Source organism: Molothrus aeneus, unplaced genomic scaffold (genome assembly GCF_037042795.1).
Source record: "Molothrus aeneus isolate 106 unplaced genomic scaffold, BPBGC_Maene_1.0 scaffold_80, whole genome shotgun sequence".
NCBI lineage: Eukaryota > Metazoa > Chordata > Aves > Passeriformes > Icteridae > Molothrus > Molothrus aeneus.
Window position 1 is genome coordinate 870 of NW_027099232.1, and position 72089 is coordinate 72958.

Here is a 72089-nt window from a genome sequence, read left to right on the forward strand (position 1 = left end):
AATTAATTTTGTTTTTTTTAATTTTACTTAATTTTTATTTTTAATTTATATATTTTTAAAGCATTTTAATTTTTTTAATTTTATTTTTTATTTACTTATTATTTTTAATTTTTCTATTTTTAAATATTTTATTTAATTTTTTAAATTTAATTTTTTATTTTTTATTTTTCTATTTTTAAAGGTTTTTAGTTTTTTTATTTAGTGCTGCCCAGACCAACTCAAGCTGGTGATTGTGGTGGTGTTTGAGGGTCTTGCATTACGGCACTACCTTTTAGGGAACTCTTACAGCACTTTACAGCACTTTACAGTTTTTGTTTTTCATTTATTTTAAATTAATTTTGTTTTTTTTAAATTTTATTTAATTATTTTTAATTTTTTTATTTTTAAAGCATTTTATTACATTTTATTTGGTGCTGCCCAAACCTGCTGTAGTGCATTTTTATACTTTGTAATACTTTGAAGTCATTTTGTTTTGTATCCCCATATTTTTCCCAAATGGTTTATCCCCAACTGTACCCCCCTCCTTCTACCTGTGTTATCCTCTCCCGGGATGAGATCATCCCCAAACCCCACCCTGGCTCTCTGTCAATCACTCAGCCTCCCATCCCCTCCATCCAGAAGTTTCGGTCCAAGTCGTCGAGTGATGAGCCAGAGGCCAGGGGTCAGCCCCCCAAGCCTTGCCCCATACGCTGTCCTGTATGTCTGGATCCCCCAGCATCCATCCCTTAGGGTCACTTAATGGTTGGTAAGATGTTATCTACTTTTGGTTTCCACCTCCCTTTAAATGTGACCTTGACACATCTCCCTGGGGCTCTCGGCAGGAGGCCCCTGAGGTGCAGGAGCTCCTTTGGGACTCCTAATAAAACCTTGGATTAACCCCTGCTAAGAGTCGGCCCTTTCTCTTCTACTGCTGTTTCTGGTGTCTCTTGTGCTGCACAGGGGCCCAGCCCAGGTGCCCTCAGCACCCTCGGGGCACAGAGAGTGTCTCCCCCCAGCCCAGGTGCCCTCAGCACCCTCGGGGCACACACAGAGAGTGTCTCCCCCCAGCCCAGGTGCCCTCAGCACCCTCGGGGCACAGAGAGTGTCTCCCCCCAGCCCAGGTGCCCTCAGCACCCTCGGGGCACAGAGGGTGTCTCCCCGCTCTCGGCCGTGCCGGGGCTGCCGACTCGGGACCGGCCGAGGGTTACTGAGAGGCTCGCACAAACTCGCTCGGCCGCTGATTGTGGTGATGAGGGTCCCCAGGACGAGGGAAGAGACGAGAATCTTGACTCCACCTTTCAGAAGGCTGAAATATTATTTTATCATCTCTATTATATTAAAAGAAAATGAGATAGTAGAACTATACTAAAAGAGGAAGGAGACATCAGAAAGCTGGAAAGGAATGAATAATAAAAACCTGGGACTGCTCACAGCCCCGACGCAGCTGGACCATGATTGGTCATCAAGTAGAAACAATGCACAGGAGACCAATCCAAGATGCCCCTGTTGCTAAACCATCTCCAGCCCACACTCCACAGCCAGCAGATTGTTACTGGTTCCATTTCTGTTCTGAGGCTTCTCAGGAGAAAAATCCCAGCAAAAGGATTTTCATCAAACACGTCAGTGCCAGGTGATGGCACAGGCAGCATCGGCCGGCCGAGGTCACTGTGTCATCCCTGCCAGCCCAGGTGTCACAGCAAGGAGCAGAGTTCACCCTGTACTCACCCTGTGCTCACCCAGCCCTGCCAAGGGACCGGCTGCCAAAACAGAGCCATGCCATGCATGCCAGTGTCTGCATGGCAGAGAGAGGACATGAAAAGCCACTGAGGAAGCTGCCACCTCCTCGCTGAGCTCTGCCCTGCAGGCCGGGCCATGGGCAGCCACTTTGGGAAGGCTGCATTTGCTGCCCATCAGCTGCTCTGTGTCTGACAGGAATTGAAATAGCCCAGGTTTGGGTTGGTGCTGAGCAGAGGGCAGGGAGGAGAAAGGGAGAAGGCTGTGCTGCAGGCCAGGTGGATCCAGGCAGAGCCAATTTGGGCAGCAGCCTTGTCTAACAGCATTTCATTTTCCACTTCTACTACATTACGTTTCATTTTGCACTTCTGCTAGAACTGCATGTCAACAGCTTTCAAATATCCTCCTCAGTCCCAGCAGCCTGCTTGAAAGTGCTGTGTCTTTATCAGACCATTGATGGTCCTTCTGAAATGTGAGTCTCACTGGCTGCATCCAAACCTTGTGCTTGAACAGCATTCCTAAAAATTAAAGCAGATTGGGCCTTTGGGGAAGAAGGGGCTGCAAAGCATCTCCTAAAGCATTTTCTACTCCAATTTCATTGTGGGGAAGTACACCTGAAGGATGATGCAGGGATTAGGATTGAGACAAAGATGAGTTTGGTAGGTCAATTTTACTTGAGAGCTTGAGAAGCACAGGAAGCCCAAGTGATGATCCCAGAGGGTTGAACACAGAGGTTTCACCCTCCCAGATATACAAGGGCCTTACCTTAAAACCACTGCTCACAGCACACAGCTGTCTCAACACTGCATTAATGTTTTCTCCTCTTTGTGCATGTGTAGAATTGAAATCCCTCTTGGGGAAGAAACTTATTCCAAGTAAATTCCTAAACAATCAGCTGAAAAAAACCCTGAAATGTTCTTTCCTCTCCTTGTATATTTTTAAAGCCTTTGACATTTGAAACACTGTTCCCCTGCAAGGCCTTCTCCTAAATCCCAGCTTCTCAGAAGGCCCAAGGGGACAGGGTTGGCCAAGGGTGGAGCTGTTCTGGATTTGTTGGTGGTGGCTTGTAGTGAACGGTGTGTTCAGAGCTGCTCTGCTGGTTCTGCCTATCACTTTGACAGGGAAGGAGTGTGCTGGGATATGATAAATCACTAAATTGTCACTTCTAAATGCTGCTTGCAATGAAAATACTGTGCATAAACCCTCCTAAATGGTGTTAAATTTGTCTGCTGTATTTCTTCCCTCCCACCCCACCACTGCTGCTCTAAGATCCCTTAGTAGCTCAGTCTTTCTTTGTGTTTTGTTTGACATTTATGCCCACTTTCCCCAAAGCTCTGGGGGTTCTTTTTAAAATATGATATCGATTTTTTTCTTGGTTTTAAAAAAAACCTGAAATACACACACTAAAGAAGCAGGTCTCCATGGCTCAGCCCTGAGTGGTAAAGGAAGAGCAACAGGAAGGGTGGTTTGTGGTGCTGGAGAAAGTCTCTGCCAGGCTTAAAGGAGCATCCCACTTCGACAGATGACTTTTTTTTTTTTTTAATGAGTTATGGTGCTGGCAAGATCTGGAAAGAGTGCAAGTCCCTCATTCCTGTTTGGATGTCTTGTTTTAAGAAATGTGTTCTTTCAGTTCTTGGAGAGCATAGTTTTGGATTCATCCTCACATCCTCCAGTCTTGGTGGCTCTGTTGTTTTTTTATTTCCCTTTCTCTGCCCTTTTCCCTGCACTCACGCCCCTGATGGCTGCAGGGGATGTGATTCAGGCACTCATCACTGCTCTGCAGCTGCTTTACAGAGCTAAAACTGACTGGGTCTTTCACCCTCCTCTCATAGCAGTGGTGCAGAGTGAGACACGTGGCAGGGCAGGGCTTTTAGCTGTTGTTTTATCTTCTGGTTTGATGTTTAACACATGAGGCAGGACCCCAAGCCCCTGCTCACCATGTCAGGCTAGGCTGCAGGGGAGCACATTGACAGCAACACAGTGGCTGCACCACAACCACCATCAATCAATCCGATAGAAAAAGGGTTTAAGGCTTCTAACAGTGCCACGGTGACTGAGCTGAGTCCAACCTGGGTCTAGCGTAATCCCTGATCTGTGTAAAGCCCTCTTCTGTGCTTTCCTGAGGCTGGGACAGCTGGAGAGGTTGCTCTCCATGAGCACAGGATGGCAGCTGTGGGCTGAAACTCGCTGAGCTGCCTCCCCAGTACGGGATGGGCTTGTGAGGGATTTAAAAGAAAAAACATTACCATGTCTTTGTCAGTCTGCCATGCTCACTTAAGCTGGCTGTTGGTGATTTGTAGTATTTTTTAAAAGAAAAACCAAATGCTTTCCCTTTACAAGGAAATATGCTATGAAGAGGGCTTCAAAGGAAAGGTGATTAGTTACTATCCAACTGTTGCTAAATTCATTGCTTGATGGTCCATATACTGCATCTTTTAATGTTACTGATACAGACCATTCCCAAGCTGTTTGATAATTATTTATCAGCCATCTGCATCAGCATCATCTGTATGACCAGTGATGGCCAAAAAGCAGGAAAGAGAGAAAGGACTTAAGCTGTAGGCAGGAAAGGGAAGGCAGAAACCAAGCAGCAAACAATTGGCACCTGGGCTCCATTGAAGACTAAAAGTGGGAAAAAATGGCTTACTTGAAAAATCTGCTTATTGTGTGTGCAGTCTCCAAGGGGAAACAAACAAACCCATTCAAAGGAAGGGAAAAAAAGGCAAAGAATTAAAAAATCCTTGTGCTGTTATGCACAATTGGGGGGTTTAACTCTTCCCAATCTCTTCCCAGTCTCAGGCAGAAATATTTCTATAACCAAACCATCTCCCTTTTTAAAGCATTTAGCTGGATTGAGTAATTTCTTAAGTCCTCCATCATCAGGACCAGTTTGGGTTTGGCAGCTCAAACACCTTGGCAAGGCCAGGACAACTTCAGTGGTTCTCCCTGTCCTGAAAGAGAGGAGAAAAGGGAAGTTAAGCTCACTGCAGAATCAAAGCCTCCTGCATTTCATCTTTTGGCTTAGATTGCTCACCATGGAGTATGAGCCATAAAAAAAGGGGAGGTGGAACCAAATTGAATTAAAAAGTGCCCTTTCCCAGTGCTTTTATTCCAGACATTCAAAGGAAGCTCATTTTTCTTCTAGCATTCTTTCCCTCATTTTAGCAGAACCATTCTCATCCCAGACCCCACTCAGCAGTTGTTCAATCTTTTGGCACTGGATCTGGACAAAGGAAGGGACACATCTGGGTCACAGGAAAGCACAGAGGGAAACCCTCCAAAACTGGCCAGAGAAAAATGAAATGCAGGAAGACTTACCTGCAGCTGGATGCTCTTTGCACTGGGCTTCCTTTAAAGGAATGGATTTGCTGCTAAACACATCTCAGGCTCAGATGTGACCAGGGAGAAGGTGGGATGGAGATGAGGAGTCAGACAGGGAATAACCAGGGAGATGCAGGGCCCAGGAACATGAAGGATGGAGAAGAGAAGGAACAGGGATTGTTCTCCTTGTTTAGATCCATCAGTGCTGGGAACTTGGGAAGCACATGAGGGTACCAGAGGGATGCTGGGCAGGAGCAGGAGAACTCCAGGATAAGGGCAAGCTGCTCCCACTCCAGGGCTGGGCCAGGGAAGGAGGGGAATTATTTCTCTCCCCTTTCCAGTGGGATGCAGGTGCCACCCCATGCAGAGGCAGGAAAACTGCCTTGCAATCAAGTACAAAACCTGCCTGGCAAGCCCAGGATGCCAGCAGCCATTTCTCCTGGATTTCCTGCTTACAGGCATTTTAAGCTTGCTTTGTCTCAAAATGCCCTTTTTTGCCAAGGGCATTCCCATTTCTTCTGGATCCTGAACAGAGGTTTGGAAAGCTGACTTTGATGAGGGAACTGTTTCCTATTTTGATCTGTGTTAACTTGGAGTTTCCCTTGGCACCAAAATCAGGGGGTGAACCCAACCCTTGAAAGGCCATAAGATCCTAACTATCCAATCCCCAATCCCCTCAGCATTGGCTTGTGGAACCTTCTCAGGGTTAATGTAGCAAATTAAGGGTTTGGCAAGTTCAGGATCGAAACAACCAAAAAGATTCATGAAAAAGAAACGGAACTGAGGCTGGCTAAAAGCTGACGACTCATTACAACAATTCAGTGAAAAGGAAGCAGGAGTGATCCTGTGAAAAACACCAATCACTTGTTTTTAAAATTTTAAAAGTTTACCAGTAATTACATGCTTATAAAAATAGTAATACAATCCGAGTAATAATAATTTGGACAAATTAAATTAGGACAATATGAGACAATAGAGACAAAGAGTTACAGACAGTCCGGGTACCTTTTTCTGGGCAGCATAAGCCCGAAAAAGGACCCCCGTTAACAAAGGATTAACCCTTAAAAACAACAGCCTGTTGCATATTCATACATCTCATACATGAGGAATAAATTCCATTCAGACACAGGATTCTGTCTGGTCATCATCAACTTCTTCCTCTGAATCCTAACAGCGCCTTCGAGGCAGGAAGAAGTTCGTTTCTTCTAATAAGAGAGCAATAAATTCTTTTTCTCTGAAAGATTTAGGTGTCCTGTAGCTGCTATCTCACTGCGAGTCCTTTCTTTAAAAAAAGTCTCCTACATAATATAGTTTCTATTTTAACATGTTGTTATAACCTAAAACTATATTTAGCACGCTATTGAAGAGAATTAATACAGCATTACTTTTTAACACAACACATATCATATCCATTTTACTATTTGCGAAAAGCCACTCACAAAATACGCATTTTTCACATTTTCAATACTCACCAAGCCATCTGGCCAGAGTTCTGTGCCCACCGAGGACACAGAAACCAGCAGGGACCTTCCTCCCATTCTCCAGCACAGGCGGCTTCCCTCCACACGCAGGGAGCTGCAGCCACTCAGGGAACACCGACTTAGACACAACAGGAGAGGCACAAGGATAATTTGGAACTCGTTGCGACCTCAATGCCGCCCAGGCCCAGGAGAAAGCACTCTTACCATCAGACGGAGCGGGGTATTTGCTGTACCGCCCTCTCTTCCCCCTACCCAAGGCACATGAGCACACTGCCGCCATCATTGGAAGGGCAAGTGAGTGCCGCCCTCAGCCGCCATCTTGGGTGTGGCGTAAAACTGACCCTTTTTTGTCTCCCCTTTCCAATTTTCACCCTCAGCAGAGGCAGGAAAACTGCCTTGCAATCAAGTACAAAACCTGCCTGGCAAGCCCAGGATGCCAGCAGCCGTTTCTCCTGGATTTCCTCTCCGCAATCTTTGGTACTGGCAGAAGCCACTCCCGGCCGAGCCACCATCTTTGTTGTGGTACCCTTAAGCATCCCCCGCTCCTCACAAGGCGTTTCTCTTGCTGGCTGCCTCAACCCGGTCCCGACGCCGATCCCGTGCTCTCAGCGCCATTTTCTGCTGCTTTTCCCGGCGGGAGAAAACGGTTGGCGGGGTCAGCGGCACTGGAACCCCGCGAATCGCGGCAGGGAGCGGCGGAGACGCCTCTGCCGGAGTCCTGCTGCAGCCGCCATCTTGAGTGCGGCTGGAGCCCGACCCGGCTCACGCAGGATCCTGGTACGCGGGCGCTTCGCCATCTTGAAACGGGAGCTCTGTCCCCTCCGCGCCTCCGCCGCCCGCCGAAACCGGCCCCGCCGCTGTCGTTCTTCCCAGCCACCGCCCCGCACGGCGGCCCCTCAAGCCCGGCCGCGCCCCTTTGCACTCCTCGCTGTGCTTCACCGCTCCCCTCTGTGCACAGCACCGCTCTGTGCCCACAAGGTGGCAGCACCGTCCCCCGCCCGGGCCGGGCTGGACGCGCCTTGGGGCAGGCAGGGAACGGAGACCGAAGCTGCCGGAGATTGATTTTGGATTGATTCCCTTCAGCCCCAGCAGCTGTTCCTACGGTTTAAGGGCACTTGATTGGTTCATTCCTAGGTAAAAACATTATAACATTGGTTTCAAAACGACTACGCATCTCTAGTCAGAGTTTCCTGCATTCCTGTATACAATAGAATGGATAGATTATTTCCAAATCATTCTTTCCAAATGGTTTTAGAGATAAATTCTAATTCTTTGCCCACACCTATAAAAACGAAAAACTTGACAGGTTTTGGTGTTCTACACCCACCCCTCCGTGTGAATTTTCTGGCAGCTTTTGGTCCCTCTGGGGCAGGGTAACCCAGCATGACCCCCCCTCATTCCCCACTCACCTGCTCCTCCATCACAGCCTGGTGTGACCTGTTCACAGGAGTCTGAGGATGAGGGAAGAGACGAGGAGTTGACTCCATGTTTCAGAAGGCTTGATTTATTATTTTATGATCTATATTCTATTAAAAGAATAGAAGAAAGGATTTCAGCAGAAGGCTAGCTAAGAATAGAGAAAGAAAGAATGATTTCACAAAGGCTTGTGTCTCTGACAGAGAGTCCGAGCCAGCTGGATGTGATTGGCCATGAATTAGAAACAACCACATGAGACCAATCACAGATGCACCTATTGCATTCCACAGCAGCAGATAATCATTGTTTACATTTTGTTCCTGAGGCCTCTCAGGAGAAAAAATGCTAAGGAGAGGATTTTTCAGAAAATATCATGGCTACAGCCTGGCTCTCCCTCCTAGGGACATTGCGGTGCCCCAAATGCCATCAGAGCCCCCAAGTCTCCAGCCCCTCTCCCTCAGCCTTACTTCCTCACCCCCAAAGAAGGCACAGAAGGAATCAAACTGCCCTGGACAGCAGAGTGGTGCTTTATTCAAGCCCTTTCCACAAGTACATCTCCCCCAAAAGGGACTCTGCTGCAACAAGAATGGGGGGCAGCCCCCAGAAGTTCCTCCCCAGCCCTGCAGTCACAGGAGAGAGGCAGAAAGAGGGAGGGGCAGCAGAGAGGACACAGGAAGAAAAGTAAGAACGGGGTGCAGAATGAAGTTGAAAAAACAACCAAAAACAACAACAACAACAAAACCTGGGATGGGCAGCATAACAGAGAGGGATTAAAAAAGAACGGGTTTTGGTTCCTCAACTCTTCCTCATCAATTTCCTTATTGGTGACATTCAGCAGTGATGCCAAACAAGCACAGAAAACAAGTGCAAGAAGAAATGCAGATAGTCAGCAGCCACCACCTATCAAAATTCATTTTAAATAGTGTTCAAAGGTCTCTGAGAGCAAGGTGAGGTGTAAATGGAGATACTCACACAGAAGTACTGCCAGCTGCTATTTTCAACATTTCCTCTGAGTTTCCTTTTCACTTGTTTATCTCTCACCTAAACAAGAGAAAAAAAACCCAAACAAATGTGACCTTTCAGGCAGACAAAAAATGTAGTTGGTCCTTAAGAAAGCATTTTATTCTGCCTGTATAATAACGTGTTGGGAACAGTAGGAGCTTTTAGCAAAACGTCTCTGTGCTGTTGCAGTTGTTGTGCCACTGTGAGAAATCACAGGCATGGCTGCAAGGCTCCTGCAGCTCACCCTGGTGCGGGTCAGAGACCACTTATCCCTGCAGGGATCCCTGGGAATAATGATGGTGGGAAATGTGGAGGGAGCTGGATGAATAAATACTTGCCATTTCCTTACCAAAAAACCCCTCAAAACAAATCTATAAAAACAGTTTGCCTCTGAATTAGGAGAATTTCAATTAACTCTTTTAGGTCTGCTTTTGGTTCAACATTCATCAATCTGAATTGGAATATGCATAGAGGAAGTAATTAAAGGGAGCTGAAATTTAAGAATAAAGGTCTATTTCCTTGTTCATAACCTACATTGAAAGACATTAAAACCCAGTGTTTTGCTTTAGAGCTGCTTGGCATTGACTTCATTCAGTCTTAGACTCATCAGGTTATAAAAAACAGAGGGAAATATATTCTCTGTTTCATGAAGAATGCATTATTAATGAGAAAGGCATAGCTTTATCAGAGTCACTGCTGATACCAACATTGCTTGGCTAAGTTCAAAGTACTGACACAAGAACATCATAACAAAAGCAACGCTCATCAGAACCTCAAACATAAAGACAAAGTTTTTCTTGTTGCTAAGGTATCTCCAGAAAGATGAGCAAACTGAAAATAGCACAGGAAATTTTAAACCCATTTCTCTGTTATTTTTCCCTTAACTTCCTTGTGGGCAAGAGAAAACTCCTAATCCAGGGAATGAAATGTAGTTTTCATACCTCAGTCATGAGTAGTCCCCTCAGTTTCAAGCAGACCCAGTGCTCCGTGAAATCTTAGAAAGGGTCAAATCATCAGTATGAAATTCCAATTCTATTTGTCAAAGTAGCTATTTTTTCTCCATTCCCCTCCCTCCCTAACATCAAGTGGGAAAGGCTCAAATTGAAAAATAATTCTTACAAAATTATACTTTGACCTAATAAGTTCGCTACAAGTTGCACCAGAAAGAGAAAGGAGAGCAGAATCAGAGGTTATCAAACTCAATAGAAAATCCAGCTCATGCTATCTCCAAAAGCCTCATTTCATTTATCCAGGATTAAAAAAAAAAACCCACATAATAAAAACTGCACATATTTTGTTAAATGCTATCATTTCTATCTGAAATATTAATTATTACTCTGCTTTTCAGAAGTGAATTAGAAAGTTTTCTGCACCCACCTTCCCCAAATCTGATTCTAAGTGCTTGCCAGTTTAATCCCTTAGGAAGCAAAAGTAGCCCCATGTGTCTCAGGATCAATAGAAACTAAACAACAAAGCTTGACAAAGTCTATTAAATTGTCAATAAAGTCAATAAATATTTTCCACTGTAGAGACAGCTATCACCAGCCTGTGAATTTGGCTAGGGCAGGTTTAGTGAAGGAAAAACGAGGTCTTCATTGCCAAATCAGTCAGGAGTTGTTCTACTCTACTGCCAGTGTGAGGTGAGTGTAAACAGCACATTCCTCACAGCATCCCCCACAAAGAATTCCTCTTGAAAATGAAGGCTGCTTTGAGTTGGACCCAACAGATGAGAACTCCCTGGTGTAGCACAGTGATGGCAGCATGGCCAGGCTCTGCACTGGAAGGCTGGGACCCAGCAGCAGATTCCTGACCAGATCTCCAAGGCTGAGTGTGCAGGGGTGCTGTGGTGGCCTGGCCCCCCTGGCCGCGCACTTCCAGCCACCATCACTTCCTCTCAGAAGGACAGGAGAGAAAATAAGAAAAGCAGGAACTGGAAAGCTCAGGCTAAAGTCAGGCAGGTCACTGATGAAACAGAGTTAACTTGAAAAATCTTATTTATCAGCAAATAAAAAGAGTATTTAATTATGTTATTACACACTATTATTAGACAGTCAGCCAGCCAGCCTGACCCCAAGCATGCTGCAGCATCGGGGCCAGGCAGTGCCCATCTCCCAGGAGCTGATTTACCCATCCTTCTCAAGGGAATTGACCTGCACACAGTTCCACAGTGGAGCTGCCAGGCTGCCAATAAAAATATCTCTGGCTAAGAGTCAAACCCTAATACAGAAACCATATTAAATGATTAAATGATATTGTGTTACTGGCTCTTTCTTCTATTTCAAATTTTGAAAATTATTCCCAAGAATTTTCAAAAGATTTCATAGGAAAAAGGTCGTTTTATGCTAAGATGTAAGGTGTGCATGATTGAATGTTTCATTCCACATCCTTACAAGCTGAGCCTTGACCAAGTTAAGAGGTGGAAGGACATGCTCACTGTAATGGAAAGATGGAAATAATGAAACTCTGAACACAAGAGAAAGGTTCACAGAAAAATTAAAATTCCTTGCTGAGCCAAGACAAAGGAGATAATTTTATCCAACAGATAGAAAAGCTCAGGTCAGAATAGTGACCGTTGCTTCTCAAGAGCAACATCCATTGAAACACAGAGCCTGCAGGTGGAATAAGGTTAAACCTTCCCAAAATGGGAAAAAACCCTTGACTCTGACCTCGATTATTTCATCATCTACACTTATTTACCATTTGGAAAATAGTACTAGAGTGTTCTTGTGACTTAAAAATCTTTGTCTGAAAAATCACCACATTAGAGAAAATTTTACGTCAGGATAACCTCGTGTTGAAATTATCCAAAAGAACAGGATAAAGTGAAATGATCATGCTGCAGATGTTTTTCTGATTTTTAGCAAATAGAATGCACTCGTATTGAGGGATGTTTTGAACAAAACAAACACATTGACATTACTGCATGGTCATGTGCAAAATATTCCTCTTAATCTTCAGTGCCTCTCACAGAATTAGCACCAGGATGAAGTTGCCAAACTGAAAAACACTGTCTAAGGAGTGGTGTTGCCCCACACATGGGATACCTGTGTGCGCTTCAGAGAGATTCATCCTGAGTTTGCTCCAGCCCCTGTAAACACCATAAACATGAGGCAACCATGGGACTGTTCCACAGCTTCTCTCCAAGCTTGTGACATGGGTTTATGCCCCCAATAGCTATTGCAAGGAGTGCAAGTCAACAGCAAGGGGTGGCAGAATTGGACAAAAATACCAGCATTATTGGCACGTGAAAAATTCAATATTGATTGCCTAAAAGACCTGAACTCTGCACCTTACCTAGTACAACTTCCATATTGAGGGTTTGAAACAGACACTGTAATTTACAACTTCTAATTTTTATGTCCTGTAGATGTGAAATCCCCAGCCACCAATCCAGAGTAACCACCTGAGTAACCAACTATTTGCTATTAAGATTTTATACCACCTTCTCCAGAGTAACCACCTGAGTAACCAACTATTTGCTATTAAGATTTTATACCACCTTCTCCAGAGTAACCACCCAAGTAACCAACTATTTGCTATTAAGATTTTATACCATTGTAAGCCTTATTGCTTACAAGGTTCCTTTTCAGCAAACATACGGGTTGCATGACTACCTAAACTCAACGTATCCCCCACCATTTGTAAACTGTTACCAAGAGAAACTGTTTTTTCTGTGCTAATTGTTGACATCATATATTAGCAGGAATAGAGTGAGCATGGAGTAAGATTTTACACAGCAAAACAAAGAAGGCTCATAGACAGTAAACCCTGGATCCCAGCCCCAAAATCCTCTTTTATACTCATTTCTTTGGCTTTAGGAAGACATTAGGACAGCCTGCAGCTTCGCAGAAATTGAACAATGACAATCCTAGCTAAAGCAGCTGTTCTGCAGATGCAAAGGAAGATGTAGAATGTTTCCTGGACAAGCAGCCTGAAAATGACTCACAGATGAATAAGCATCAACACAAAACACACTGTTACAAACCTACTATTTCCATCTAACAGATAATGAAAAACCATCTGTCCATTCTGGCTATTTGCCAAGCAGCCAGCCCAGCACACCATTTTACTACCTGTATCTAAGGTATCCTACTAATAAAGAAAATTTCTCAACTGTTTTCATTTTGTCTGCACATGCTGATTAATAACTCCATCATTTAACCCACCTCTTCCAAAGTCAGTCATGTACATAACAAGGAGATTAATTCCTGAAAGTATAACTGTGCTCCTCTTTTGGATTTGGAGAAAAAAAAAAAAGCTTCTTTAGTGAAATCAGTGAAAATTAGGGCCAACATCTTATTCTGCAGGAATTTCCCCAGTTAAGCATAATATTTCTATGGCCTTCTAATGATCAATATCCTGTGCTCTCAATATCCAGTTCCAGTCCTGGTTGTCTTTTAGATACCAGAAGCCAGCGGGTATTAAGAGAGAAATTGTACTCAGCGCTACTTTAGTCCAACATTTAACATGAAGAGGATGTTTGCAATTAAAATTCACACAATGCAGTATTTGAAGTGAACACATTTCACTATCAGTAGCAGCACAAGGCAATGATGAAAAATCCACAATGGCGTGGTACTGTGTGCTGCATTATGCAAATGGATGCAGCAAAGGTCAAAGCTCATCTCAATCTCATAGTTATGTCGTCTATAGAGAATAATTAATTTACAGTGTGCTTTCTTATTTTGTGTACCACAACACTAAAAGCCATTTTATTTGTGAATTTTCTTGCTTTATATCGCAGAGAGAAATAACATCAACGGCTTTCAATTTCCTCTTTGGGAACCAGGGGGGAAGGGAAGGGACAGCTCTTTATTTTCCATAGCAACACCAGGCTACAATTAAGCACCAAAAATACTGCCTTTTAATTACTCAAATGCTGTTCAATTTCAGTGTTTAGGAATGAGATTGCTGTGCCCAACAGCTGCCTCATGTTACAAGGGCACAAGTGTTTGAACAACTTCCATGAAGCAAGCAGTGCTGTAAGGATGCAGTTATATTGCACAGCTCCCTACAGAGGGTCACAGGTGAGACGTAGGATATATTTGTGAATTACTGAGGCCCTGTGCTGGGGATGGGAAGTGTGATCCAGAGCAAAAAGTTTGTGAAGCTGGACCATAAAAAGCCAGGATGCAAACCTGAGTCTGAGGTGCTGGTGGCAAGTTGGCAAACTGGTGTTCCATGAGTTCTGATTCTGATACTCTAATCCCCATCTTCTCCATCCACCGGGCCAGCTCTGTTTTCCTCTCTCTGCCAAAAAAACCAAGAATTCCTCAGCTCTGTAAGAAAAATAGCCTCCAAGAGCCATGTTCAGAGCAGCCCAAGGTACCTGATGCATCCTCTTTTTCACACCTATTTTTAAATACATGTTACACATCCAGAGATTTTAAAAGAGTGGTCCTCTGACATAAGCCTCAGGAGAGCAACTCTCTAAGCAATAGGATGAGATGTTGGTGTTCTTTCAAATCCAAGGGATCTTATTCCTTACTCTCAAATATTTGTACTGATTTGGCATTTTGAGCTGGAAGCTAAATAGAGCTGCCTGGGAATCAGATGGGGTCACACTGCACAGATGACAGAAAACTGCCATGACCAAGAAGCAGTAATTCTCTTACAGGAACCCCTGTTTTACACAACTGGTTTACACAATTAACTGAGGACTAATTGATCCCACAGGAAATCTGTCATTCATCAGGAACTTTAACTTCCCAATTCCAGCTTCACTTCCTGTAGCTTATTTTTTCCTTCTGTTTTCTAGGAAGCTGCCTGCTTGTGGTTGTTTCTAAGGAACCTGAACAACGTGACCTTCATGTGATCCAGTGGCTTCTAAAGCTCATTCCCTACTCCTTGCACAAGTCAGAACAACTCTTGTGTGGTTTTTATGTCCCTTAGGTGACAAACTTGCACACAGGCAAGCACCTTTCCCCATCCCTAGAGATCATCTGTCACTGTTACCTCGAGTGTTCATCACAAGATGCAGAACTAGACCAGTGGCAATGCCATCCAAACTCACACAGATCCAGCTGTCCTTCTGTCAGTTACCTTGACACACTCTGGATGCAACCCCAGCAGTTTCCAGGGAAGGTGGAAAAGCTGCAGAGTAGTTAATGTTGACAGTAGTTGCTAAAAGGTCATTCAGAGACATTCATTAGTTGTTTGCTGTAGCAGACAGTCATTATTATTGGCAGCAGAAATTGGCAGCAAGCACTGTTATTGTCAGAAAGCATTAAAAGAGTGTCATTTGTCAACATGTGCTCTTCCACAGAGCAGCAGGCTAAGAAAACTCCATCTCTCAATTTAACTGGAAAAAATAGCAAAAATACCCTGACATGTTTTTATCTGCATCTCTGATGTGGGCATGGAAGATGCTTTAGGAACTCTGCATCAGCCCACTACCCTGCCTGGGAGCAGAAAAGCAGAAAACATGCAGAAGCATTTTACCCTGAATTTCAGTTTCCGGGGTTCTGCTCTGAGTTTTTCCAGAATGAAGAATCTCTGTGACTACCCACCGGTCAGGCTCATTTAGCACTAACTCTATTTCTAAGCACAGAGACTTGGATGTTGCTATGTAAATGAACTCAGATCTGTTTGCCCTTTATTGGGAAGGGGAAAAAAACATAGTAAGATTCAAGATCCCTTTTTTTTCCGTGTATTTCAGCAAATGTAACCATAATACATTAAAGACTTGCAAGGTGGAAGTAAATTATAAATCCAAGTTGCATCCCTCTGTAATTTTGCATTATGGCAGTACAATAATGGAATTAATAAAACTTGCATTTTAATGCTGTCAAGTTACATCAAAAAGCATTACTTAGCACTCCCCAAGCCTACACTCTAATAAATGTCAAGTCCCCAACTATTAGGTATTTAAATATTTGCACAAGGAGTCTTTAATAATGAGAACACACACTGCAGATACGTGTGCTGTTGTACTATTAACTGAAATAAATAACCTGGGACAATTATTCCCAGTCCTAATAAAGCTGATTTGCTAATCAAATGTCAATAAAATGACTTGTTTTTAATATGGACACAATTGCACTAATAACTTAGAGTTATTAAATAAAAGCTTTCAGAATGAACACAGAAGCACTGTTGGTTTTTTTATGGCACCCTTCATTCTCCTGCTGGCTTCCTGCACCTCAAGCACTCAGAATCCTTTTCATTCAGTAAAGCAGTCAAAGGCTGGCACTTGACTTTCATTTCCATCTTTGTCCCTGTCACAGGAGAGGGGACAAGCAAGAAGATGGGAGAGATAACAGAAGAAAGGGAATAGTTTATAGCACAGCACCGTTTGTTTGTATTTATCTCACTGCTCACCAGCCAGGTCTCCATTTTCTATTGGATTGTCCCAACACTTTTCTGTAAGAAAGGAAATAAGCCAATTGCTGTAGCACACTTGGCCTAGCTCAGCCCTTCATTTGACTGTCTGCTGGATGCATTCAGCTTTCCAGGAGAAGTTCAACAGCTGAAAGCCAGGGCAATACCATGGGACGGGAAATACAAAGCAACTCAATGGGAACTGGCAATAGCAGAAGTGTTGATGAAAACCTCATGTCCTTGGGGCTGCTGACAGCTTTGAGTACTCATTTTGACCTTGACCATAACTCTTGTCCTCATTCAAGAGCTTTCCTTTTTATTCTGTTCATTAACAATGAAATTGAATTTCTAAACGGAGTTACACAGTGAAAGAGGGGGACATGTTCTCACTTCAAAGATTGACATATTCTTAAGGGACTTTTCATGTACCCTGTTGGTGAGTCATCAAGGAAAAGATGGTTACTGAGTTACAAAAGCAGTAAAACAGGCAATTTACTAAAACATTACCTGAAAATATCCACGGAACAATGAGTCTGATTAGCTAACAGCAACAGATGGGTTTATGATTACAAGTTTTATGACTCTTGGATAACATAAAGCCCTTTTTTTCTCAAAAGGACGTTGCAGCACTTAATGCATTTGCTGAGCTTAGTGTTGTCAGCCCTATAAATCACTCCAATTGCACTCCCAGAAATAAGATCCGCACTGTATGGTTAGAAATTTACAGTGTGCTAATAAATTACTTGAGAGATAATTTCTGGCTTTCAATATCTAGTCCAAAGAACACTTATTCCTACAGTCAAAGGCATTTATTGCTGATAAAAATCTAAGTATTAGCACCAGTTAGTTACATTTACTAATGACCATAACTTACCTGGAGGAAGTTGTTCCTTACATGTAAAATCAGTAAAAGATGATTTCTGATGATGGGTTTTGATTACACTTGCAAGATGCAATAACACAAGACAGGTAGACTGTACACTTGGCTGACAGCTTTTCATAACATTTCCCTGGCTGGAAATAAAGAAATGCTTCTGGTCTTACTTCAGCTTTGGGGCAAACCAAATTATTCAGTTCCTTCAAAGTAGCCAAAAATCACATTCTCTCAGTGTTTGTTTCAAGCTCTGCTGTGTTGATTCTATCACAAACCAGTATTAATGGAATGCCACAATCACCCTTGCACAGAAATCAAACGCTGAGGCACTACGTCCTGGCACTGTCATACAGTATCCAAGGGCAAGAGAGTCCTTGACTGCAGGAATCATCTTGGTTATTACTCTACTATTGCTATTTTAAAGACTGATATTTATTTAAGGACTAATAATTATTATTCTAATGCCACATCAAAAAACTTACTGACAACACAGTGTTTGACACAAGAGTGAACTTAAAACAAATTAGAATTAGTGCAGCATCATCTCTAGAAGTACTCCTTCAACTTGATCTTCTATTAAGGCAAAAATGGGCAGAACTCAGCTGAAGAGGTGGCAGATCAGAATTATCCCAGCACTAAATAAAAGCCAAGTAAAATAATAACCCAGCAGCCAATTCAGTAGAAATGACAGGATAACCTTTTCCAGCTGGGTGGTTTTAAGTTCCATTAAGGCAGAAGTCCCCAGACTATTTCCAGGGGAGGTGAAGGTGTGGAGACCACAGCTGTTCCACAGACAGCTCATGGGTCACACAGTGACACTCTGCTCACCAGGCTCCTTCAGGCTGAGAAGGTCAAAGGACATATAACAAAAAAACCATTAAAAAGTGTGTTGATGATGTCACATTTGTCCATGAGCAACCATCATTATTCCAGAGAGGCCTCTGTGCCAAAGGATGCCCTCAGAGACACTAAGTCTTGCTAGAACAATCTCTGTTAGAACCAGGGCTCATCCTGCAGAGCTCTGCAGCATCCCCACGTGCAGCTGTCCCATTTGCCCCACGGGAAGCTCTCCCTGCAGCCACATGGAAGCAGCTGCTCACTCAGCCTGCTTCCCTCCCGCCTGGCCAGCATCAACTGCTCATTTCCTGACCCAGAGATCAGCCCTACCCCATTCCTTCAGCACCAGCCTGACCAGTGCAAACAGCAACTAATTTCCTCTTTAAACTGACACTGCAAGGCTCATGCTGTGCACTATGAATACCTTCTTAGTTTTTTTGAATCTTGAAGGAGCACACACAGTAAGACATATAAATGAAGGCTACAGAATTTTGGAGTGCCTGGCATTGGAGTGATGAGCTACAAACATCTGAAAGAGTTTAACAAGACACTTATCCTAATCTGAATTATGTTTAATGAAGTACAAAAAAAATTCAGATTGTTCTCAAATTCATCACGGTTTTACCTTACAATGCTCTGGTCTGTCTGACACACAAATCTGCAAATTAATTAGTCCTCTGAAAGAGCCATGTGGACACAAGATTTCTATCTAAATAGAGACCCCATCCAAGCTGTTTTTCCTGCTTCTGTGGCTCAAGAAACCACCTGTTTAACTGGAAACAACAGATAATTAGCCCATAACTGCAGCTGCTTGCATGTTGTCTGGTCTATTGACATATCCTTGAAACTATTATGCCCAATTAGTAGTTTGGATTGTTTCTCCCTTCTAGCAGTTAAAAGAGAACAATCTCTTGAAAAAGGTGGTCTCTCTTAGGCTTTCCACTGAATATGTCACTCAGGCACCCTTAGGCCACTGCTCTAAGGTAAAAAGCTGGGCCTTGATAAACCACTTGCTGTTTTCCCCTGTAACTAGTAGTGTGCACTGGGCACATGCACTCCATTGTACAGACACTGCCTGCTGAGTGCACTCCATGGTTAACAACCTGAAAGCACCCCTAATTTAAATCACTCCAATATTATATGCACATTCTTCCTGAAGAAATGCAGAATACTTGTGAAATATTGCTTTTAAGAATCATGGTTTAACCTCTAAAACACCTACACACCAAAAAAAGTCTATTACAGCTTGTACAGTTTTACATTTTACTTTGTGGCTACAGTAAAACAAAATGAATTATTTTGGTGCCAGATGAAATATTTTAACAGCCACATTTAAAGTAAGCATTATTTTGAATAGCACTAGAACATGAAAATACTGTATGCCATGGAGGAGTTGCCTTTTGCACAGAACAGATAAGCAAAGACTGCACAACACTACATTAAGCACTGAGATGTACGTGTTCCTCAGAGCAGTTGTGCTTATCAGCTACACATAATTCCCATGTCTACATTCCTCCTGAAGCCATGGCTCCCTGCACGTCTCTCCCAAGCCATGAGGACACACACTACACTCAGAACCGGCAATGCTGCCGCCCAGGACTCGCAGTGCAACCCGCAGGGAGAGCCGGCCAAGGAGCTGTTCCTCCCCAAGTGCTGAAGGCGAGCCCGGGGCCGGCAGAGGCCGAGATGTCTTACAGTCCATCCTGTGGGGCACTTCTTCAATGGCAATGAAGAAATCTATCGGTAGTAGACTCTCCTGTGTGTCTGGGAAGGAATTTAGCAGTTGAACTCCTTACCTGAGTTTAGCACACTGCTCCCTAATTGTATTCTCCCTGCTCTCCTCCTCCAAGTGATGTTAGGGCTCATCTCTGAGGCTGAATTCCCACTGCCAGGCCAATGGCACTTTTATTACCTAGCAGCAGCAATTCTTTGGCATCTTCTGCTGTGTGACTCCTTTGCAAAAGGAGGTGTCAAGTCACCACCTGAATCCCCTGCCAAAATGGCCTTTGGAGAAAGATGATGTGCACCACCAAAGCCTCTGCAGTGACCAGCAGCTGTAGGAGCTGGGACTCTCTCCCTCTCCAGAACCAGCTTTGCCTTGCTGCTATCCGCCTTGCCTTGAGGACACATTTCCATGCTGCTGTCAGCACAGCAGCTTCTGGCAAACACCACGACTGGGGTCTCACGCTGCTTGTTCCCCTTCAGCCCTGGTGCTCAGGCTGACTGCTTGCCCTGGTGCTGCTACTGTGACTGGCCTCAGGCTACACAGGTCTTGGCAGTGCACCTACCCACAGCTTGCCTAAAACATCAGCATCCCCAAAACACTTCACAGGTCTAGGGGAAGGTTTTAGTAAAGTAAAAAAAAATTTTCTGAGAACAAAGAAATATCCATGAATTTGTCAATGATTACGGTCAAGACAGATGGAATTTTTATTTCTAATTGTATACTACTTGACTGATATTTTACTTATTTCAGAGGGATACAGTTTCCTCAGATATTCTGCAGTCAATGCAGCATACAAATTTGGCTACCATGGCCTGTATAAAGAACACTTTTGCAGTCATCTCCAGCCCAGCATTTGCAAACAAAGCTCACTTAGGGAACTTTTCTTACATGGGATGTTTATGGATTTGTGTTGTCTGCTAATGCCCTGCATCAAAAGTGAATTCTTTTATTGCAGCACATTTTTGAAAAAGCTCTTGCTGCATCGGAACCACAAAAGTTTCACAGAAGGTAAAAACCAGTATAAGTCTTGACTGCCTGTAAATAAGACGGAGTGAGAGATTAGTTCCTCTCTGGCATTTCTGGCTGAAAGCAGCTCTAGAAACACGTGCCATGGTAATGACACAGGAGGTAAGAAAAGGCATCGGCCCATTAGTGCAAGTACAAAAACAGCAGAAAGATAAACCAGGTTGATGTTGACATTATCTAACATCCTCCACCAATTTTAACAGATACTGTGTTTTCTGCCTTAAAAACACAACCATCAAAATAAAAAAAAACCAGAAAACAATTATGCCCCACTCCTGCAGCACAGAACTTCAGTTTAGAACATTCTAGTCCAAATTCCAACTCAAGAACCCTTTTTTGGTACCGGCTGCAGCAAATCTCCATGCCTCATTTTGACAATTATGCCATTAAGTGGTTGGATTAAGCACTTTTGTAGTGCATCTGCACCATTAAATACCAGTGGCTTGATGGTGGGAAACCTCTTGCTCCACTGAAGGCAGAAGCCCATCTCATTGACATGCTAGCCAGCCATCCTCTCATTCCCTACATCATCCATGAAAAGAAAAACTATTCTCATCCTATCCCAAACTGCACATGACAGCACAAATAAAGTGCTTTCAGCTTTACAGTATCCATTACAATTAATTATCCAGAAGTCCTTGGCATAAACTGTGAAAAGTCCTTGCTTTTTGAATAAACGGACTCCATCAAAATTCTACATGCACCTGAGCTGACTGCAAATAAACACAAATGTCTGCTGGCATTTTGTTACAAACAAAGGCCTTTTCTCTAGGAAGTTCTGTGACACAGGATTTTACTGCCCTGGATTTCCAGGATAACAGAGAGCATGATGCGTTAGCAGATAAAGCTAAGCATGCGTGCTTTATCATATCTCAAGAGATAAGGCCAACAACAGGAGAAAACACTGATTTTTATGTAATCTTTTTCCCTTCATAAAGTCAGTAGAGCTGTTTCACTATCAGTTTATTCAGTGTCAATTAGACTGCTCATGATGCTATCATAAACCACATAACAAATGAGAAATCTCCCAGGACCTCAGATAATACAAGAAGAGAAAGAACATCCAAGTAGACTACAGGCTAGAAATTTGCAAGTGGAAGGCACAAACTCCATTAGTGCGTTGAACTTACCTAAGCACTGGAGTTCTGTGTAGTTCTAAGGCTACTGAGTTGACAAAAGCTCAAAACTTAGCAATGAATCCCTTTTTCCTTCAGAACTGGAACAACAGAAAAGAAAATCAGCATTTTACCATTTCAGTTCCATGTTAAATGCCATCTTTTGACACCTCATTTGTTAAGGTTAATATTTGCCTTTCATTGTCCCTAAATAAATTCTGCCCATTATACTCACCAAAGTTACCTGGCATTTTATAGTAGAGTCAGCATTTGCTCTGTTGTGAGCTCTGCATAGTAGGTATTTTAAACTCTCTCCTTCCTCTGGGTAAAATTATTTCTGTAAAAATGGCTATTCTAGGCGTCTATTTTGGGATGAACCTATATCATAGCTGCTGCAAAAAGGTTGTCATTAAAATTGAAATGCAGAAGCACTACACTCCTCAGATGGCTTCACCCTTGTTCCACAGCACTTACATTTGTATTGATTTTATAATGAATGCACACGAGATGAGGAAAGCACTGACTTTCCTTGCTCTGCCATGTCCACTGCTGCTTTCCTTGTCCAAGTGAGGTGCAGCGTCTCACTGAACTATTAAGAAAGACAGACTAACAATAGGAGAATGATTTTCTCTTACAGCAAAACCATTACAGAGCTTCCCTCCCGAGGCACTAGGTGTTAACTAGCTTAGTGCATTACAAAAAAAAAAAGACTGACACCTGTGATTTAGTGCTTTCTAGAATGCACAGCTTGGAAAAAAGGCAGTTTGGAATGCCAGTAAAACACTGACTGAAGCACCACTAGCAAGCATCTCCCATCCCATCACCCTCAGCACACAGAGATCCCATGGGTTGCATTGTGTAAGGGTCTCCCAGTGAGGATGGCAACGAGTTAGGCTGAAGTAAGGTACTAAAACACTGCCAAAGATTGGAGAAGCTACCCCAGGACATCAGTCCCATTTTCTTACCTGTGACACCTCTTGAAGATGTCATTTAGAGATAGCACCTAAACCATTAGCTGGCACTAGCGACATGGAGATGGCAGTTCAGCATCAGTGTAAGCACAGCTCAGAATGGCAAAGGAGAGCAATGCTGAACTCACACTTCAACACTGACCTTAAACAAACAAACCCTGTCCATAAGATACTTCCCCAAAGGCAAAAGCACAAGGCAAATTATGACAATGGTCTTGTTTCTTGACAATTAGTTCACCTAATGTGTTTAATACTACTAGAAACAGCATTTGCCACGAGACATTTAACACCAGGTGACAGACACAACGTCAAAGCTTCTTCCCAGGCTCTCTGCTTCAGAGGCAGTTTGCTGTTTGCTCAGCAGGCCACCTCAGCACACGCTGCAGGCTGACAAGGGACAGCACCTTCACGATGAAATGTGCGCAGGTAAAAACACCTGAAATATCACACTTCAGCTCCTGAAATGTTTATTTGTACAGTGCATTAAATGAGAAGACACTTGGGCAGCTGTGCACTCTAAGCAAGAAAAAGAAAAGAAAATCAGTATTACCTGAAAATACACTGTTATGCTAGAAGGAGCTAAGAATAAAACAAAAAAACCACCACATTTTGTGCTTGACATATGATCAGTTATCAATTTTCCATGAAGAGTAGGTCTGTTCTGAGAGACTGCAGAGGTGAAAGATTCCCTGATTTAACAATATTTACTTAATCCAGGTCCCAAAACTGTTTACAGACACCACTGTACAAAATCACGACCAACAAAGCCAGGCCACAACACCATGTATGCCAAAGGCACATGTCTAGGGCTTTTTATAACTAGAACTCTGCTTCATATTAAACCAAGTGGGAAGTCTGAACCTACCCATGGACACAGCAGGTGGTTTGTAAGGAAGTGACTGTAGCTTTTTTTCTGCCACCAACTCAGCAATATTCTAAAACTTTGTGGGGAAGAAGAAATAGAAATAGAAGAAGTGTAGCTGCACAAAGTCTGCATTGATAAATGAAGAAGTTTCATACTCCTGTTGCCCATTCAAGTACCTCACTGTTATCAGCTACAGATGACATCTCTTGACAAATATACCTGTGGCTGAGCTTTGAATTAAGCACCTTGGATATAGATAGAGTGGGGTCAAAACATACTTGCTGCCCTATTATTTTATCTATCTCTCCACCTGGGTATTTAATACCTCCAGCACATGACTTGAGATGGCAAAGACAAGGCTAATTGGACTCCACAAAAGGCAGAGCAAAGAAAACATTACAGTCTTCTGAAAAAAACTCTCAAAGGCTTTTCATTTCCAAGAGGCTTTCCTCCTTTTCAGGACAATCACTCCCCTGCCAGCTTTCTCACAAGAACAGGCCAGTTTAGATGTGACAGAAGCACAGCAAGCAGTAACAGAGGCTGCTCCCCCATCCCAGTGATCCCAGTGCTCCACACCGGGGTTGGTCCCTGGCCAGAGCCCCAGGCTGGGACACAGGAAGCCTCATTAGAGAGGGTGCTGAAATGCTGTGTAATGGCCTTGGAACAGGATCCACAGCTGAGAGCGAGCTGGAACTACCAGACACCCTGAATGGGCTGCAAAACCTATGACAACAACTGCTGCAGTGATTTTCATTTCGGTTAGGTACCACCTCTCTATTGCAATCAGGAACAAGCAGGCCCAGTGGTACCTAATGCTGGGATTCCCTGCTCCAAACTTCATGGCTCTCCAGTAAACATGACATTATTTCCTCGGCACTACTGTGACAGCAAAGGAGCTTACATCTAAGCTTAGACTTCCTGAGAACTTGTCTGAAGTGCTGCTGAAAGTACTTCTTCAACTGCAGTTACACAGAGAAGCAAAGAGAACAGACCATTACAAGCTTCCCCAGGTTCCAAACTAAGCAGATTTCACAACTAAACTGCTGTTCAAGCCTTCTTTTACCTGAAAAGAGCTTCCAAGAGAGCTTATTTCATAGATAAAAATGGTTGCAGTAAAAGTGATTAAAAATGTATTACATTATTTTCAGTCCAAAGTTATCTCTGCCTCAGGCAAGGTATTTATACCTTTCATCAGGATTAACTGTTTTTCCCAAGTATTTTTTAAACATATGTCACGCAATTTTAATTCAATCCATTACACCTGTAAGTCTATTTTGGAAAGATTTCTGGGGATTTATTTCACAATAGATGAGCTTAATGTGTATTTCAGTGGGAGACAGGATGGGTGCTTGGAGAGATATGGAGAGATGATCCATGTATTAGTCTCCTAACAGAAAAATTTAGTATTAACAGACAGAGAGAGAGAGACAGGAAATGCACACACTGGCTGGTATTTAAAGCTTGTTTCAATCCATCTTCTCTTTCACAGCTGAAAAAATATGCTGAAGCCACTGATAACATGTCCTTTGGGAGCACATATTATTAGTGGCTATTAACACACACACTGACTGCTGTGTTTGTCAGCTGATAAACACAGTGGTGCAGTGACATCCAGAAAGCAATTTCTGCATTGAAATTGCTGAATTTGAACAAAAGACTCCAACCTGTTGCACACAGACCAGCAGGCACTTCTCTATTTACTCTCTGTTAGCTGCTGAGGGAAGCTCCTGTATCAAAACCACAAGTCTGGAACTTGAGGCAAATTCTGCATTTTGATTACATACTGATGAAGCCTGTTAGAGAAATTCCACGTTGTTCAGGTCATTCCTAAAAAGGGTGGAATTCTGCTCTTATAACCAACATAACATTCTTCTTCTTTTCCTCATATCAAAAGGTACAGCTGCATTACATTTCCTTGTGCCACAACATCTGCATGTCAATTCCATTTGGAAATGTTTCAGTATTTGTTCAGCAACTTCCTACACACAGAATGATTTTTCCCCCTAAAGCAAAAAAAAAAAAGCCCCAAACTAATCTTCTCTCAAGCACAAACGGAATGTCTGATACTGAAAAAACAGCCAGCCCAGTACTTTTCAGCTACATTTCTAAACAACCAACAGACGCAACGCCTTTCCCTCCAAGTCCTCTGAAGTAAATTGATTTGGTTTGGTGAGCACTGCCCAGCTGCCTCGGTGTCATCTGGAATAAGTAGATACATCCTCGGCTTGGTAAGATCCATGCTCACAAATTGCTGTGCATCATACCTGCCTCAACATGTCCCTGAGCAGCTTAATGAGATCCTTGTTGACTTCAATCTCACCAGGTGTAGACCTGAGCCTGCTGCTGGAAGCTCCTGGCACTCGTTCAATGTTTACTTGGCACACGGCACACTTAATATTTCAGTTGAGGAATGACTGCTGCTGTGTTTTGCACAACCTTCTCAGACAGCTTCAAAGGACAGGGGCTGAACACAGCCCTTGTGCTTATTCTGTTGTTTTGGGGTACAGTTCCCCACCTCCCTGGCATACATTTCTGCTTTATGCAGCAGCATTTGTTTCTATTTGCATGACACATCAAACACACTAAAAGCTCTTTGCCATGTGTTATCAATGTTTCCCAGATTGTGTCCTGCTCCCCCACTGACAAGTTGGACAAAGCAATTCTTGTTGGACAGCAAATTAACAAAACTAACAAAATTTCTTCAAATTTTTGCAGATTGATTATATTCTGCTTTTCCCTTAAGGGACAACTTACACACGAAGAAAATGAAAAAATATTTATCCCCTCAAGAAACAACTCAAGCTACTTAGCAAGTTACAAGCAACAGAACACCGTCTGTTGATTGTTTTTGAATCCTTCCACTCAGAAAAGAAACCTCTTGCCTTGCTTCTGGGGTGAAGGGTTTACATAAGGACCAAATACAGGCATGAGGCTTAAGGTAAAATAAAAGACACTTATTGACAATGGACAGCTAAAGAACACTACCTCTACCAATTACAAGGCTGTGAAGGCCTTTTTTTAAAGGAATGAGAGTTCCATTTAGGTCATTCTTGCAGGGACAGTACCTCAGTAACTCACAGCAGATGCCATTCTGTTACTCACCCCATTATCCAGCTTTCAGACAGACTCACAGACAGATTCACCACACCACACTACAGACTGCACTCCCCATGGAAGAAGTAGCACATCCACCACACTACACAGAAAGAAGTGATAAAGGTACCATGAACTACCATCAGGCTCCTGGTATTTGCTAGTAAGTTGCTTTAATTTCACATAACATGGATATTCTATTTTTCAATACTAAGTACAGGTGAAAAGCAATAACTTCTCTCCAAAACCCTGCTAGAAACTGTTCTATTAAACACTGAATACTCCATCAAAACTCACTTAAAAGGTGACACCAATTGTATTTTTTGACTATGTTTTCTGATCTTGATCTTAATATCTGTGTATTTCCACACAAGACTCCTTACAATAGATTTAACTTCTTGATTCTCCTCCATCTTTTGAAGTTGTACATGTTACCTTTAAAACCATTCTTTGCTTACAAATTCCAAGATAGAAAATGCAAACATTGCTGACTTTGGATTAGTCTCAGCTTGATCAAATACTTGATGAAGTTTAACAGTGTTTCCTACAGCATTTTGGAATTGTACCCTTCCTTTCAAAATCACCTTCTCTAGTTCAAATATTGCACAAAGCAACTTCTTAAAGCAATAAAACAGATCCTTTTTACCTGGCCAAACACAAGAAGAAATTTTCTAGTTTTAGTAATGCAAAGCCCTAAGTATTTTTTTTTAAAATCATGTCAAATTCTCCAGTCCCAAGCTTGAGTTTCTTACTCCAGTAATAAAGTCAGCTGTATCTCTAAGCAATGTTACCAATGTATTCAGAGGTTAAAGCTGAAAACAGTCACAACATGCAAGCAGCAAGAGCTGTACTTTGTCAGTAACCATTTCACTGCTAGCAGAAATAAGAAAAGTGACCCCATGGTACTTGTGCATTAGTAAGACTGGCAATAAAATACAGTTGGGATTAGCATTTGAGAAGCTAAGGCTTGTGGACCAAAATGCCTGCTGAAAGCTGTGCCTGACCAATTGCTTCTTAACAGAGCTTCTTAAAATAATGAGAACCAAATCTGACATTTAAAGAAAAGAACATTTGTCTACTTCATTATGTTGAGCCTGAAAGCATTTCAGTTCTCTAGTTTCCTTGCATTATGGTATTAAATAAGCAGCATTAGAACAGGAAAATACTAGGTATTATACTTCAATAATTCCACATTCTAAAAAACACCCTTCACACTATGTCAGAAGCCAACTAACACCTTCCCTTAGTTTACAATTGTGCTGCTTTGACTTGCTGATAAATACCTTGTTTTAATTTGTTTGTTTTAATTTGTCCTTTGACTTTATGCCTCAGGATAACCACAGAGTGACAGCACCTGTTGCTACAGTAGATGTCCCAACACTTCACTAGAACACCTCCTGAGCCTGCCTCACTAATGACACCAGTCATGTCAGAGAGAAACCAGAGATGTCATCATCAGGATGGCTGAGACCTCAGTTACTCTCTTCTTACCTCGGGAGGAAAATCCTGCTGGAATTGCTCCTGCAATATTCCTTACCCTGAACAGTGATGGAGCAATTTGACTCTACTGTGCTTTTACACAAAAATCACTAATACCAAAAAGCCACATGCAGTAAGAGACAGGGTGCTCTCTTTTCTAAACATTTTGGGAAGCAAATCCTTTGTGAGAGACTCAGAGCACATATAAAGTGGGACTATCTGAACATGCTGATATGTAAGGGAGAGGGAAGGCAGTGTGGTAAACATCAAATGCAGGATTTTAATACAAAAAATATTAACCAGTTCTGCATAAAACACAAAAACTGGCATCACTTTTTCTCTTCAGTTTGGTCACCGCTGTTGCAAATACACTTACACTGGAAATCAAAGCAGCAGAACCCAAGTACAATTTGATTCCTATAAAAAGTACATACCTTCCTCAAATCAGAAACACTTTCCAAATTCGAATATTATGAAGAGGAAACTGGAACAAAACCAGACTGTTATCCTACTTGGTAAGGAGGCACAAGGGGTGGGGGGAAAATGACAAAATTGCAGGCATTAATATTTTTTGTCTCAAAGCAAAACCACCTAGATTTTACCAACAAGATGCTCTAAACATATTTCTTAACTGAAATCCTCATCTGGGTTAACAAAACCTCCCATGGGCTGAAATACACAAAGTTGCAAAGCAAGGCCTTTGCAGAGTCATTTCCCTGCAGGACAAACTGGCTGCTTTGATTCCACCATCTGGCCGAATCATATTCCACCTCCTGAAGCTGTTGCACAGCTAGTAAAATAGATGGTATAAATACTAAAAAAGGAGTATTTTCTGTGCCATTAGCATGATGATCATTTCCTCAATGCCATTTTCCATAAGCACATGGAATAACTCTGATGTTTAACAGCTCCTTGTTACATAAAGCTGCACCCTGGTTCAGAATGCCTTGCCAAGAGGGCCACACTTGCTCATTAATTCCTTACTGCACCTAAACACTGAAGGTTCTTGGACCTCAAGGAACACAACAAACCCCAATTAAATTATTTTCAAAGGTTGCTGTATTTTGGGAAAGAAACACCAATATGACAGCAAGAAATTAAATCACCTATTGGTCAAAAAATGAGCTTCCCTCCAAAACTACACTTTCTCATTAAATCAATACAAACAACAAACCCCAAACTTGCACTGTTGAGCATCAGTGACACACATGCACTATTTTTCATTAAGCAAAACCAGGTTTACTACAGAAGTAGATCTCCAGGATTTAATGGAGAAGTAAACTTTTCTTAAGTAACTGCAAAAGATCTGAGAAACTCGGGCTTCTCTGTTAATTATTCATGTTTCTGTTTTCATTTCCAGCTACTCTGGAGCTGCTGATGCTGGCACTCTCTACCAGGTTTAAGCATCCTTTCAGCTCTACTCTGCCAAATTAAACTGCCACTTTCTATTAAAAAACCTATAGCAGGAGGTTTTTAATCTTCTGATTTATACTTTGTAATAGCAAGTCAAAGTTTAAATTAGGACTGTATCAGCTTATGAAATAAAGCCTAAGCAGTGCAGCGACAACCCCAGTGAGGAAAAACCTCCTGCTTGCATTCAAGTGCACAGCAGAGCTGTTTTAGTTTCTGTCTTTTGGAAGGTTTTATTTTACACAGCTCCAGTCAATCTCACACCCTTATTTAAAACAGCAGTGCCTTAGATGCAGTCAGGACACATCTGAAAGAAGATGCCACTTGCCATCAGGTGTCTGAACTGTCCCTGACTTGACTGACCTGCCACACCCCCAGCCTCTCTACCTTTCGGTGTATTAAGCAGGCAAGGCACAATTCAGCTTAATTAACATTTCCTTTGGTGAGCTACTCCTCATGAAACTTTCTTAAGGAGCTACAGACTCCACCATTCACTGTGTTTAACATTAAACCAAACCAACTTTTGTAGTTCAACAGCTCAATAAATATTACTCACCCCTTTTTTTGTGCATTCCTTAAAAATTGAGTACAGTAATAATCCTATTTATTTCCCTTTAACACGATCTATTCTTGACCTATTTTTCCTCCTAAGCACTTCTACTCTATCCTCTCTAGTGCTATCACTCCTGTATTGTCTAGCACTTCACAGCTGACAAAAACTTCATTATAAGATGTGTTACAGACAGGGAGAAGGTGACCTCAGTGTGGGAGAAACAGAACTTATTGGGGTTACTATCAAACAATTGCTCATAAAATGATTATTTACCATAATTACCGACACTGTCTCCAGTATGTCATGTCTCCTGACCTTTGAGATAAGTTTTCAAGAAGTTTAAATTGCCCATAAGCATAAGTTTGTTATGACATCTTTACCTAGTCACACAAAACCTTCCTCCCATTGTCCTTTTGTCCCAGGGATCTCTAGCTCACCCCTGCTAGTGACATAACCCCCTTGTGTGGCTCAGCACACTCTGCTGGGCTCGAGCCCCAGAGCTACAGCTGGGGCTCAGCCAGAAGTGACTTCCTCTTGCACAGACTGAGCCAGAGAAGAGATTGGTGAGCAGAAAGCAGAAGCTGACCATGATACCCTCAGTACCCAATGCTGCAAGGTCACGAGAGGATAATTCAGCTTGGGAAGAGGACTCATTTAGGCAATGATTCCTAGGAAGGATTATATTGCCAATCATTCTATCAGCGTTCAAGGGATTGAATACTCGGATAAATTGGAGTTTAGAACTTGAAGTATTTTAACTCTTGGATAGTTGTCATAACATCCAAATTTAATTGAATTGAAACTGTTTAGAAGTTGTCTAAAATGTACTCAGTAATAATATGTAATGACATTTTTCATGTCCGTAGAATTTTTAAGACAGAGACCAAGAGCCCAGGTCTCTTCACTTCCCCAGCTGGATCTCACGCACACTGAGGAGTTCTCAGAACATGATGCTGTGATGTAGTGACCTTCATGTTCCCCTCTCCCACATCTAGGGTGTCCAAGAGCTCCTACAGGAGGCAGTACTAACAGGCTCTTTCTGCTGAATAACAATGAAACTTTTCCCAGTGTATTATTGTACACCATCTGAAAACTCAAACATCCTCTCTAAGTGACAAGGCAACCACAGCACAACTCAACTGCTGCTTCCTGTACTTGGTTTGCAGCTGATGGCTTGTGCTGCCCCACAGCTGCTTTTGGTACCCATTCTTTGCACTCAAAGCCTGATCCTCCACAGTGTGACACTGCTACCTTACTCAGAAAAAAGCCAAGTTGCATTTCAAAGCTCCATAACTCGGATTTCATGGGGATTCATCTCAAAACTCCATTCCAAGTAGTTACACAGATCAACTACACTGTGTGAAGTATCCCTTCTTTGGTTTCAAACCCAGGACCTGCTGCTTCACTTGAGGCCCTCCAGCTACCACATCCCTGAGTTCAGAATTTCTTCACTCCTTCTGCCCGCTTGGCTTTCCACCCAATTCTTGCATTTCCAGACTCAAGAGATGGCAAGCAGCCGTTCCTCACATGGAAGCCATTCCACTGCTCTGATTGTCATCTCTACAAGATCTTAGACCTCTTATAACAAACTTTCATGATTTCCTCCCTCCCACCACATAAAAAACCAGAATAACCTCCTTTCCAGGATGACCACAGCTGCCAGTTAGAGGTTTAAAAAGCAACTAAGTCTAGAACTGACCATAAGGAGACAGGAGTGAAAAGCTGGTTCTCATCACCATTGCCACAAACAGTGTCTGACAATGGCATCACTGACCCTCCTCTCCCCCTCCCTACTTATGCCTAATTCACTTGGCTTACATGAAAATGTGAAACACCCAATTATGGAATAGAAATTAAACTGATTGAGAACATCAGACATTAAATACTGTGATAAGTATTTCCCGCACGGGAGTCGCGCAAATGGGGCAGAAAGTCGCCGTATGAACTACACATTATTAACTTTAATTATTCAACAATTAAAGGAATGTTTTTCTCACAAGGCTTGAAGAACTCCCTTCTCCTATAGAGCCATTTTTCAACTAAGAGGCAGTTAGAGATACAGCTTTTTACACAGCATGCCCCATTGGCTAAATTCAACAAGTTTCTACTCACACGTGAGCAAGTTAGATTTTAATCACCCCTCACATTTTGTATAAAGAGTCTATAAATTCAATAACATTCACTGAAGATGTTTAGAATTTTTTTGCTATTACAAGCAGCAGAGAATAAACAACCAGTACTGTAATTCAGACAACTCCTAAGCCCAAACCCCACTAATAAACACAACACAACCTCTACCTGGATACGCTAAAGCTGTTGGCAACTCTTTCCACAGAAGACAACAGTTTAAATCAGCCCCTCCCTGCAAGGGAAAGCAAAGATCAGCTTCCCTGTAGACCAAAGCTGTCCTGAAAAGAGCATGGCCACTCCAGGCTAGAAATAAGTGTTGTAATTGCCTTCCTGGTGCCCTCAGACCAGCTCCTCTGTCACTTCTACCCTCACTGGGAGCTAAGCATTCTGAGGGCCAGTACACACACTCTTTTTAAAGGGGACAGGACACTTACATCAATGATTTAATGCACAAACACTTGGAATGCAGAGGTTTCTTTAAGGCTGCTTCTTGACTGAAAAGCTGGAAAGCAGATGAGTACCTCTGGATTAGGTATTCCCACCCTGATGCAGTTTGTCCTGATACTTGATTAATTGTCACAAGGAAAATTTCCTTCAAATTCTGCCAACCCTTCTAAAGGAGTCTTTGTCTGATAATAACCTCAAATGCCAATTGCTGTGACAAACTCCTCTCCTTTGAACTGTTGGCATCTCTGATGAAGACCTAGCACATTTATCTCTGCTGAAATCTAAAGTGACAGCCCCTGCAGCTCTCCAGCTTGTGTCTGCCCCCATAAGGTACAAGTGATATTCTACATTTTTCTGGGAAAAGATAAAATAAATGTCTTAATTTAATAGTTAAACTGAAAAGTATAAACCCCATCTTGTAAAAATACAGGAAGATTAGGATGTAGGCATACAAGGATATACCTTAGGGAAAAAATTTTTATTGTAATGCTGCCATGTGGGAATTAAGCTGCAGCTATTTACACACACCCCTTATTAAAGGCTTTTCACCCTGTATTGGTCCACAAGGCACTGCTCAGTGACCTGTGTTTTTTTCTGAGGATTACCAGGCTAAATGTGAAGTGCAGGGAAAAATGTGAGCTCCAGCAAGCCTGTAGTTCTGCCACCTCTGCCATTTGTCTCTCATTCTGAACTGAAAAAAGTTGACAATGCTTTCTGTGAAAGCAAAACTGCCAAATTGCTGCCCGCTTCTCCCACCAGGCAATTCCAGTAACTTCTTAAAGTAACAGAAATAGGAACTTGAAATATCATGGGGAAATCAACCATAACATCGAGTACATTTAATCAGATGATGGAAATTTGTTCTAATTCAGCGTCTGTCGCAGTGAGGGAAACTTGGATGCTCAATATAAGTGTTTAGCAAGCTTCATTTATTGAATAGAGCATCAGACTTTTATGCACAACAAGTAATAAGCTCAGACATATTCTGCAAGCTAAGCAATCTATTGGCTAAACTACAATACCAGCTCTTCCTCACACCTTAGGGGTCACATCTTTCTTTTCTCATGTCTCTCTCACTGCTTGTTATTGTACCACAGCTATGCTCAAGGACACAGTGTTTTGCAGGTGCAGGGACCCAGATTAGCTGCATCCTCCCCATTCTTGGTCCAGAACGTGGCCCCTGTCACATAGCCATTCTTCCACAAGTATCTGCCTCACACACCTTGTCAAATGCCCAGATTTGATACCTGTACCTTTTAAAGGAACTCTAGAAGAACTCTGCATCTGGAAGAAGACTAGATAATTCCAATTGTTTTACCTTCAAAGGATGTCACAATTCAGCGCAGATCTGTAAGTGTTTCCTGAAAAATCTTAAAGCCTTGTCTGGTTTGGCCACCACCTCAATCACTGTAATCAAATTCAGCAGCTTTAGCCTAAGGGAATCAGATCTTCAGCTTGTACGTGTCCAAGATCTGCCTTACATGTCTCCACAGAGAAATCAATCCATTCCATTAAACAAAAGCTACCTGCTTAGGTTCTCACTGATTCATTATGGGATTATTCAGGACATGTCATTTCTTTCCTTGTCTGAAGTTTGGAACAGTGGCTAAGTTACACCAGAAGTTCACAAGAGGTAAAGCTACAAAGCAGCTGAGGTGTTTAGGTCAATAATGAGAAAAAGAAGCAAAAACAAAACAAAACTCCCAAAGATGCAATATTTTCTTCCTAACACAGCTGAGCAACTTGACTTCTCAGCTCCCAGTAAGAAAGTAGTATGGTGAAAGAGGGAAGGAATTATTTCATTTCCTTGAAACCAATTTAGCATTTCTACCTTTCAGATCACGATGTGCAGCTTTGGTGCCTTCCTGTCAAGTCCCTGATTGATTTTTTTCTTCTTATTATAAATGTCTCACACAGCACAAGTGCCCTCTGTTTTTCTAGTTTAATAGGTTGGGGGCTTCTGCCAATAACAATAATAAAAATCTCTTTTTAGTGGATCACCTCAAAAAAATATCAATGTTCAAATCAGGTGGGTGAAGTGACATTCCTTATGTTTGTCATAACTAACAGAACCAGATTTAACTGAATTGCTCAGTTTAAAATTGCAGAATGTATACCAAATCTTTTGTTTAAATATCTCTTGGTCCTGGATAAGGCAATTACACCCAAACCTGCAGCTGAGGCCATGCACACAACAGAAGTTCAATTACCCAAGTGAGGGATCTCAACAGCAGTCTTCTTCTAACAGTAAAGCTACTACCTGAAGATTGGGAAAACAATCATTTTCCATGTTCCTTTCTGCTGAAATATAACAAAATAAATAAACCCTAACACAAAGTCAGATGTGCTATTAAAACCAGCTGAAAATAAAAGAGAAAACCCCTTCTTTTTAAACTCTAACCTCCGATACCATCATTTCTTACCATCAGGTGACAGCATTGTGTAACACTTCCAATTCCCTGATGTAGCTGAAGTAGAGGAACATGTGCAACGCCATAGAATTGTATAATACAAGGTACTGTAAGCCAGAACTTGCAGAAACATATGAGAACAGGTTGTAATGCACATCTGGAGCAATAATGCATATAAACAAGACGAGAGACAAAGCAAGCATTACTATCTTAGGAAACAAAAACTCATCTTACTCCTCCTTCTTTCCAACTTTCTCAAGAAAATCTGAAAAGAACTTATATTGTCTGAATATTTGTATACACTTGTATAACGTCCAAAGGTTGCTCCATTTCATCACAACACCATGTACTTCCCAGGAATCAGTTTAGTGCATCTCAAGATAAGCATTTCAGGACATAGCTTACCAGCAAACCCTATTATGCCTCCTTTCACATTTTGGGTACTCGGCTGTCCCTACACATCAGTAGCCACACCCACGCCCTCTCATCAGACCAAGCCGTGGCTCAGTGCACCACATTCATTTTCCCCTCGAGGCCTCAGCTCCCTGCTAACACCTGGGCTAAGAGCAGGGAACCACCGAGGCAGGTACCAGAGTAGCTGCCAGTTCTGTGAAGGCACAGAGCCTCGTGGGCAGGGTGGGCATTCCTGCCTGTTCTACCATGCAAAATAGGACCTGGCAAACACCTGAGTGCAGGGGCACCCGGGCTGCCTCCTGGGCTAGGAGGAGCATTACACCTGCACTGGCACAATCCTGTGCCTGCTTTCCATGCCCTGCTTGCCTCTGGAACAGCTCTGTCATCTCTGAGGCGCTGCTTTATGATGCCATTTGTACTCCCTTCATCTCCCCCCACACAGGTTTTCAGTCAGCTCATTCATGGCTGTGATCACAACACAGCAATTCACTACTCGCTGGTGACTCACAGACCTGCAGCCAGCTCTGACACAGTATCCTATATTCCATTCAGGATATCAACAGCTTTTTCTGCCATCTCCCTAGGGACGTGACGGTCAACTGAGATTTCAAAGGGGTCTGGACGCCCACAGAATTGCGACAGGATTTCAGTTCCTCGCTGCAAGAACATTAAAGAACAGCTCTGACTTGCCTTTTCCCTGAAAATTAGCATGCCCTAACACACTAATCCTAAGTGCACAACCAAACAATGCACTGCACCCAGGAAACTATCCTTCTGTATGTACACGCCATTCCTAAACTATCACAGAGCTGCCTCTGAAAGAGTACCATTAGAATAGTGCTAGGGTATTGACCAACTTAGTTACTTCTGCCTGGTGAAGGCAAGGGCTCTGTTTCACTTTAAAGTGGAGAAGAAAAAACACAGAAGAAAAATTGATTTTTGCTCTCTTATATTGGTTTGCCTGTAGGAATATTGTCTTTCAATTTGAAAACCTGCATCTTCACATGCAAGTCATAACCTGCCATTTCATACCCCAAGCTTGACAGTAAGCCTCATTGATGATTTCCTGCTTTTGGCTGCTGCAAGGTAAAATACTACACAAGATGACTGCCTGGCTTACTGAAAACCAGGGGAGTTTACAGGCTGGGAATCTCCATTTACAAAATTGCACCAAGGAACTCTTGGTACAACTGGTCTAACTGCTCTTCCCATATCCACAGACTTTAATCACAGAACCTTAAAATGCTTTGCGTGGGGAGGGACCTTAAAGACCATCCAGTTCCAACACTCCTGTCCTGTCATAGTTCCTGGTTTTTAACACTAAATGCTTTTTCAGCAATCACTTAGAGTGCTTTGTTGGTGCTGTTGATGGAAATACACAAATAAGCAATTGTCTGAGTGCCACCATATGTTCAGCTGTAGCAGAGTCTTGTGCAGAGACACACAAGTTTTGCTAACAATTACATCTTCAAGTTCATGATTTAAACCACCAGGAAACAGAGATTAATAGCTACTGTGGATGTGCTTCCAACCGAAGTGAAAAGGCGATATCAATCAAGATATAAGTTTTCACAGGATTAAGCCTTGGCATAAATATTAATCCTTTTACTCTATCTAGAGCTGTGAAGAACTTCATAATAGAGGCCACTTCCTCTTTTACATTTTAGGAGCACAAACTGCTTAGAGAGCATTTTTAGAATGAAATGCGCACCACTAATGTGATTTCTTTTTTCTTTTGCACAACACTTCAAAATATTAACTTCAGTTTTTGAGCTCATTATTAAAATCTGCTTTCAGTGAAAGAAAAGGCTCAAAAGCACCATCTGTTTTCATAGAACTGTGTGTTTTAAATAGGAACTTTTTTTTTTCTTGAAAACTGAATGGTTGTGCTGCACAATAATTTATATTACGTGGTATGCATAAGTTATTTGTTCACCATTTCATTAGATCTCTATGGAGTTTTCTGAGGCAAATGCCATTCATAAGCAATGAATGGGGGAATCCAGTAATTGCTCAGAAAACCTCCAGGATTATCCTGAACTACATAAGAGGAGTCATCTTTTTAGTATTGACATGTCAGCACAAGAGCTCATCACCCAGTAACTGCCTCGTTCCATTGTGTTTCACAGCCATGCTCAGTCTGTACAAACAGAACAAAGGCAATCTCAGTATGGGTGCCTTGACCACAAAAAGAACCCCACATCTTCTCTTCAGTTTCTGCAGCTGCACACGTTCAGTTTCCCATGCAGCAATCACTGTGTGCTACACAATTTACAAAAGGTGCGCTACTCCAAAAATAAACACAACTTCAGAACATATTTGACTACTGTTCAGAAAAACTACTGACAAGTAGCTGATAACAAAAACCCTATAAATATGTACAATTTGCTTGGATGCCAATTTCACCACCCATGCCACTGGTGTTGCATAAAACCCAGTTCCTGCTTCAGAGTAACAGAAGAAATGGCAATCATAATTTTAGATAAATGTACTGATTGTCACGGGGCTGCAGATCTGTTGGGAGACAAAGCTCTCCTGCTGCAGAGAACAGTAAATAACACCTGTGTTACCAATTACACTTGTCTGCTCAGGGAAGGTGGGATTTCTCTCTCCCTTCAAGGCCACTCCTTTAGGAGAAGCAATAGAAAAAGAAGTTATGACTGTGACACTGAGCCTGCTGAGCAGGAGTACACTGAATCTAAGACCTAATACCTAAAAAAAGTACATGTACACATATATTCCTTCATCTCACCCTCAAATGGCTGTGGTGGGTTGACCCTGTCCAGATATGAGGACCCCTCCACCCAGCCAGCTGCTCTCTCACTCTCTCTCCACAGCAGAACAGGGTGATAACATGAAAAAGCTCATGGGTCAAGAGAAACACAGGGTGATTCTTTTCCACTTATTATCACAGGCAAAACAGACCTAAGGATAAATTAGTTTAATATAACATCAATTAAAGATGCATGATGAGGGGAAACAAAAAGAAAAAAAGCCAAAATACCTTCCCCAGCCACCATCCCTTCTTTCCAGGCCAGACATCAATCCTTCACCTCCTCCTCCCACAGCCAAGTGGCACAGAGGGCATGAGCAATGAGGGGCTGTGATTCATCAGTCAAGTGTCTTTTCTCTTGCTCCTTCCTCATATTTTTCCTCTGCCTCAGCAGGGGTCCTCCCCATGGGCTGCAGCCCTTGGGGATACACCAGGAATGGGTCCCTCCAAAGGCTAACCTGGTATTCCATGTCTGATAGACAGGATTCCACATGTGTTTAAGGCATGGACTTGTCTCAACTCATTTCATTCACTTGATCTCATCCTGGAAAGAGCACACAAGCTTATTAAGCTCAAGTTTAGTTCCTCAAATCCGCAAGACCTAGACAACATTGAATTGGAAGCAGAAATAATGTACTAATTGTTTTGGCATACGCTTCCTTGAAAGACACTTCTGCAGAGTAGCTCACCATCTTGAAAACCATCCAAAACCTCAGTAATCCAAACTGCATTAAAATAGAGCTATGAAGCAGCCAAGCTCTGGCAATTACTCTAAGTAGTCTGTGTCAAGATAGGGCTGGTGATAACTCGAGATCAATTAGAGACACAAAAAACGTGATGTGACAAAAATCTCATTGCTCCATTCCTGTCTATCTTTATATTCCTCCAAGCAAGCTCTTACCTGTCTTTGTAATTAAATTACCAGAGATGGTACAAGCTCAGGACCAGAGGACTTAATTTGCAAGTGTCAATCATTTTCAAAGAGCCCCGTTCAATGCTGGAAAAGTCACAAATTGAACAATGACACGTCCTTGATAGTGCTGGCAATGACAGCAGCTCTTTTCCAGTCTTGCAGAGAAAAACAAAAAACACATTTTCTCCACTCAGAAAGAACCAACAACTTGAGTCTAGGTTGAGTCCCTCTCAATAGGTCACCTGATGCAATTAGATGGGTCTTGCCAAGGGTAGGCACCAAATGCGCTGCTAACCCACTGCACATCACAGTCACGAGGCAGGCTTCACGTGAAAATAATTGATTCAGCTCAACATGAAGTACAGTACTCCAAGAACCATTTGGAATGTGCATTGCATCAGTTTTTACCTCGCCAGTTTTAGAGATGAAAATCACTGAAAACCTTCTGGGATGCTTCTGCACTGCATTTCTCACACTTGAACCAGAAGACAAAAAAAATTCCTTGAAAGAAACCAAGGTTCCCCAAAATACAAGTTCTGAATGATGCAGTAACCTGAAGATAGGAAGTTCATTTTAAAGCAACTTGGCTTCTTTTTTCAAACACACTGACAAATACCACGCAAAGCACTTCCTTATGTAAAGGGAACACACAAAAATTGGCCTTTTCACACAATATAAGCCATAGCTACAACTTCAGCAAACATTCAGAATGGCAACGCGTCCACAATGTCAAATGGTGGAAGGAGACCAATGAGAAGGCTCAGATCTCTGTTCTATAAAGGAGGTGGGAACTTACCTTCAAATACCTCAGCTGATCAGAAGATGAACAGGGCTTGCTACACTGGCAGTCTACAGTTCAAAAGTCACCTCTGCTGGAATACTCACTTTTTTTGCACTTCAAAATCCTTATTAAGGAGCAAGGCCTCATAACTACAACTGCAGGAAAACATAACTCTGCTCTGTAGGTCAAAGGGCACTACATTTTTAGCTTTCCATCTCCAAGAAACTGATACCTCTGCACGGAATTCCCCACATCAGAGGGGACTGCCAAGCACAGAAATCTACTGCTGTAAGGATTTCAAGGCTCAGGAGGCCCAGCAAGCAGGATAACTTGCCTGGTGAAGCATTCATGGTCTGTGGGTGATGTGCCCTGGTCCTGAGCAACCAGCTGGCTCCCAAGGCGAGAGCTCTATCACTCAGTACTGGGACTTGCTTTAGCAGAAGAAAGAGGTTAAAAGTCATGTAAAACTCCATTTACCATTTAAACTCCATTTAAAGGTAGTTTAAGAAACAGGGGCTACAACACATTAACTTACCTTCCTGAATAACTGGACCAAAAAAAAGTCAATTTCTCCTGCCTTTCAGGGGTTTTTCAAGCATTGGTCTTGTACAAAGGATTTATTTGTGTTCTAAGAACACCTGGATTAGATCCCAGGATTTCTAGTGCTGGTCAACTGACCGGCTAAGAGGCCATGCTAAAAAATGGCAAATAAAATTCTTCCCCATTTTTATCCTTGTTGGAAGACAACTCTCACAGCTACAAAGATATAACACTAAAATTACACTGTTAATTTCCATGGGTAATTCAGTGATTAATTATGGCACCTCCAATATTTAAAACATGCAATGCCACGTTACTGAATATCTTACCAGCCTAATATGCTATACAGCAATTGTGCCTGGGAAAAACCTGTTTCTCTTTATCACAAGCAGTTAAGTATGGGAAAAACTTTACTCTCAGATAGGAGATGTTCATGAGAGCCTCAAAGCCTTCATCCCCAGTCTGGAGCCCCCTCTTGACTGTAAATGAGCATATTCCTCCTTTTAAAAGAGGAGGCCTCTCCCGGAGCAAAAACCACATTCTTCTATAGGATACAAAATCAGTCTTCTGAGGCACTGCAGGAGCCTTACAGCCACCTCAGTAGCTCTGTCTCCTCACGACAACCTGGGCACAGTAAGGTTGGTGAACTCCTCAGCAAACAACAGCTTCAGACATCTGTGACCGGGAAGAACAGAACACAGGAAATATATCCAGGGAAATAACAGTACAAACAGCCCTGCAAAGCCAGGGAAATGAAGAAGGTACCATATTGTAATGAGTCTTGTTCATTGCACATCACTCAATTTTTACTGGCATTTTACCATTCTCTGATGTGTGGAATAACTAGCAACAGTTGTAGATGAATGTTCCATTTCAGCAGAAATACCAACTTGTTCAACAGAATCTGACTTGTTTCATTACACAGATTAATAATGGCTCTTTTCTGCCATGTGCTATGAAGGATAGTTAATAAACAACTCCCTCTTTATTTCAGATTGTTCCAAGAAAAAGAATAAATTTACTCAGCTGTTCTTAACCCAGTGGATTCATGAGCCACATCTCAGTTACTGCTGGCTGCTTTTCTCTTGCCAGTGTTACAGTCACAGTTGTGGGGCACTTGGGTATAAAACAGAGCACTTAGTTCTCCCTAATTGGAAAATTCAGTCATTTGAACAGAAATTTCTCTGCTTGCTGAGAATGGGAACAGCCATGTACCCCGTTCTAACGTCAGCCTCTGGGTTCCTTGTTCCTACAGTGGTTTTGCTTTCCCCCATGGCACTTTCATGACACAAAAACTGCTCCTAAGTACTAAATGATACACCATGGCTCTCGTCACTCAAGGCACGCAATACACTGAGCACCACAATAATTATCTCTATTAAGTAGCATCAAAGCACAACAGGCAAACCCAAGTCAAACAGAAATTACAGCATCCAAGATAAAGCTGTGGGTTTTACCCCCATTATCCAATGCGTTATTCCTTCCTAATAAGAACGTCCACAAGAAAAACCCTGCTACCTATTACACTTATAACTAGTTCCTAAATATTCACATTATTAATGGCAATCAAACAGAAGTCATACACATTTGTGTTACTAAACCCTAGCACATCTATAAGCCTAATGTAAAGATACCTAGATGGAATAAAAAACCAGGAGTTCTAAGAGAAAAAAAAAAACAAACCAGAACAACACTGAAAATAAAATCTGTCTTTTTTTAAATGAGAAAAAGACAGAAGGAATCAGGCAAAGGATGTATGAATAATCTTGTCCTTGAAGTACATTTAAAATTTGCCTATTAGTCCTAAAAGAAACAAGTTTCAGGGCCTTATGCCAACCTTGCTTTTAACCATGAAAAAGCTTGATTATTTAGACATTCTAGCATTTTTGGCTTTGTTGAAGGAAAATACCCAACAGCAGTAAGCAATTATGCAGAGGCATTTGCACCGTAGAAGCTAAAGGTTTATTAAGCTTTCAGATTAATTAAATAACAGCCCTGTATTGAGCTAACCAATTCCTTTAAAAGTTGGCATTTCACATTTAATCTAGTCCCATAATTTGTGACAGTCTCGTGCATTACACCAGGGCTGAAAGAGTGTGCAATTAATTGAAAGCAAGATTTTTATGCATGAGATGACTACAGTGCTACCAGCCAGCACCACAATGTGGGCAAGAATAGATGAACCCATTTTTTATTTTTAGTGTTTTTATTTTACACAACTCTTTCCTATTCCTAGGTAAACCTAAGAAATGATACAAGACTGCCATGCCTACATGAATTTAGACCTTGGACCCTTGCTGTCTCTGAGGAGAGCCCGTGTGCAATTTGATCCAAGTGTGTCAATGCTGTTTTAAGACCTGTACCCATCCTTTCTGTCCAACACAGTGACCTGCTGGAACAGCAAGGACACTCCCCATCTTAGTGGGATGACAAAAAGGTTCAGAGTCTCTGCTTCCTTTTCCTTCCTGCCAGGCTCAGCCAAAACAGCTCAGCTGAGCTGTGCAAAGATGCCTGCTCCAGGGAAAAGGTAGCAAAGCCAGCACAGCTCAGATTAGGTCATAAAATAAGATTGGAATAATAAATAATTGCCATGAAAGACAAGAAAATATTTCATTCTGTGTTTTAGTCATGGGCAAGACAGAATATAGGTCCTGCCAGACATCCATCAGCCAGAAGAAAAATACAAGCAACTGATTTAGATTCTGTTCTTTAACTTATTTTCTATTTACTCAATAGAGAACATACCCACTAAAGCCTTTTTTTTTTCAAGTATCAACCCAAAAGGGATTATCTACTGGTTTATAAATATGAAATAAACACTGCTTTAATACTTAACTTTTTCTGTCTTCTCTCCTTGAACTTAGGAGAATTCCAACAGGTAGAAATTCACCCTTATTTGATGTTGCCAAAACAAGGTCTGCAACACAACATCAAGCTCACATTGCATGCACAGACGTGATCATCCCTCTACCTAAAACTCCAGCTGAGAAACGGTGCTGAACTGGCAACACAGTTGCATCCTTGTCAGGGAGGAGCTGTAATGAATCTGCAGCTTGAATGAATGTCAGGACAGAACAGAAGCATAAACATGAAGGATTGCATACTCCTCATGGTCTATTCCAGACTTAAAAATCACTCACCACAAGTCAGGATGATGCAATGTATTTCTCCTAAAACCTTTCACGTGAAGAAAATGAGCTGATTGCCATTACTGACCTGCCAGTCTCCATTTCTGTAGCAGACAAACCAGAGAGGTCTGGGTTTGCTTTAATGTACCCCAATAACTCTAAATTGATTTACAGTGAGGCACAAATGGGTAAACAGCCAGTATTCATCAGAGCTATAGATTTAGAAAGACCAACAAGTCTTATAAATGCACACTCCCTTTCTGAGAGGCACAATCAATCCTGAGACCAATCTTACCAAGCACCACAGGTTGACTGCACTCCATCACACAGCCAGTACAAGGAAACCTGGCATTCCAGACAAGGGTTTTACACTCACAGCCTGGAGTTAAAGACCCAGCTTGGTGTTGGGGTTTGGGCTCCCAAATCTGGCACCTTCACAAAGGGAATAACCAACGCAGTAACTGCTGAATGAGCTGAAACAAGCCTCTGACCTGGGGGCCCAGCTGTGCCTCCTGCCCACCTCCAGGCTCAGAGCCCACCATTTCCAGCAAGTTCCAAGCAGCTTATAGATAAGTAAAACATGGCTGTGGGAGCTATTTAAGTGTTTGAAAAACTGTAGAACATAAAATTCAAAGGATCTTGATTGCGTACCCAGATGTCCGTGATCACACCTACGTACAGCACACATGGAAATGCCCCTGGACAGAGAAGTAACACTGTAACACCAGGAACAGTGGCTGAACACAGCAACATTTTTATCTGTTACTCTGTATTAACTTTGGAGCTGAGCAACAAACAAACAAAAACAAAGCTCTCCTTCCAGGCCCTTACCTGCAAGTGGTGAAGTTGGCACCTACCTGAGACATTTTACACTAACACTGAGGATTTACTGCTGTTAAATACACAAAAAAATCACAGCATGAGTACGGCAAGGAAACACAGGACACACTCCCAGTAAAGCACGGGGGTCAAACCTCAGCTGTTCTGAACCTCATGAGACAAACTCACTACTTTTTGTGCTTTTCTTGAAAACTGCAGGCCAGCAGAGGCTGTAAAAGGGGCCTAGAATAGGCACAAAGCAGGCTTCTCCTGAAAAGCCAAATGAGCTGTTTGAAAGCAGGCACTCTGAAATGAGAGAATAGGCACCATTACCTTCCATGCAGATTCACATCTCCACTTAGACAAAACAAATAATTCTAGCAAAGAATGGACCATGCTTGTTTGTCTCACTTTTATTAGCACTAATTAAGCCCTTTTGTTAAAAAAGCTACAACAGACAAAAGCATACGGAAAAACTGAGGGATACTAATCTATCATAGGAGCCAAATATCCTGGCAATATTCGCTGAGCTTTAGACTAAAAGCTTGATCTAATCATAACAAAATACAAGTCATGTCAAATGTTAGCAGCTTCCCTAAGCCCTTAAGGGAACACAACTCTATAAAACCAATGTAATAAGAGTATTAACACTGAATACTTCCTGGTTGATGACATAAGAGCCATTTACACACGCACATGTGGTGGTCACATCTGAAACTTTCCTTCCTGAAGCCATTAACACTACCTAATACAAGATCTCCTGCGTGCAAGGAAGTTACTTGCACACCATTTGATGCTTGTTCTCAACCCACACTTTCTCCTTTCAACCAACTCTCCTAATCTCTCCTTCTAATATGACTTCATTTTATTCAGATTAATAAACGTCAGCAAGTAAAATGCTTATATCCACCACTTACAGCTTGCTTTTGTAGAAAGAAAACCGTACTGGAGATGGCCTCTCTCACACCTCTCGGCTGATGCTGCTACTTGAACCCTGGGAGGGTCCAGGACTACCACAGGCCTTCCCCTGGAAGGCTGCCAGCAGCAACTACAGCAATCGCTCCCGGGCAAAGAAGGCCTTGCTAAGTCAGTTCCAGGGAGAACGTACCAGCCATGGACATGTTTGGGCCCCCTTTCAAAACAAACTAACAAAAAAACCCAAACCAAACACACACACACACTTGTCTCTGCTCAATGCTAGCCACCAGATGGAACAGCAATGAAAAAAAACCCAAAAGTCATAAAAACAACATCATACGGCCGTCTAAGAGCCATGCATGCTACAGAAATAATACACATCTACCAGCAGGGCAAGCAAATCTTCTTCCTTCTAATGGCCTGTATTTGCCATTCAAATATTAAATAATAAAAGGTAAGGCAGTTCTGCATTTCATAGCTGTAATATTCTAAGTACATGTCTTCAATAAAGCAATATTGAAGCTTTATTGAGCTTCAAATAACAACCTGAAACAGCACTATTTTACCAAAAGACTTGTGTAAAGCCACAGGGCTGCTGGTTTTATAATCAAATTTCATTTCCCAGCAATCATTTTAACAGCCACTTTAAACCCACCCCACCCCCTCAAGGCAATGTGGGGCTCTGATAAAACCAAAGTCATGGACTCATTTTCTTCTATGAAAGAAAAAAGCTTTAGTAATAGCTATTTTTTTTATTAACACCCTGCCGGTTAGTTTATTAAGCACATAAGATAAGTGAAACAATTAGCCCTCACACATCAGGTCCACAAGCAGGGTTAACCCTCACCTCCCTGAAAGTGCTCAGCAGTCTTTTTGCCAGCCTCGGAGACTGGCAAACACAAACGTATGTACACACGTACAGCATATACAGATACATAGAAATATTTTAAAAATAATATACATAGATATAAAACCACAAGCAGAAGGGAAAGTATTACCTCACACCTCACCCCGTGCCACAGCCAAAAGCAAAGGAGCCGCAAGGGGAAGCAGCACGGGCGGGCCGTAAACAAACCCTCAGAGATGTTCTCCTCGTAAAACACAAAACATAACTTGCCTGAGAAACAGGACGGAAGAAGCACCAGCCAGCCACACGCGTTCCCAGCCAACAAAGACCCACCACGCTGCCGGAGACCGCCAGCACCTTCCGGCAGGCGTGAGGAACGGGGCCACAGCCACAGCCTCACAGTCGAGCAGCACTGAGCAAAGGAGCTAAAAAGCCGCTAAAAGGGAGGGAACGCCGCCCTCTCACAGCTGCCGCCCACCCCCTCAGAAGCCCTCAAAAGAACGAGGAACAGCTGCGCCCCACAGCTTCCCACCCTGCTGAGGATTTCTGAGGGCGGGCACCCGTGAGGGGAGGGCTCTTCCCGCCCTCAGAGGCCGGAAAAAGGGCGGGAAGCCGTGAGGGGGCGGCGTTTCCGTCTTTAGCCTCGCCTCAGGGTCGGCGGACAGATGGACACGGACCGGCGGAGCCCTCCCGGTGTCTGCGCTTGGCAAGGTAGTTTTTTGCCGTCTTTTTGTGCTTTTTCTTTCTGTGTGTTTGGATTTTTGTTTTGCTTTGTTTTTAAGTTCGGCCCCCAAAACCCTCTCAGAGCCCCGTGGGGGGAACCGGGTCCGTCCCCTGACGGACGTGAGGGTGAACCAGCCCTTCCGTGGGGTGCCTCCCTCAGACCCCAAACCACAATAAAACACCCTTAGAAAGCCCCGTTAAACACAATAAACAGCACAGGCTTTTCAGTGTTCCTAGAATATTTCAGGAGAGTTTTTTCCATGTTCCTCAAATACTAGAACTGTTCCTCAAGTGGTAGAAGGCCGGTCAGCACAAAAAGTGGTTTAAAACCAACCTGGTATCACTAGATTCTCAGTCTAAATAAGTTCTGAGAAAATATAACGAGAGTGAGAACAATCATTTGCATTGCTTGTGCAAAGTTCTCTAGAGAAATTGTGAATGCGTTTCTTTGTTATAGAAAATAGTTGAAATGGAACAGAGAAATACCATGGCAGCATTGGTGTTGAGCTTATGAAAGAAATGGATTGATTTATAGAATGTGTGCAGGTGTTTATTCTGAGGAGTTTTTTCTAAAGCAAATTATATTTATAAAGCATGAATTTTATTTTAAAAACCTGAAGAAATGGGGAAAAGCAGAAACTGACAATCCGCTTTAAATCTAACATAGCATCTCCAACACCAAATGCTGTCTTATGCAGTGTTTGCTTTCCTAAGTAATTTAACCAATACATGTTGACATGTGGTGTCTATTATCTATCTCCTGCGGGTTTGATGACTGCTATATAGTTAGTAGTCTGGAGGATTCTAGGAGATTTCTTCTGCATGGCTTCCAAATCATCCTACTTAAACCCCAATTGTTCCCATTTTCAGTCTGAACCTGCAGCACTCTGTGGAAGTCTCCTGGCAGAGTTGCTTTGTTGCAGTCTCACAGGGTCTCATCTTTATTAAAAGACAAGGAATTGTTTTGCATGTCCCATTTTTCTCTGATAGTGTTGCAAGCAAATCCTTTTTACTTCAGTCTGGCTGCTTTTCACATATTTAAAAATCTGCTCTTGCTTTTGATTGCTTCTCAAACATCTCTGTTAGTGTCTTACCCATTATATTCTGCATTTGTGGTTTTTCCCGACTCAGACGCAACTAACTTTACTTTTTAAAGGGGTAGTTTTATTCATGATTGTTCCCAGCCAGATGTCATTTCCTGACCTAAGCATTCCCCAGCATCTCTTAGATTTCCCAGATATTAATGAAAGTACTATCTCAGTGTATGAAATTAGCACTCGTTTCTAGCAGCTGAGGTATTAATGACAGATGGAGTAGGTGGTTTTACCCCAAGGCGTTGCTCTAATTCCAGATAAAGGTACATTGTTCTTTTTTGTGCTGTCTCTTCACTTTTGCCCTGAGCTCCTGGTCCAGGTTCAGGAGAATGAGTTGCAGTGCTATAGTGACAGATCGCTGTGTCTAAGAGCAGATGCAAAGAAGCTTTTAGTAACTCTAAAGCTTCCCTGTCATTCAAGGCATCGTTTTTCCTTGTATGTGTCCCCAACATGGGAAACACAGCTGGAAATACCAGTGTAGGAACATGGGAAGCTTCTACCCAGCCATTTAACCAGTGCAGTTTAGCTCTGTGCTGATGGAACTGCGAGATGTGTTCTCTTTGCATTCCTAATGAGCACGGAACAGAGGGGAAGGCTGCTAGTTTAAAGCAAAAAGCTTATTTTTAAAAGTCTGTGGTAATTCCTCACTCTTAAAGAAGTTTACTGTGGTCTATGAGTGTGATAGAAAAAAGGTTTGGGTTGTTTGGGGTTTTTGTTTGTTTGTTTTTATTTGCTTGCATGTTGCTGACCTAACATTCTACATAACTCCAGTGTGTTTTCAAAGGTTCTTGCTAGATTTGAAAAGTTTCCAGAGAAGAAATTGTCTGGTCTAGAGTATGAGTTTCATCTAACAGTAGAGGAAAGATCTTAGGAAATGTGTAATACTCTCTTAGGTTCTGAAAGACCTTTAGATCAACTTTATATTGATAACTGGGTTTAATAGTCTGCTTTTCATGCACAAATACAAAAGCTTGGGTTAAAATTAATGTGTTGCAAAGTAGGTCTACCTCTGTTTACTGGTTGTGTCGAAAACCTTATCATGTACTAACAGATATGCAATGTCCTTTTGAAACCCTGTCCATGAATTCCATGTTGGAATCCCCTGGTTCAGGGAAGCCTTTTTGGAGAGTCTTGGTGAGACAATTTCCTGTGAAAGCTTAACGTGTCACCATTTCATCCCTCCAGTGTTACCTGTGCAGATCAGCAGTGGCATCGCACTCTAGGTCTGCTGAATCCGTTTCCTGTGCACAGAAACCACAACAGTCCCTTGTAGGTGGAGCAGGTCAGGAGTGTGCACATGAGAAGTGCAGGGGGTGGTGCCAAAAGGAGGAGAAGAAGAGAAATTAGAAATGTAAGGAGCAGCTCTCTGGCTTCAGCTGTGGGTGTCCCTGCAGGCTGCTCGAGCAGTGCAGCCACACGTGAGGGAAAGGCTTTCCCTGCAGCCACAGCACCCAGGCCATCCTCACACAGGAAACTTCTAAGCACTGCTTAACTCGGCTGTGTCAATGCCAAGCTGCTGGATCCATTGATGGGCCAGAAGTGGCAGCTTGGGGAATATTTGGCCATCCTCTAAAGGAGAAAAGTGAGGGCACAAAACTGGCGCTGAGAGGGTGATTGTCTGTGCATTAGAGACTGTGTGATGTAAGAGGTTTAAAAAGGGCTTGTTCCTGAGTCAGTGGAGCTTCTCTGAGGCAGTCTTCTCATGCATGTTCTCTGGTGCTTTTTGGTATAAATGCCATTATTCTCCAACACAGCATTCAGTTGGGCTGCAGGTTTTAGTATTGCTTAGGTAGTCAGAGCTTTGAGAATGTATTTCTGGACTGGAGTAGATCTGCTGGCGTTGCCATCTTTGAAAAGGTTGGCTGCTTGAAATTCAGTTTTGCCTGGGTGCTCCTGCCATTTTCTAGGGAAAAGCAAAGTGTGACATTAGCCATTTTAAACATTTCGTTACAGAGTATTTATTATGAAATTGTGACCGTGTTCACAGGGGTTCTTGGATGAGGGAAGAGACCAGGATCTGACTCCGTGTTTCAGAAGGCTTGATTTATTGTTTTATGATAGATATTACATTAAAACTGTACTTAAAGAATAGAAGACAAGGTTTCATCAGAAGGCCAGCTAAGAATAGAAAATATTGATAACAAAAGCTTCTGTCTTGGACAGAGAGTCTGAGCCAGCTGACTGTGATTGGCCATTAATTAGAAACAACTCTATGAGACCAACCACAGATTTACTTGTTGCATTCCACAGCAGCAGATAACCATTGTTTGCATTTTGTTCCTGAGGCCTCTCAGCTTCTCAGGAGGAAAAATCCTAAAGAAAGGCTTGTCCGTAAAAGATGACACCTCGAGTATTCCATATTTCAACCAATTATTACTTGGGATGCATTTTGCTTTTGAATTCACGGGATGATGTTTAATTTAATATTCAGTCAGAAGTACTTGGTGCCATTTACCATGACAACCCAAAACAATGAATAATATATTTATGTCATCCATTAATAACCACCCAGCCATTGACAAGTTTCATCCTAATGCATTCTGGAAATCTGCAAATGAATTATGAAAAACCCTGAATGAATATAAAATTGAAATGCTTAAGAATTTAAATGATGCAATTAAATGCTATTGCATGTAACTCAAAGTTATTTTCTTCTAATACTTACTCATCAATCTTAATTTGAATACCAGCGTTTAGCAACAGGATCAGCTCTTATATCATCTCAAAACATTGGAATTTCAAGTAAAGGTTGTGTTCTTTTTCCTTTGATTGCATTATTTCCAGGCACAAATTGAAAGTCTTTATTTAAACAAAAGTGGTCTTTTTAAAGACAGATTACAATGCTCATCAAATTCAGGAGGTTGAGGTCAGAGGTGTCAATTCTTGTTGTTTAAAAAACCCCAATGAACCCAGTTATGGGAACTGGTCTCCAATCACAGCTACCTAAAAACCCTGATTAAACTCCGTGGTGCTGGCAAATCCATACATAGCTAGTACTAAATAAGTAAGATTTGCTGACCAGGCTGCCTGAGAAGTTCATATGTACATAACTGTCTTTATCATTATCACAGTTAATTACCTAACAATAGCCATTGAAGAATAGTTTGTGCCAAATCTAACTTAGGCTGTAAAATCCTGAATGAACAAGAGGTCATGCAAACTGTACCCCAGTTACAAACCAGCACAGTGGTGCAGAAAATCAAAGCTGTTGGGTGTGTACATCGGGTGTGCAGTGAAATCTTCAGGCAGGTCAATTGCTTTGAAAATGAAAATAAATTGTGATTTGAGGGAAGGGCCAATTTTAACAGCAATAGAGAGAGGGTATAGGATCCCAAGGAAAAATAGCTTGAAGCATCAGGAAATCTTTTATTTGCTTATTTCTATTTGTTTCACTGATATTAAAGCTTTTGTGTTAGCTCAATCGTTTTGACCAAGGCCAAATGACTGTGCTTAGGTAGTTCTGTTTTAGGTACTATAAAATCTGAGAAATACAAGACTCTGCAGGAATATATTTTTATCAGAAGTTCCGCTTGGTGTATCCCTTTAAATCAGCAATTAAGGGGAGTGAGACAGTTTAAAATCTCTTCATAGTGTGGACTGGAAGGCGCCCAGGAAACTGAACAATGTCACCTCACTGAGTCACCCTCACTGCTGACAAATCAGCCTGGAAATCCAGGTTCTGAGCCAAAACAAGGAAAACAGAAAGTAAAAGCCCGGGTGAAGACAAACGGTAGAGTAGGCAGGGCTGAAATGTTTTTTACTAGAAAAGCTTGAAAATAATTTTGTTTAAGTAATCTGATTTAAACTCTAGAGAGAATGTTTTCTTGAGGGTAAAGTCATTGAAACAATCATTTTGAAAAACAACTCGTGAAGGATATCCATCTTAAAGAAAATGGTTTTTTTTCTGTATTGTTTTCCTTCTCTTTTCATGAACAACAGTAAAATACATGTATTACAGTAGTAAATGATCAGATTTCACTGTTTGAAGCCAAATTTAATCCAACTAAAAATGTGGGGAAAAAAGTTATAGCAAAGTGAAGCAGGTTTTTTAAATGATGTGGTTTTCATCAAATAATGCTTATTTTGACATTCCATTATCTGGTCACATATTTTGGGACCAAAACCATTAATTATTTCTCAAATATCCTTAAATAAATCCAGCCCAAGTCTCTCAGTACAAACACTCCTGCTTTAAATTCTGAGACCCTGAGCGTTTCCTGCAGTTTTGCAGTAATACAGGTTTTTTGGAATGTCTGATTACGTCCTTAGATTGTGTTCTGTGTATCAGAGAAAATCTAGCATTTGATCAAGGTGCTGACTGTGATTTTTTGATTTGATAGCTGTCATAAAATTTCTGTATGACTTTATTTGGCCTGGAATTTTCATTGATTAATTTTGATTAGATTTTGGGGGTTCTTTTTGTTTTTTAAATGTAGTAAAAAAAAATCTGCTTTTATTGTAATTCTCCTATCATTTTGAGAGCAGAGCAGTGAGTCGGGCAGTACTCAAAGCTTACAGAGCTGTGTTGTTGCTGATAAAAAGGGGAGGTTTTCTCTTTCTCTTTCAGTGCCCCAGAGGGGAGCGCTGGAGCCCTTGGCAGGAGGAAGCCCTTCCCTGACACACGGACGTTGGCCGAGCGCTGTGGAGCAGCCCCGGGCTCTGCCGGAAAGGTAATCCACGTCCGGGCTCAGTCCCAGCAGAGCTGTGCAACCCCTCAGGAGCACGGGGACCAATATTCACCTTCCTTCCCTGATCCCCCACCACCGAGGCTCTCTGCGTGCAGGGCCTTAGCCTTTGCATCAGTTCATGGATCTGTCCACGTAGGATCTAGCTTGCCTCAGGGGCACTATGAATACAACATTGCACAAGTCCTGCCATATCAATATTCATTTGTTTTTATTGATTAGTTGGCACTTGTAAATTCTGGGTACTGAATTAATGGGTGCTGAATAACTACTTCGATTAATGAAGCTGAAATTGGCTTTAGCATCCTACACTAACTACAGACTTTTTTTTCTATTACAAAGCTAATTATTTCTTTTTTTATGATCTGCAACTACTTTACTTATTTGCTGATCCTTGGCGCCTCACTGGAAGCCACAGAGTAATGAAAGAGAAGCTATTTATAAAGGTTCCTAATTTACAGTATTACACAAGAGCATCCTTACTCTAACTCCATATTTAAACACTAGAATTAATAGGTGAATTTCACCAAATGACTGCATTTCAGAGGGTAAAATTTTAGAAGATTAATTTGAGCTGCTGCCTCTTTTGCCACTGTTTTGGCACATTTTGTATGTGTCTTATTCATGCACGTAGTTATTAGTGGAGACACAGCATAAGGTAGGTGAACACATTCTTGAATGTGTGCTCTGACACACAGTCCAGGTGTCATGGTGGTGTTGTCTTTCCTATTTGCTTTTTGCGCAGAAGTTCTGTCTTTATTTGGTTTTTATGGAACCATATCTTTTGGAAAAGATATGTTTTCCTTTCTTCCTTGGTAAGTATAATGGGGCCCATGTTTTCTTTTTTCGGAGCCTTCTCTACACAATAACAACCCTAGTGGAGGTGGACAGCGCTCATCCTCCATAGCTGGTCTGGAGCCTGAGCAGCAACATTATGAGAGTCACTAGCAATGTGTGTAAGAAACAACTCATCACAAGGGAAAATGAGACCCTTTTAAGGCACAGAAATCCCAGATCTGTTTGGCAAACGACTTTGTTAGAGCTGCTTGGAGAACGTGACACGCAGTGGTGACTTCCTAGAGTCGAGTAATGCAAGCAGTGCAGGTGACCAGCGCAGACCCAGCAGGAGATGAGGACTCCAGACTGTCAAGCACTCGCACTGTGGGGGTATAAAAACCCAGGGGTTCCTTTGTTTGGGGATCCTCATTCCAGGCACCAGACTGGAGCCGCTCTTTTTCTCATTGCACCATGAATAAAGTATTTTAAGGGTCGTGATGTCTGAGACTCTCCTGTGGGGATCCCGGGATGGAGCCGATGAGGAGACCTGGTCTGGCTGTGAGTGTGGAGGGCACAGGTGAGAAGGGGCCTCAGTCCCAGTGCAGGAGTGACTCCAGGATGTCCAGACAGGCACGGTGCCTTAGCAACTGCCGTTCCCAGCTCTCAAGGTTTTCATTAATTTTCATGTGAGAAGTAGCCCAGGTAAGGTATCTTTATCCATTGCAGTATTTGTTCATGTCCTAGAGTCTTTTGACTAACCCGATGCTATTGGTCTTTGAATCGGATGACAAAAATGCAGAATCATTTGGAGAGAGAATCCAGGAGCTTGAAGGTGTGATAATTTATTGGGTGTGTTGGGCTGAAGTTCTGCAGGGTTTGTGATAAGGCATTATCAGGAGAGATGCTTTTACACAAAGAAATAAAGCCATTACACCTAATCTTGATGGGTTTATTTAGATATGGATCTATAGAAGACATCAAAGAGTATGACTTGGATGTGTATTTATAGTATTATAATCCATTGTAATGAACATTTTTCCAGTGGGGAATAAACTTAGCTCTAAAGTGAAAAAAAAGGAAAAGGTTAGACTGTTCCTATCTATTGGTTTACATTTTTGTACTGATAATATTTAACTATCTTTTGTTATATTTTTGATAGTCTTATATTCTTGGGTTTTTTGTATTCTCACTTATCTGACAGTACAAATGAGATATATTTCATTCCTCACGGAGGGATAAAGTTATCTCCAGTTTATTTATGCATTTCTAGACTTTCCTAACAGGAATATTGAATTCTGGGATTTTTTTCTTCTCATTAAGCTGTTAGATTGTACTGCCATGCTGTATGGAATGCCTTCAGCTGATTTATATAAGAAGCACAGGCATGGGCCTGCAGTGAGCGGGGAGGTCATGCTGTGTCTTCTTGATTTGGACACAAAGATGTGATGGCAAATACAGACCCTGCTGTGGGAAACTGTCCTCAGGCCGAATTAAACTCATAAAACGGAAGGGCAAAGGCTCCTTTTGGAGACGGATGATTCTTAAATGTCCAAGTTTGGGAGGGACCCAACAAGACCCAGGCATATGCACTGGATTAACAAATAGAAATGGTAAGCTTTGGGAAAACTTCTGAAACATTTTCTTTTCCAAACACCACCATTTCACTTTTGCTTAGATCAGTTTCCACCAGCTGCTCTTCCAGGAGGGGATTTTCCATGCTAGTCAAATACCCATGGAGGAACACAGGCTGAATGTGCTCCTGTTACATGGCCAATAAAGTGGTACAGCAAATGACACGGAATCAAAAGGAATGGTGTAATGCTGGCAGATAAAGCAAATCCTGTCTTAGAGTTTCACCCCAAAGAGAAAATCTCCCAGACTCTCCCAATCAAGTTTAGCCACTTCATATCAGACAAGAATTTCATCTTCTGACTTCTCAAGCATCTCAGTAATCTGAGTGTTTGTGACGTCTCCTCTTAGCTACGTCACTCATGCCTCAGTGCATGGCATGATGCATTGTAGTGTAATGTGATTGATACAGCCTGATCTGCAGCGCTCCCAGTGACCAATGAGCTTGGGGAATGGGTGAAAAAGGAGAGTTGCTTTGATGTTATTGTCAAAGAAAGAGTCTTTTCTGCAAGAACAACTGGTTTAAAGAATTATCCAGAACTGAAGAGGATATGCTGTTACATTAGAGATAGGTCAAGAGTTTGGGAGGTTTTAGAAATAATTAACATTGATAAGAAGTATTTAAATGACAGTCTAAGCGTGTTCTGCTGTGTGCACACAAATCCAATTCTGGCTTGGAGGTGTAACTCAGGCCCATGGGGCAGAAAGATGGGGCTGTTCTCGCAGCAGCTTTGCAGAACAGAAATTCTCACCAGCTTCTGCTTCAAAGAGAGCCTACCTGGATCCCATTCCCTCACACACAAACCCAGTGTTGTTCTGGAAACCTGCCTGTTAAAGAACAGGGCGTTCTAATTCTGTCCCAGACACACACTCTGCTTTCAGCTGCCTTTGATTCCTAAACCTTGGCCTGTTCCAGGGAGAAAACTCAGGATTCCTTTCTAAATATCTGCTTGAACATGTACCTCAAGAAACAATAAACAAACAAAGCCCAACCACAGAGAGATTAATTGAATCTATCTAAATTTTATCATATTAATGTCTTGAACAGAGGAAGTCCATAAAGTCATTGCTGATAGAGGATGTACAGACTTGAGCTTTTATTTTGAAGTCTGTCATTTGCCTGTTGAATAACCTAAGTATTTCATTATCTTATGCCAGAATTACCCCATTTATAGAGTACTGATAAAGATGCTGCTTACTTTGTAAAAGGCTTTCAGATCTATGGTTTCTGTCAGAGGATTAGTTTGTATTGCTGTCTGCAAACCTACTTATATTAATCAAAATTCCAATCATAGCACCAGTAATTTTAAAATTGGGGTTTCATTCTTTCATTAAGGTCAGTTGTCCGTCAGTCTGCAGACACCACCATAGGCATTGACGTGTCTCAGAAGCTACTCCATCTCTTCCCAGCTGCAACTGCGTGTTGTGGTGCTCCTTCTCCCTCCTGTTCCTGAGAGAACTTCCTTTCTATTTCAGTGAGTCAGACAAGTGTTTCCAAAACAATCAATGGATGAGGGCTCTGTTAGCAGTTAAGTGAAAAGGGAGATGTGCTGTGCAAAACTTCTTTATTTATTGCTTTTGCTGACTGGCTGGAAGTGAGGTCACAGTAAGCTCGGAGGGCTTGATATAAATGAAATAATTTAACCCGAAAATACATTGTAGGGAGATAGAATATAAGAAAATAAAGGTAGTATAGAAAGTAATCTTAGCCCTTAAGGAGTTGCAGCTGAGCCAATTATTAGAGCTTGGCAACAGTCCTGACTTGAACAGGCCACAGCTGTAGCCAATAATAAGCAGAGTGCTATAAAAGAGTGGATTGGTTGGTTGAGGGGAACTGGAGTCAGCTGGCTGCTGTGAGAAGAAGGAAGAGTCAGTACTTAGAGGAGCTGCCTACAAGAAACATCAAGGAGGTACCAAACTCTAGCAATATGGAACTTTTGTGATATAATGACAACAAATCATCTTCAGGAAGGTGACTCTGCAAAATGCCATCCTTAACCAATCTCACATTGATACCTTTAATTGTTGTCGTTAACGTGTGATTTTATGTGAATGAAAATGTATATGGTTTCCAGATTGATGGAACTCAAGCATGTTATTACTGTAGTTTTGCACAAAAATGCACCAAGGTATTCTCAGCCAGCATCAGAATTAATGAATGAAAGCAAATAATTTCACTTCCTGGGGCCATCACAACTTCAGTGATCTTGGGAGATGTCCCAGTGGCCCAGGGCCATGAGATGGTGGCAGCATTCCCTTAGTGCTGCTGGCACCACGAGGGGTGGCTGCACAGCCACGTGTCCTTTGTGCCGGCTCACTGATTGCTGTGGCTGGGGATGTGTTTACATGAGCAAGAGCAACAGCTCTTTTAGGAAGTTCAGGAGCCATAGGTTATCAAATATGGTTTATATTGGCTAATTTAACTGTTGAATAAAATGTGGGTGATATCTGCAATTCCTGTGCCAGGAATCAGGGGTAGAAGTGCAAAAACTCTTGGATTTTAGCGTGTGGCGTTATACATCCCAGTATGGTGTGTGTAGGAAGGTGGATGCCAGTTCCCACACTTTTTCAAAAGCAGAGATGACTAACTTTCAGGCTGGAGAGCAGAAGTCAAAGTTTGCTTCTGTAATGGGCTGTGCAGAGTAGCAATATTTTTGTTCAGGTCCCTAGAAACCTGTGCATTAGAAATAAAAATTACAGCTTAGCTGTTTAGGAGTCAACAAAGAACAACTGCTGTCCTGTTTCTCTGTGAGTAAGGGCTGAGCTGGTGAGTAACGACTTCCGGATCAATGCTGATTTTTATTTGCTCTTTCCTGATGCCAAGCATGAGTCTCCTTTGCTTTCACTGCTTGAAGTATGTATGCCCTCACTGTTCTGTTTTTAATGATTTCTGCCTTCCCACTGAAGCTTGATCCTTTTAACAAGACCTGTATGGGGTAATTTGCAGTAAAAAAGTATGGATTGTTTTTGGGAATCTACTCGTTTCTGACTTGCACCTATTGCACTGAGCCGTGTCTGTAAATGTGAAGCTGAAACGTTAGCAGTATTGCAATATTGTACATTTTTACTTGTTATTCAAAACTACTGTTAATAGAGTCCTGTTTATGGATGACTAAGCAAAAAAATTGAAATGTAAGTGAAAAAAAATTTGGCCAAGCAAGAGCCAAGTCTTGCCCACATATGCCTTAAAATAACAGTGTTCTGAGTGGTGGCCTCAGGCAAATAGTTCCACGTGGAGTGATGGGAGCAGACTACTGGAAGTAATTATAAAAAATGGATGAGTTGATAACATAATGCTATAAAGCACCAGCTTCATCTGTAGCTTTTTAGAATACAGGAAACTTTGACCCAAAAATGCTTAGAATGGCTGGAAGGCATTTGATTGAAAAAAGGGGAGCTATAAAGCTTAAAATAAGAGGCAGATTAAAGTGCTGGTAAAGTTATCATTTTAACTGAGCTAACTTTTAGTAGACTGAATTCCTGTAAACCATCTAGTGCATAAAAATAAAGCAAAATTGTAACTGAAACTATATTTTGTAGCACAACATCTTTTATTTCAATATAAGTAAAGGACAGTTTGAACAGTAGAAGTGGAGTTTTTAGAGGAAGGGTTTTGCTTTAATGCAAGTTTCAAGACTAGAATGTCAGTGGTGAACAGTTTGAGAAAAGTGAACATCTTTGATTTGAAGCTATCTCCTAGGATTTTTTGTTCCTCCTTGTAAAGAAGAAAATAACCAGAATAAGTCACTAAGGTTCCTTTGAAGTGCTCTAGCAAGATTTGAACTGCACATGTTGGTATCTGTCTGCGTAGCAAAAGTGCTTTCCTTTTAGGAAGTGGGTGAGAGAAATAATTTGAAATTTTCATTTGCAAGATGATGTTCATGGTAGAAATGGCTGTAAGTTGTCCTGGTCTTTCTAAAAAATATTTCTTTAGCAGACTTTGTCCAAATCAGGAAAAAGAGTCACTAACAATCTCAATTCACAAAAATATGTTTAAAAGACCACTAGTACTTTAAACCAAGTTTAGAGGTATTCACTTTCAACCTACCATTGCTCTTGTTCCTTTTTGCAATAATAATAACTTCAATAATAATAATTTCTTTTCCATATTCCTGTTTATTGCTGTATATATAGCACCATAGCTATGCTTCTTTATTTATTGCTGTAACAGACACCCGGGAAAGTTGTGCAGTACCTTATTCTAAATGATATAGTAACCTGGCCAAAAAAATAAATTAATTAACACTGTGCATACAATCTGAGTCAAAAGAGCACAGCTCTGGTTTTGGTAGGTAATGCAGATTGGTACAAGGTTAAGAAACAAGTTACCTTTACAACCTTACAATTGTTGTGAAAGTGGTACCATTTAAAAAAATTTTTGTCCGCTTAGTTTTTTAAGATGTAGTTAGACTACAGGAGTTGGAGGCATGCCAACTTGTCTTGTGCAGGAACAGGTGAAAATGATTTTAAAAGCAATATTTGTGTTTTACTTCATTAGCTTTCTCTTACTTACTGGTATTCAGACTTGGTTCCTACTCATGCTTACCCGCACACCACCACCAAAAATCCCCCACACATTCCCTAGCCCTGTGAGCTCCCAGGAAAGCGCTGCAGGAATTCATCAATGGAATGAGCAGCTGTCTGAAGGCTGCACACACCTGCACAGGGAGCTGGGGTTTAGCTCTTATCCCACCATGCTTACTGTCTCCTGCTTGGCACAGATCCTTGCCTTTGTTCTGGCTGTCAGAGCTGCAGGAGGAACGTTGGTTCCCGAGGGAAGTTTGTGCTTCCTGGGTTCTTTGCACCAGGCAGAGAATTCTGTCATTGCTGGGAGCTCGGCCATCAGCAGAGCAGAGGGACTGATCTCCTGGGGCTGGGGTCAGCGGGATCCAGGGACAGGGATACCAGCAGTCCAAGTAGAATCCCAGGGGTGTTGTTTGGTAATGTGGGAATCCCAGCAATGAACATCTGAAAGGTGCTTTTCAGAGAAGGATTCTCTTTTACCAGAGTTTCCATTCAGAGGTTTATAAGGCCTGGTGCTTGTTTTGGAATTTGCTAATCTTGGATTTTCTCTGGCAATTAAAATGTGCACAGTCAGTGATGGAAATAGAACAATCAAGGTTGTGTAAAGACCTGGCCTACTCAGATTTTTCTTGGAGAGAAAAGAGGTGTGGGAGGGGAATCGGGTAAAGAAGGCAGTACTTCTGTCATCTACAGTGTACATGAAAACTGTTGTTTATTTAAAGAAATAAGCTGTCACTGTAACTTGGGTGGATGGGGCCCAAAAGGAGGATGAAATTCAGGCACTTTTTCATACACTTGTGGCATAATGAGTGGCTGTACTTCTGGCAGGGTATCACAGTACATAAAGTAAGTTCAGGTTACCTGTAATCTTTATATCACACATGATCTAGTACGGGTCATAAATCCTGTAAATTTGAGGTTGCCTAAAATCGAGAGCAAAATGATCAGTCATTCTCATGAGCTGACCTAGCCTGGGTAATCACAAGGAAGAGTTGTGACAGGAACTAAAGGAAAATGCGGTTCATTGAATCTTTTATAAATTGATAAACTCTTGCAGCTTTAAAGGAATGACCCTTTCAAAGCAAAATAATCAAATCCATCTCTTGTCAGTTTGGGGAGATTTATAATTGTAAGCTGATGAATTTTAGCAATGCTGTCAGTCTGCTTTTCAGATCAATGCCAATGAAATATTTTGTTTACGATTTAACCTCCAGCTCCCCTGAAATTTGTGAGTTTTAATACCAGAAGTAGTTATGTCTAACTCTATCGATCCACTGGTAAATTAAATGGCAAACAAAAGCAACCTTATTATTTTGTCAAAATCCTCTCAATAGGAAGCAAAACTCTTTATTAAAACAGGATGTGTTACACTGAAATGAAAAGGAAGTTTCATTTCAAGACCGATCTTCTGAAAAACAGAGAAAGACCTTCACACAGCTAGATTTATTTGATGGGAATAGTACAAAGGTAATAAAACTGAAACTGTATATTGAATTTCTTTTCCCTGGAATAAAGACAAAGGACCTAAAAAAAGATGTAAGACCTACCTAAAATGAACATATGATAAATTTGCTCCAGCAATGTATTTTCTTTTTTTCCCTTCAAGTAGTTAATGATTAACTTTTCTTTTGGAAATTTTAAGGCTTATTTCATGTCAAATCCCCTACTGATCTCTGAAATATGTTGTGCAAACATATGTTCTATGTAGGTTATATATTCACAGTGACATGACTGTGGTACAGGAGCACAAGGAACACAATCTTTAGGGGGGCATTTCCAGTGCTGAGTAAGTTAATATTTCAGCCACATTGCAGCCCATGGAATCATTTACTTTTGAAAAGAGCTTTAAGATTATCAGTTTAAAATGATCAAGTGTGCTGACCCTGCACTGCCAAGCCCACTGCTAAACCATGTCCCCAAGTGCCACATCCAGGTGGCTTTTGAGTAATTCAGTAGGAGAGTAACTCCTAGCTAAGGACAGCCACATAAATGTTTATTCTTATGTGGCATGATAATTCCATAAAAGACCCAAATAGTTAACAAAATAATAATATATTTTAAAAAAATCCAAACCTGTACATATTGCTAAACCATGATTTTAAGTTTTTTTCTTCATCACACCGACCTGAAGTGCTTGCATCACTACCGGCCTCTTAAAAAATTTCTAGAGGTTCAGATTTGTGCAGCTTACAAATGCCAGTGGTTATGGAGTTTATCCATCTCTAAATACCTCCTTGAGATGGTATTGGCTATGTAGGCTTGAGGCAACATGAAAAAATTGCTATTTTTATGATTAAAATCTACCTGCTACAAATAGGACATCAGAATTCCTTTGAAAGGCATTCATCTGCCTTTGGGATGCTCCCATCTGTCTCTGGGAGCAATATTATTCTCCAATAAGTAAAAGAACCCCAACAAAATTAACTTGTTTATAAATCCTACATTTTAGACTCTTTTAACCTTTGACATTATGGTTTTCAAAGCAATTTTTTAATGTTTCCTCAAGTGCTTTGCTGTGCTGAAGCCCTGGCTGGAAGTGAGGCTACATGTCCATGTGGGGTTAGGTGGGCTGTGAGTGAGGAGCTTTTCCCTGCTGCTCCAGGTGTTAGTGCAGGTTTTGTGCTGCCCCAGTGGCAAAGCCTTGTCTCCCCAGCCTGGGAGAAGTGTCAGTGCTCTAGGAATTTTCAACCATTCCATCACCTGGAAACACAGGATGAAAATGCTATGGTAATATTATTTAAATTGAAGCTATTCAGCATTTCAGAGTTCTGGGAGCAGAATTTGAAATGTCTCTTTGAGGAGACATTTCTGAAGTAAGCCATACACCTTGTGGTGATCTGGTGGAAAATCTGTGTAGGTTGGGTAAGTTGCAAAGGCTCTCAGGCGAAATCGTGTCTGCATGGTAGCACTTAGTGGTAATATTCTCCTTATGCCAATCCTCATTCAGAGAGCAGTGTTCCACTGATCCAGAGGAATGGCAAATTAAGTTTCCCAATCTACTGTACAGGGGTGTGTGGGATGTACTCTGTAATATCAGTGTGTAATAATTGCAGGAGTCTCTCCTGAAATCTTTCCCTTAGAGGCTTTGTGAATGTTATCTTTATATTTATCAACTGCTTGTGCTAATTAATAGCAAAAGCCAAGCATAATATGATTGAAAACAAGCAAACAATATGTTTGCCCTGTAAATATGACATATTACAGAAACATTTATATAAAGATCTCAAATTTCAGGAGTAGGTATGGCTTAGTGGGTTATTTTCTTTGGCTTCTCAATGTGATTTCCTGTTGACACTGGTAAACTCTGTTCTGTTCAGCATGGGGACAAGAACATGACGTGGAAACTTGCAACTCTACCCAGCCCTATGACAGGATGATGTGGAAGTTTGTTCTTGCTGTTTCCACAGATCTTATTGATCTGAAAAATAAAGCCAATGGAAGGAACAGGATTACTGTTTCACAGCAGATTTAGATTTCTACTCCTTTCAGTTTTGGTCTAGATCTGCTCAAAGTTGCCATTTCAATTTTCCCTATTAACTGAGAGCAGGTAGAGTTTCCAAACCACCAAAACACAAAAACACATAATGAAGCAGCCCCTGCTGTTTCATTGCCATTCTTGTCAGAGGTAGCGCTGCTATTAGCAGAGAAGCTGACAAGAGCACCGGTACCACTGAGCAGGTGGGTTGTCCCCAGAATGTATGATTCTGGGCAGTTTATCCCAAAATGACCGCAATCTAATCCACACTCTTGTATTTGAAGCCACAATCTCGAAGGTCTATGAACTTTTCACTTCTTTTTTGGAGGAAGGGAACTGTGCTTTGAGAAACACCAGCATTCAGATGGATTGGCTGGATAGAATATAGTGTATGGCTGGATAGAATATATTATACTGTCCCCTTGTCACAGAGCTCAAATTTCTGCCATTACCAAGTGTTAATGCCCCTCAGAGTTTCAGCAAGGTCTTTTACAGCTCTTCCTGACATGGGCAGGTGTTATTAGTGTCAGTGATGGAATGAATTGTCTCTGCCTAGGGCTGCCATGGCCTCTGAACTCTGAGATAGAAATTTTCTGTCATCATAATGTAAACTATACAAGCACTGCTGAGAGAATCTGGAGATTTTTGTATCAGAACATGCAAATTTTCGTTTATTTTCACCCTCTGCAGTGAACCCTTTGTCTCCAGCGAGAGAAAGGGCAAAGGTGTTACAGAGTGGCACCTGAAAATAGCCAGCAGCCTGTTGCTGTCATTTGCTCTTAGCCATGCTCCAGCTCTGCCTGAGCCTACAGAGGCCACCTCACCTGGCTGTGTTTTTCTCCTGGGCTGCCTGTGCCTGATGAGCCGTTCCCTGTAGGACAGATCATGGACACTCCTTAGTAACTCTCATAAACTGTGGAGAGCAGCTGAAAGGAGCCTTTGCAAGGGGATGCAGGGATAGCAATAATGGCACAAACACAGCTGCACTGGGGGAACACCCAGGGTAAATATTCTGCAAGTTACTGGGGTGAGACAGTCCCATTTCACCAGTGACCTGTGAGGCTGAGCTAAGGTTTACTTGGCTTTCTTCATTCGCTGTAAATGTTCGTCCTCTCTAGATTGTGATTGCTCATGGTCATTACTGGCATGTATCTGTCTGCTGAATTAGGTTTCAGAGGTAAGCTCAAGACCTGTAACAAAATCTCATGTAGTCTTTTTGTGATTAAAATAATCTCCCTACCTCTTTCTTTCCCTTCAGAAACAAATTGATTGCTGTAGAAGTGTAGGTAGAATCTTTTTTAAGAAGATGCCTGCTACTGGAATAAGATTGAAGTTGACATTTTGACTGTAGGTCCTTCTAGCTGAGGAACAGATTATTAAAATACTTCTAATTATATAAATTGCTTAGGTGTCTTATACTATGAAAAATAGTATTTTACAGGGGGTTGGGCAGTGTCTTCTCAACAGGAGAGTTCACACAGATTGTTCTGCCCGTTGGGATGCCAGTGAGCCAAATTGATTCTCAGCAAGTTCTGATGTGCTTAGCACTGAATCTGACTCAACTTGACAGTTCTCTAAGTCAAGTGGGATTGATAGCCTTACAGCAGCTCCACTTGTTTTTCTTTCTCCTTTATTTAATTGAATAAGAGTTAGTGAAATTCTATTGTCTGTCTCTGCTGTGCCGACCCACAGCGTAAGTATAAAGCTGTCTTTGATGTGCTCTGACCTCATGATTTTAATCTAGCCAGATAAATTGCACAATTCTATATCTCATGACAGTCACAGTAGCTGGGCTACAGGAGTTGCTTGAGAAGGATAAATCAGCCATATGCGCAGGTATTTAATTAACAAACATCCTATTCTGGATCTTGCTGAATCTGGCATCTCGACTGTAAAAACAATGAGTTGTTCTGTTATGCTTAGATGTGCACTTTGATTTTCAGCAGATAGTTATTGAGTCTTTGACAAATAAATTAGGTAAATAAGCAGCTAAGTTTGTTAAGAAGCAGCTCTTGTCTGCTGTAAATTAGTCTGGATTTGCTGACTTTGAGAGAGGAGGCTCCTGCCATCCTTGCCCATGCACGTTGGCGTGCAAACAGCCCTATCAACTTAGCTCACACGGTGGAACCCAGTGCTCTGCCCTGTATGGTAGCAGCCAGTTGAAAATATTTGTGTACAGACGGGGCTTAAAGGAGCTGTAGAGCAGTCTGATGGTGCTCAGGTAAGGTTCTGTGATTTGGGAACACAATCAGAGACGATTCAGAGCAGCAGTACACTTGTGTTTTCCAGATTTCTGCAGTGGCGGGACTATAGAAATTATCCCTCTGTTAGCTAAGAGCTGACCTGCTGTTCTTATGCCACTAATACTGACATAGACACAGATAGACCTATTTGATCCTTAAATGCAAGACTGAAATTTTCAAAAATAAAGCTACAACATCTAAAAGTAAATAGGATGCTCCGTAACTCAACATCTGTCTGTTGAAATCAGAGCTGCAGAAGTTTATAGTATGAAATAGTTATGTGTAATATTTAAAAAGGGCAATTTTATAACCGATAATCAACACTTGAAGTTATGTAAATTGAAATAAGGAGCATGCTCTCATTTCCAAGAGTAAAAGCTAATTGCTTATGAAAGGCATGGGAGCAAGAAGAAATTTGTTCACTACTAACATCACAGTCCGCTTGGAGGTAGATGATGAGCTTCCATCTGGAAAACCATCATCCTTCTTCCTTTGTGCCCTATGTAGGCCCTAACAGTGGATCACAGGATTTAGCAGGGACATTTACAGCCCCTCAAGACAGATAGAAGGAAAGGTGTAGCAGGTACTGTAGACAGCACCGGATAATCCATCACTTGGATAAGTGAGCAGCCTGTTCTTCCTTTCTATTCTCTCCAATAAGGACTTGACAGACAAGAAATTGTCCTCTGTGGTACCTAAACTATACAAAGTGTGCTGGAACTATTGCTGGAGTGATTGAGCCTTGCTTTGTGCTGTTTCCTGCTGTGTGTCATGGTCTGCATGTTCCAGTTCTCTTCCCTTGATATTAGCCCGTGCCAAGAGGACCATCAGTTGTGAGAAGGATCAGCTGTCTGTCACACATTAATGAATTCACCTTTTGTTCTAAAACTCAAAAGACAATAAGGCATAGATTAGTGTTTAAAAAGTTATGTAGTGTACTAACATGGCAACTTTCAGCTAGACAGATATTCTCAAGCTATGTTATAATGATCACTCAATCAATTCTTTAGTGAATTATTGAAGTTAACCCTCACCTTAATTTAAGGTCATGGAAAACTAAGTTTGATATCAAAATTTATTTATCTCTTAAATCTTTCTCAAGATGTCACATCTGAGATAGGAATCAATAAATTAATTCACAATGCTGGTATTTTGCAACCACTTGGCTTTAAGAAAAGCACTTTGAAATATTTCCTTATCTAAGTATGCACACACTCACCTGAGTTTATTTTCAATGTTACTCATTAAAAAAAAAATCTCTTGCCAGTGTTCAGTGCCCATGAACAGTTAGGGTTTTCTCAGGAATCAGTACTTATTCCAGCACAAGTGTCTGGATTTGGAATGGGATCATTTCATTTCTCGAAATCAGAATATGAAATCAGGGAGTTGCAAAACAGTATTTGCCACTTAATGGAATCTGTTTCTGCTTTCCAGTGTGTTAAGTTTTTAGATCTGAATTTTCATCTTGATAACTTTTCTTTGATTCCTTACTGAGGTTTATTGTCCAGAGAATGTGTTGTGTCATCAATCTAAGCACATGCATTATTCTTTTCATTATTTTGCAATAATAGAAAAAAATCTAAGTAATATTCAGTCTAAAAATCTTTCTAATCTCATCTTGCTTATTCTGTTTTAATTTTATCTTGCTTATTCTGATATAATTCCAAAAATCAGAACTCACTTCCGTATCAAGGTATTCTCGAAATGACAGAAGAAGCTACTAAAGGTTCGGAGAAATTTTCCAATCCTTTTAATTCCATTAAATTCTTTTCATTCCATTTACAGAGAATGATTTTGTAAGGCTATACATATTTCCATTATTTCTGAAGTTGATAGAATGAATTATATTCTAGAGTTGTTAATCTGTTTTTGTGGATGAGTAGAAATTATCAAAATATTTTTAAATATCTTTCACATCCAGTGATGATCCATGTTCATCACATTATCTGGGTAGTTAGCTGGAAGCAAATAGGCAATTTTGTATTAATTTGTGAACAAGCAGTGTTAGCATTGCAAATGATGCAGATGATGCAAATACAGAAAATGGTCTCTATAAAATGAAAATCACTGACAGTATACCAATATTGTATTTTGAAATATTCCTAATGCAGCTCTACTGGTGTCTTGAAAATCATCTAATAAAGATTATTGCTCTTTGAACTGTAATAACAGACTAACCATTTGAAACATCTGCTATTTCCCTGAATAATTTCTCACAAGCTGTGGAAGACCTATGGGTGAATTTGAAAGGAAAAACCCAAACCTGTTTGGTTTTATGTCACTCTCACCTAATTAACATAACCAGGTGTCTATTTTTTTTCTGTAGATGTTATTGTGTCGCTTTGCAGAAGTGCATGCATTTTATACATAGAAAAATGTTTTAAGAAATCTGTTTTTTCATGTTATGCTGGAATTGGTTCTATATTCTCTATTTGTCTTGTGTTTTACACCTGAAAGGCCAGGATGAGCAGTTGAGAAGCTCATTTTGCATGGACTTGACTTTTAATGGCAGGTAAATCACTTTGTTGAGCTTCTATTTAAATAATTAATATAGTGTGAGACTGAGGCCACTACAAGATGTTGTAGCCAAAAAGTGACTTTCAACAAAGATTCCTCAAATGTAGTCATGCAGAAATGTCACAGAGGCTTGAAAAATCAGAATATTATTTGCAGATGGTTTTAGGTCTTCATTTCCTTCTGGACAGTTTTTCAGTCTTGAGGTGGTATTCTCAGTAGAAAAAGGACTTTGAGGGATTCAGGTCGCTGAAGCTCTTGATTTTCCTTCCAGTTCCATTGAGCAGCCCTGATATTCTGTAGCTCATTATCAGAGTATCAGTATGTATCAGTATCTGTATGTATTCTGTAGCTCATTATCTGAGTATCAGTATGTATCAGTATCTGTATTATTCTGTGTAGCTCATTATCAGAGTATCAGTATGTATCAGTATCTGTATTATTCTGTAGCTCATTATCAGAGTATCAGTATGTATCAGTATCTGTATGTATTCTGTAGCTCATTATCAGAGTATCAGTATGTATCAGTATCTGTATGTATTCTGTAGCTCATTAGCAGAGTATCAGTATGTATCAGTGTCTGTATGTATTCTGTAGCTCATTATCAGAGTATCAGTATGTATCAGTGTCTGTATGTATTCTGTAGCTCATTAGCAGAGTATCAGTATGTATCAGTATCTGTATGTATTCTGTAGCTCATTAGCAGAGTATCAGTATGTATCAGTATCTGTATGTGTTCTGTAGCTCATTATCTGAGTATCAGTATGTATCAGTATCTGTATGTGTTCTGTAGCTCATTATCAGAGTATCAGTAGCTCAGTCTGAGTAGAACTCCCTCCAAATCATAAGTTACTTAGGTGGGCGAAAGTATTCCGAGAACTTTAGTGAAACCTTTTCTTGGATGTTTCCAGGTTTTGACCAGGGAAACCATTTTCCCAATGCCTGTGATACTTTATCCTCCCCAGAGCAGCCAGTGAGACATTGGAGAATGGTAACATGCATAGGTGGTAAGCAGTTGCAGTTGATGAAATCCCAATTAAACTGGGTAGCAATTTTCTTCCATACCTTTGCTTCTCCTCCCCAGCTCTGGAAGTACAAAATCAGAGGCTGGGCTGGTATCCAAGGAGGTACAAATTCAGCCGGGCTTCATCCTCCTGGAGGAAAGATTCAAATAATGGGTTTGTGTTTCATTAGTGTTTGTCTTTATAAACCGAGTTTCTTCAGGCTGAATTTCATACTGAAAACAAGGGTTAAGTCAACACTATCTTGGTTGGTGTTGCTTTGAGTAAGATGGATTCTTTCATTTATTCCTTTGCTCCTATAACGGCTGAAATGCATTATTTGCCCTAAAATGATAGGTGTGTGATAACTCTAATGGGCAAAGCCAGGTAGGTCCATTTTTGCTCCTCACTGAAAAAGTAGGAAAAAAAGGAAGGAACAAAAGAAATAAACTTCAATGTGTGCTTCATGTTGGTTTTGGAGCACTGGGGAAAACCCATTTAATTTTTTTCCTCTTCCTTTTAGGTTCTGAAGGAAATGCTCACCTTTTTAGCCAGCAGATGGTCAATAAATATTCTTTTAGAGTAGAGGAAGCAGTGTAGATCTATAACAGCAGTTGTCTCCATCTGTTGCCTTTCCCTCCTTTTGCATTGTAATTTTCCTTTAGTATGGAGTTGCTGTCCTTCTTCCCTTTCTGACCACCCTCCTTTATTCTGGATAGCATCCTGGACAGGAAGACAAATATGGCTTGTGATGGAGAGAAAATACTGTCTGTGCTTCCTTTTTGAGCCCTGAGAGCAATTTCTGGAAATTTATTAATTTTTTTAATGCCAGTTTTTAAACAGCTTAAGTTGGAAACGAACTAGGGGAAAACAATAAAATTCAGTGTTGTAGTATTGAATGTTAAGAAAACCAAATTGAGGCAATGGAGCCTTACCAAACTAATAAAGTGATTCTCATTTACCACAGTAGGGATTTTTAATGACCTTTTCTATACACATGATTAGATCCTTAGCAGAAACAAGAAGGTGTTATGGCCTCCCAGAAGTACCCAGTGTTGTTTCAATGGTGGTCTGAGGCTCACTGAGTACAGCAAAGACAGAAAAGCTCGTGGGGTATTGCTGAGATGGTTAAACTGCAAGTTTTCCCTTTATTCCTGAGGTTACCAAGTGAATACTTGTTCCAGGTTTCTGTGTCGTGTGAGCAGTGTTGACAGACTTGATGTATCAAATCTGACATGTCAGTGAGTGATTGACCAGGGAATGTGTGGTAAGCAAAAGTAAAATCAAGGGAAAGTAGTCAGTAATATTTTCTAGGAGACCCACGATTTCTGGGATTCTCAGGAGAAGTGTGATTTTAAATTCTTGTCTGTGGGAAGTCCCTCCTTTGTGTGTTGTGATTGACCTTGATATTTTCTCAGATGGGTTCTTGTTACTGGCAAATGCTGATCAGGATGAACTTAGGTCCTAAAAACCCAAAAATGCCAAGTAGTACTTTTAACTGATTTTACTTGTAGAAATCTGAAAGTAGAAACCTTCCTGCATCTCACAGATTAGGGATAATGGCACCAAATAACTCCACAGCCCTTCAAAGTTCATTTCCTGAGTGTTCCTTTTGATCAAAAGGTACTTTTCTGTGTTCTCAGTAAAGCTGCCCAGAAATTATATCAATGCAGATGTAAATAAGTATTATCAATGCTTTAATCCTCTAATAGAACTCGACTTCCATAATCTGCAGAGGGAGAGCACCGCAGGGAAAAAAGCAAGTTTGAGTTATGGCTGGAAGTGTAAGCTTTGGAGTAAGAGATTGTTAGAAGGTACACTGAGCTTCATAGGTAATGTGCTCAGTGCCAGGAAGCTGGCTGCTGAGATTTCAGTGAAATATGAGGAGAAAATAATATCAGAGTATGATCTCTATATACTTTTACAGGCCAAGCACAAATAAAAATCTCACTCTGTTATGACAGTGTGAAATATAAAATGTAAAGCTGAACACAATATTCTGGCAAGTAAACAGAGGAGACCATCTTAGCTGAAGTGAGTGTATCAGGAGGTTCGTGCGGTGTTTCAAGCCTGTGGTATTTGAGGGGATGAAATCTTTGTTCTCCTGTTCTTTCCTACATTCCCAAAAGCTAACAGAGAAAAGACAGCGACTAACATTTAAAAGTATTTAAACAGCTCTGTATTCAAGTAGGTCTGTGTTAATGATTGAGAATGACAGAAACACTTGAAGGAGAAATATTCAGGGTGCCAAAGATACATCCTGTTCAACTCTTCAACTTTTCTCACTACCTAAAAAGTGGAGTTTTGGGAGCCAACAGTTTTAATTTAAATAATGCTGCAGATGTGCTCTGTACTTGTCCAGTAACTCCAGGAGAGGTAAGCAAAACTCTTATTCCCCAACCTGCAGACAGGGCTGGGGAGTGACAGATGAGCTCTGCTTGCTGACAGTGTCATTACCAGAGGCCAGAGCAGGGACTCTCTGGGACTCTAATTATCAGCATAAACTGATAATTATTCATGTACAGCGTTGCATGGGTGATTGGATGGGTTACACTCTCTGTCAAGGCAGATGTTCAAACTGCTTGAAGGTGGGGAATATCCTCATGGATACACTTTTTCTCCTTAAGGGTCTCATTCAAAGCTGGTTCAAGTGAGTGACTGATGAATTTCAGTGGTTTTGAGTTTAGTAATAAGATCTGGAAAGTGCAGGGTGCCTGAGTTTATCTTTGTTTCGTTGCAAGGAGTGCAGAGTACGCCATAAGTGGTTTATCTCAGCTAAAGCCTTCACCTTAGGGGCTGTGTGTTTGCTCTACCATTCCCTTGTTTGTTTAAATTACTCCTACACATTTCCACATGTTCTCCATGTGTTAATTGGCTTATTATTTCACAGATGAAACACTGTCTTCCTTCTGAGGATTGCCATTTGCAGAGAATCATTCTTCTCAGTGTATTTCTCTTCTATTTCCTCAAGTACCACCCTGACCTGCCATGTTGGACCTAGACCACAGCCTCACATCAGAAAGGTAAATTAATGGATTGAAAAGGCTCCTGGAAAGACTCCTGGCTTAGCTCCTGTAAGTACTGTTTTCATTGAGAGTGGA

General features: G+C 41.5%; 2 long non-coding RNA genes across 3 annotated transcripts; both read right to left on the bottom strand.

Annotated features, from left to right (window-relative positions):
* Positions 1–1275: 1275 nt before the first annotated feature.
* Positions 1276–6713, bottom strand: LOC136571170 (uncharacterized). 2 transcript variants are annotated; one of them, XR_010785674.1, is made up of 2 exons: positions 6507–6713; positions 1276–4664 (listed from the first exon to the last, which is right to left on the bottom strand). It is a non-coding gene; the product is annotated as an uncharacterized lncRNA (long non-coding RNA). The 2 variants fall into 2 exon arrangements; XR_010785673.1 differs by lacking the exon at positions 6507–6713 and adding an exon at positions 5032–6409.
* Positions 6714–7976: 1263 nt separating this feature from the next.
* LOC136571177 (uncharacterized) lies at positions 7977–14103 on the bottom strand. The gene is made up of 3 exons (XR_010785678.1): positions 14072–14103; positions 8904–8972; positions 7977–8041 (listed from the first exon to the last, which is right to left on the bottom strand). It is a non-coding gene; the product is annotated as an uncharacterized lncRNA (long non-coding RNA).
* Positions 14104–72089: the final 57986 nt, after the last annotated feature.